The sequence below is a fragment of the Cydia pomonella genome, chromosome 3 (assembly GCF_033807575.1).
Source record: "Cydia pomonella isolate Wapato2018A chromosome 3, ilCydPomo1, whole genome shotgun sequence".
Taxonomy (NCBI): domain Eukaryota; kingdom Metazoa; phylum Arthropoda; class Insecta; order Lepidoptera; family Tortricidae; genus Cydia; species Cydia pomonella.
In genome coordinates this window covers 2,313,735-2,385,823 of record NC_084705.1, presented here as the reverse complement: position 1 = coordinate 2,385,823, position 72,089 = coordinate 2,313,735, and the positions used below count along the sequence as shown (strand labels likewise).

Below are 72,089 nucleotides of genomic sequence, written 5' to 3'. Positions count from 1 at the left end.
CTGCTTCATACGACATACAAACGATATCTATATGAGAACTTATCTAAATCCATTCTAAATCAGAACTTATCGTTATAGTGCCGTATGGGCCTCGTTCGATTCTCGGAAAAGACTGTTTGATTGAACAATACAGTACGTAACAGAAATTGCCATTTTCCTAAGAATCCCTACTGCCACCGTTTACACATTGCTTCGTAGAAATAAGAAAGTATCAGGACCCCTAGTGTACATTTTTCGATAGCGTGACGTGACGTACGCGTTTGCGTTAAGACTCATTTTTATGGGATTTAGAAATAGCGCGCCAAGCGTTTTGGAAACTCAAAATTTCATGCAAAATGAGACTTAACGCAAACGCGTACGTCACGTTACGTTATCGAATAAATTTACACTAGGGGTACAGGAATACTGGCTACGTTTCTGTAAAATCTTAAGTTGCTTCTGTTATACTTGCAGGTAGTTTTTTACATCCTTACTATCCCTAATTTATTTATATAATATATTTTTCGTGGTTTGGGAATTGACTATAGGTACTGTCAGCATCAAAAGTAGCGCTACTCGCTCGGATCAAATAACGTTTCATAAGTATCTACCATTTTGTAACAGCCTAATAAAAAGTGATGTCTTTAATATAGAACAACTAAGACTGTAAAAGATATACTTTTGAGCGCGAATTTTAGAAATTTATCTATATTTCCAAAAGTTATCCGGAATGTCAGATACTTTTGGCGCGTTGTTTCATCCGCTACTTTTGATGCTGACTGTACCTAAGTAGTACAAGTTTTCAGTATGAGGTCAATGTGGAGAAGGTCGTCATTTTTAGGGTTCCGTAGCCAAATGGCAAAAAACGGAACCCTTATAGATTCGTCATGTCCGTCTGTCTGTCCGATTCTGTCACAGCCACTTTTTTCCGAAACTATAAGAGCTGTACTGTTCAAACTTAGTAAGTGGATGTATTCTATGAACCGCATTAAGATTTTCGCACAAAAATAGAAAAAAAAAAAACAATAAATTTTGGGGGTTCCCCATACTTAGAACTGAAACTCAAAAAATCTTTTTTCATCAAACCCATACGTGTGGGGTATCTATGGATAGGTCTTCAAAAATGATATTGAGGTTTCTAATATCATTTTTTTCTAAAATGAATAGTTTCCGCGAGAGACACTTCCAAAGTGGTAAAATGTGTGTCCAAAGTGGTAAAATGTTGAACCAGATCTAGTAAGTAGTTTTTTTTTAATACGTCATAAATGGTACGGAACCCTTCATGGGCGAGTCCGACTCGCACTTGGCCGCTTTTTATTTTTATTTTTGGTTGGGTTTTGATATGGCAAGAATTCTCGTATACCATTTCACTCCTGCTCTACCGCCCTAAGCGAAGTTAGAAACGATGAAAGAGCTTATAGACGGTCTTACCCGCAATAGATTTTCTTGATATAGGACTTCATAGCTTTTGACTATTGAAACAATTCATGACTAACCTAACCGAATACAAACTATTAAGAAAAGTGATACAATCGTTCGTAATTTGCAATACAAACAAAGCATATAATTTCGCAGTATTCAAGTATATAAATGATTATTCAGCTGTTGTTCATTAAACTTCTTTTAAACTAGAATATCTTCTGTACCCCTAGTGTAAATTTGATCGACATCATAACGTGACGAACACGTTTGCGTTAAGTCTCATTTTGTATAGGATTTAGAGTTTCCAAAACGTCCCGCTTGGCGCGCTCTTTCTAAATCCAATACAAAATGAGACTAAACGCAAACGCATATGTCACGTTTCGAAATCGAATTTATTTACACTAGGGGTACTGATCTCTAGCATAGTCGAAGAACTATTGTAACAAGTATTGATCGTGTCATTGACGAAGACGTGTGTCTTGACGTTTATTGTCATGTTATTAAAGGTAAGATTTGACAAATCTGCGCGTCATCGTGAATGACATGAACTATAATAAGCACACGGCCTGATTCGAACATTCATCATTGATTAACATACATACATACATATAATCCCTATTTTCCGAAGGGGTAGGCAGAGACCACGGATTTCCACTTGCTACGATCCTGACATACCTCTTTCGCTTCCTTCACTTTCATGACATTCCTCATACACGCTCGTCGGTTTAGGGTGCTCTTGACCTGGCCTTTCTTCAGGATTTCCCCGATTTGATCAGAGAAAGTCCGCCGAGGTCTACCCTTTCCAGCTCTTCTAATTCTCCCTTATACACTCTCTTTGATAACCTTTTTTCACTCATTCTTTCCACGTGTCCAAACAATCTCACCATACTTTTCTCAATTTTTGTCACTACATCTTCGTTCAGTCCACACTTTTCCCTTATCACACTGTTCCTAATTCTATCTTGTAATTTTACACCACACACACTTCTCAATGCTCTCATTTCCACTGCATTCACTTGACTCTGATGTTTCTTCTGCCATACCCAACTTTCGCTACCATACATAAGTGTAGGCACCAACACCCCTCTATGCACAGCCAACCGTGCTTTTTGCGACAGCTTCTGGCTGCTCATAAAAGCGTCGAGTGCCCCATTCACACGATTTCCAGCATTCACTCTCCTTTCAATGTCTTCATGTTTACCGTCCCTAAAATTATGGCTTAAGTCCAGTGGGACTATTTCGCCAGTATCAAGGTATTAGAAGCTTTAAATACGACTAAAATTGTATTGTTAGTACAAGACAGAGGACGGTGATTTTATTCGCTCTTCTAAAGCAATAGCTAAACTTTACAAGTAGCATGTGGACTATCGGCTTTTGACTCCACATTAGTTTACTGCATATACTTTAGGCAAAGTGTTAATGAGCAAAAAAACAAAGGAATTAATCACGAGGCTAATTATCCTGCTTTTGGTAACTGTAGTTACCAGCTGTCACCCTTATTTTATCATAATGATAGAAGTCACTGAAAAATATGAAGCATGTGAGTGGCTAATGGCTATCAAGATGGCGCTCAACAATGCTTATAATAAATAAGTCACAGCGGTACGATACCGACCTGTTAGTGTCAAAAATGACGTTTTTTAGTTGAGGAAATGTCACTTTTGACTCTGACAGTTCGGTAACGTACCTCTGTGACATATTATTATTAGTATTGTTCGAATCGGGCCGCCATTTTCTTCACGGATCTTTATAACCGAGTAGCAGAGGGCCTACCGCGAACGCCGAAGTTCCCATATTGCGGGCATCTTTCTCTGTCACTCTAGATACGCCTTAATTGGGCTTAAAGAGATAGATGCCCATACTTCGGTGTTCGCGTTAGGCTCTCAGGAGTCAGGCGCATTGATGTCAAAAGAATTTGAACCTTTTGTACAGTAGTTATATTATATATTTAATTGTCTGTGCCAAAGAGGCAAGAATCGGCGGCGAATTAAGCGCGTATTAAGAGTCAAAGCAATTTTGAATCTTATTTAAAGTAGTTACAGTCCATATTTAAATAAGAGCACCAATCCGCACGCAATATCTACGGTACAAAAGGTTGAAATTTCTTTGACGTTTGATGTGATTAAAAAATCATCTCGTGCATCTGTGGCACTTAAATATCGACTTTAACTCATACAAAGAAGGTTCACATTTCTTTAACGTTTGATAAGAAACCATAAAGGCCATGTTACACTGGTTACTTATACTTACGCTCGCGTAGTAAACGTTAATTGTAAGCGAATGGACACAAAGGCACAAAGGTTCTGCGTGATGGGTGGCTCGGAACAATAAAACAATGTCGAATTTATTATATTAGGCGATATTGCTAGTCATGTACATAAATAAAACAAATAATTGTTACATATAAACCTAGCGGAATCATAAAAAGTGATCTTTTTGCATAATAGGGTTGTTTCCATCTACAAGTCTTAGGGCAAAATAGTATCCCAGTAAATTCCCTAAGAACATGTTATACTACGTTTACGGGACCCCTAATGAGCATATTTTTGTAAATATTGAATTTAAAATATCTTTTAACACACGTCACGTGACTCAAGTCGAAACGACATTGAAGATTCTGGTGACGTCACAACTCACGGTTTGACACTGGGCTATAACCGCGAAAATCGAAGTTCGCCATTGCGGGCATTTTTCTCTGTCATTCTAAGAAATTCTGTCGTCTTAGTAAGAGTAAAAGAGAAAGATCCCCACAATATACGATTTTCGGTTTTGGCGATAGACCCCCCGTTGTCTGTTCTCGTACAAATTTAATACTCAAGCCGTAGCCATTTTGGTGGTGGGCAATTAATTGAAGCTTCGATATCTGCACTAGAAATTAACATCACAGAAATGGTAATGGATAATGAATACTTTATGATATATAATAACTCAATTATTACAGAAAATATATTTTATTAGTTGGTTAAAAACCCACACGCACGCATACACAGCTTGCCCACCACCTAAATGGCTACGGCTTGAGTATCAAATTTTGTACTGAGAATAGACAACGGGGGGCCTTGGTGTTACGTGTGTATGTACCTATATACTTACTTTACTCTTGTCGATTTAAAACACTCCCTTCGGTCGTTTTTTAATTTATCGCCACTCGTTGCAAATTTACTATTTTTCGCACTTGTATCGTAATGTACTATAAACCTAAACCTAATATCTCCCGCACTGGGGCATGCATCTTATCCCAACTTTATCGGGCAATCTACCCGTTCAGCAAGTGAGCTCAAGATACTTTTAGTGCTACCCAGAAGCCTTCGCATCAATGATGAAATTAAATATAATATATATACATATATAAATATTATATTAATATAATTGATATTGATAGTCACGCCGCGTGATTTTTTGCTTTGTTTTTTGCTCATTAACACTTATTGCTTAAAGTATAATTATCGATAGCTTATTAATAATTAATTAGAACTATTAAGAACTAAGACCTTTTTCATTGTATATATTTGTGAGTCAGCAAATGTAGCACATATGCTAAAATATACTAACTTATGTGCAGCAAATTCGTCATGACACGACTAGCGAAGATGTTGTTTTGCTAAAAAAAGCACTTTTACGAGTATTTCATCATGTTGATACATGCGCATATAACACAAATGCACTCATGTTTTCAGATTCATAAAAAAAAATCGTTTTATTATTTTTTCATTGCATTGTTCTGTAGCTAGATTTTTATTTATATATCTGTGATTCCAGAGTTTAAACGCATACTTAAATTGCTAATGTTTAGGACAAAGGTTCAACATAATTTCATGAACATTTATAATGGGTATTGTGAAGTTGCAAAATATATGAGTCATTATGTTAATTATAAATTAGGACTCAGTTCACTCACACATCTTATTGTTTTAAGAAAAGCTTCCCCGAGCCATTTTCCTCGTTCTCAATATAGGTACTTACTTATTTTACCTCGCAAGATTTTTCTTATTCTATGCAAATACAATTGACCATAGAAAACATAAAATTTAGCGTAAAACATTACGGCTGGTATTATTATATAAACAGTACCCCTAGTGTAAATATTTTCGACAGCGAAACGTGACGTACGCGTTTGCGTTAAGTGTCATTTTGTATGAGATTTTTGACTTTCCAAAACGTCCCGCTTGGTGCGCTGTTCAAAAACCCATACAGAATGAGACTTAACGCAAACGCGTACGTCACGTTTCGCTATCGACTAAATTTACACTAGGGGTACAGATTACAAGATATAGTTAAATTTAACATAAAAAAATTACCACCACAAATAGTAATTGATCACTAAAATTAAAACTCCATTTTAATGTGAAATGTTAACCAATACATCTTGTTATGCTTATAACAAGATGTATTGGCTTAAAGCATATGACACCAAACTAATAATTAATAACCCTAAAACAGTAAATGATAACCAAAATTAAAACACAAAATTTAATTAAAAATTTCATGCAAACATTTACCACCTTGATATCCTATTAAATTAATTAATCCACTTCGTCACCTTTTTCTCGTAGCATTTCGGTTCTGTGAGGATTGCAGTTCTAACCTAACCTAACCCACTTTTCTGATAGCAGTTCGGTTCTGTGAGGATCGCAGTTCTATCCTAACCTAACCCACTTTTCTGATAGCAGTTCGGCTCTGTGAGGATCATTTTACTTTATTTGGTCATATTTATCCATTTGATGGTAATCATATTGATTTATTTAGAAGACATTATTGCATTTATTTGCTCTTCAAAATTTGGTGATCATTACTTATATTTGGTGATCATTACTTATATTTGGTGATCATTACTTATATTTGGTCTTTTAATACAATTTGAAGTGCATTCGTGATTAAAACAGCTACTTGTGTAATTTAGACCTTACTTTTTTGGTGTTTACTATATTTTTTGGTAGGTAATGGAGATTTTTTTACACATAAACATTACACATACAAACAAAGAGACAACAAAGTATTAGAAAACGTGCTACTTGTACAAAATGAATGAATTCAACCCTTAGGTAAAACCAATTCAAAAAGTGATTTAAACTTTTAATCTAGAAATATTTTAATAACAAAACGTCCGTGAGACAGACATATTAAATATGTTAAAACGGGTCACTCGCGTAACGCTCGACATGTTTCCGTACCGAGGAGTGTCGTCAGGAGCTTGCGTTGACGGACCGGCGCAGTCTGCGGGCCGCAGCCCTCAGCGCCCGATGATTCGGCGCGGGCGCAGAAATCTAGAAATAATTAGAATACATAGTATACATTTTTACAGGCAACGGAGTATACAACATTCTACTGGTGATCACATGCGCCTGGATCCTAATGGCCATCGGCGTGGACCTGTTCGGGTTCAGTTTAGTGGTCGCTACGGCCTGTGACCTGGACCTTACGGTCGCTGAGAAGGGGATATTGACATCACTACCTTTTGTGGGTAAGTCTTAGACTAAGGACGTGTATGTGTGTGGTGTAGACTGTTTTAGATTCAGATTAGTGGTAGCCTGTAATGCTCTGAGGTGGTACCAATAAGCATGTGACTCAAACATCAGTGTTACTGAGGAAGACATTTTGAACATCGCTACCTTTTGTACTTAATGCAAAGTAAAAATAAGTTTTTGGCAATAATTTCATTGGTACAAGCTTTTATCGCTGACTGTACTTTTCTTTCCATAGGCAACTAATACTCATCGAGCAAATTCTAAAAACCCCAAACACAATTAGGGTGCGTTGTTTTATCACAGAGTTCCTATGTCCACCTCTTGTCTCCATCATCAGATCAGCTCGATGGTACCATAATATTGCATTATTACCCGACTTTTACATGTATGCAAATTTTCAGCTCAATCGGAAACCGTCAAATTTAACTTGCAAGATTTGATTACAAGCAGACAACGGTCAGGTGAAAGTAAATAAAAGCTTGTAAAATAAAATAATAATAATTCAGTCGGTATACGTATAACAAAGCAACTGCAAAGCAACTTAACATTAAATTTTATAGATATCATAATTTTTCACTGTCCGACCCGTACCCATTTTGATCATAGAAAATAAAGAGTAGAGTCAGCCAAGCTAAGTTAGCAGCGATTTTTAAAGCCCAGATGGTGCAAGTGTTAGTAACCGGCAATTTCATAGAAGTTTGACGTTTACAATAGCGCACCGCCTGGGTTTTCGAAATCGACTCTATTTCCTGAAGTCTTACATAACTGAAATTTTCCAAATCGCCAATCATCTTCGAGAAATCAGGAACATATAAAAAAACCGAGGATCTGTACGGATTGAGAACCTCGTCCTAAGAAATCTTAAATTGGTTTAAATCCACCACACTTCGGCAATCCGGACATCAACGAAAGAAGGTAAATAAAATACCAACATTGGTTCCAGGTATACTTCTAGTCTCCTATGTGTGGGGCTATGTGTCCGACACGCAAGGCCGACGGTTCTCACTGGTGCTGTCTCTGCTGGCGGCCTTCGTGCTGTCATGTCTCACCAGCGTGTCTCCCAACTGGCTGTTCCTCGGGATAGTCAAGTTCCTCTCTGTCTGCTTGTAAGTTTGCAAGACCTATTCACCAATCTCACGAGGCTGAATGCCTTTATACTTCCATTACAGCCTTCGCCGCGGGGGGTTGTTATCGCCTTCTGTCAATTTCGATGCTGCAGCGATTATGACTTTCAATTTGTCACTCATTTTATCATGGAAATTAATACATCGGAGGCATCGATATCGGGACAGTAAGCAGTTTACAATATCCGAACGTCACCATTACTGAGAGTTTACATGTATCATATTTTTAAATGCATAAAATATATTATTGAAACAATCTTTCTAATTTATTATTCACATACATCATCAAGATATAATGCCTACATCCTATTTTAGAAACGACAAATAAATTTTCTGAACGCCTAATACCGGCCATCAAATTATAATTTAAGATCGATTGTTCGAGGTATAAATAGCTAAATTATGATACGATTCCGCACGAGGCTGATTATTTAGCTAGGATATTAATATGGCCTTTAATCACTTTGCGCTGATCAATGGGCCTTGCTCAGTGTCAAGTGCATGTTGTTAGTTGCTACCCGGTTGTGTTTATATGGCTTCTTGTTGGGAAATAGATCGAAGTACGAGTATTTTAGTTCATTGATTTGGTTTTTTGGAATAAGTTTTAAAACTTTATCTAATACAATTTCGAATCTCATGAGTACTTGCTAATATATAATTGATTCATTTGCGTTTTTCCCGCAACATTTTTACTCTGCGATTGGCATTTTTCGATAAACAATTATCATCTTGGCTTCGTCCCATGGGATCAAATGAAGTCGTAATTTAAAAAAAATCTATACCATGGCACACCCATGTCAGTAGAAAAAGGCGGCACATTTATAAAAAGTATACTCGAAGGCTTGACTTCCAATAGAAAATATTAATTTCTCGCCTTTTATTACTGACAATGTGGATGTGCCAGAGTTTAGTTATCTTGATCAAAATGTTTTTGTAAAGAAACTGAGCTGTATATATTAAGTATACTCATATTTGTTCCAGCTCATGCGCCGCGAATTCGGCCACGTACACATTGGTGGGTGAGTCGTGCATCCAACGCGTGCGCAGCAAATACATGCTGTTGATGACATGTCTGCTGCTGCTGTCGCCTGCCGCTGCAGCTGGTGAGTTCATTTATACTTCTGAAAACTGATAACTCAGTCATATTACTTCTTTTCGTGGAGCGAATGAGACACCTTGCTCAGGAGTATAAGTACCTATATTCTGACTTATATTAACTGTATGTAAAAATAAGTGTGTGCATAAGGTATAGTACAAGAGTGCATCACGATACAAGGCAGGCAGAAGATTGGATCATGATTCGATCTATTGTATAAAAATTACCTGGCCTCGGTCTTTGGTGGAAAGCTGTGGAAAGTGATAGAGATATTATTGCAGGGGATGACAGCAACTTCTCTATAAATAGAAAGAGACGCTCTATGGCCGGAGACCAAGGCCTAACAAATTCCTACAGTAGTTCTCAAGTATTACTCCTGTTCAAGTATATTCAGGACTGCTATAAAAAAATACTCGTAGTTATTGTTCCGTGTAAGTAAGGTATTTTTACGAGCTTTCACCTTATTCCTAAGGGCCACTTGCGCGTTATAGAGATAGCCAACTAACTCCGAGTTGACCTTTTTTACCCACTTTTAGGGTTTTAATTGTGTGTGCATAAGCGTACAAGAGTACATCAAGATATAAGTAATAAATGTCCGACAGGACCCTAAAGAGCTGGCATCGAATCGACCAAGGTGGACATCTTCATCAAGCTGCACCGACAAGAGCCCTGCTCTTAAATTAAAGAAGAAGAAGGAGGGTTTTAATTGAGCTGAATTTGCGCATATATTGTTACGCTTATCTAATGACAGAGGTCGTTAATAAAAATTACCTGGCCTTGGTCTTTGGTGGAAAGCTGTGAAAAGTGATAGAGATATTATTGCAGGGGATGACAGCAACTTATCTATAAATAGAAAGAGACGCTCTATGGCCGGAGACCCAAGGCCTAACAAATACCCACAGATGTTCTCAAGTATTACTCCTGTTCAAGTTTATTCAGGCCTGTCTTTAAGAAATTACTCGTAGTTATTGTTCCGTGTAAGTAAGGTATTTTTACGAGCTTTCATCTTATTCCTAACGGCCACTTGCCAACTTAGCCAACTAACTCCGAGTTGACCGTTTTTACCCACTTTTAGGGTTTTAATTGTGTGTGTATAAGGTATAGTACAAGAGTACATCAAGATATAAGTAATAAATGTCCGACAGGACACTGGCATCGGATCGACCAAGGTGGACATCTTCATCAAGCTGCACCGACAAGAGCCCTGCTCTTAAATTAAAGAAGAAGAAGGAGGGTTTTAATTGAGCTGAATTTGCGCATATCTTGTTACGCTTATCTATTGACAGAGGTCGTTAATGTCATAGAAAACCTTGGTGACGCTGATGATATTGCCATAAATTCTTTTATGGCGTTTTCTCAATATTTTAACGTCTAACTGATACAAAAAAATTTAATCTTTACAGTCCTCACCTACCCAACCCTGAAGCTCAAATTTGCAGCCGAGCTTACCTGGTTCCACGTAGTCTTCACCCCCTGGCGACTTCTCATCATCGTCCTGGCCATACCCTCTGGCATCGGCGGCTTGGCCATCTACTTCTTCCATGAGAGCCCCAAGTTCCTGGCCAATATTGGCAGGAAGGAAGATGCGTTGGATGTCATGAGGAGTATCTATGCTTTTAACCATAGGTGTGCTAAGGATAGCTTTAAGGTGAGTTACTTAGTTTTCCTAGACGCTCAAGTCGACATTTTTTGTGCCTTTCTCGCGTAGCGTTACTCTAACCACTCTAGCATCCCTAAGAAATACTTGAGGATGCCTTAGACTTAGACCCTAGAATGGTCCGACCCTGAGCTGAGGCGTTTGAGACTTTAGTTTTCTATAGAAAGCGTCACGTGATCAACAAAGACTCATCATTGAAAACGAAGTGTCGGGAGCCTCGGCCCGGACCCGAACTGTTCTAGCTAGAGTCATCCTTTAAAATTTGAATCATAATGCTTCTTAAGATACATGATTTGTTTCAATTTAATTTTTATACCGCGGTGTAAATTATTTTCTTGTCTTGTGACTAACACTACTGGATTTGTATTTTATTTATAAGTATCATAGTTATAACGAGGTAACATTTTACGATGTCCTGACGAGATCCTGTAGACTCTGAACAAATAAATGGCAATGAATTTCATTGGGATTAAGCTAAGCAGGCTTATAGTGGTACCTCCACACTTTGTTACATCAAACTCAGTGCAAACTTTGCTAAGATGGTCACTACCGGTTTGTTGTTGTGTGTTAAATTCCGTCTATCTATAACTTTTATAAATGTAAAAAAAAACAGTACCTAAAGTCAATGTGTGGAAGACCATCTACAAGCTCTTTCGTCACTTCTAACTCTTGTGTTTGTACACACACTCCACTTACAGAAAGTCGATAAAGCAGAAGGAGTGAAGTTCTTCCTTTTTGACTAAGTCTGAGCAAATTATGTATTCAAATATCAGTTCTTGTCATATGACGGTTTACTCAAGCAAAAAAAAAGGTCATGCCGGACTTCAACATTGACGTTATACTTACCTACTTATTGTTATAACGGTCTTTATAAATCCTCGTTCCAGGTAAAAGCCCTCGAGCTAGGCGAGGAGCCGTCGCGCAAGCAAATGTCCCTCCTCCGCTCCATGTTCGAGCAGAGCGCCCCCCTCTTCCGCCCCCCGCTGCTGTGGCGCACGCTGCAGCTCTTCTACATTGTCGCCGTGGTGTACATCACGTGAGAACCAGGTTTTACACATGTATATAACGTAACCCGTACTATTGTGGCTGGGACTAGCAGTGGTCACCGAGGGCCAACAACTTAGGCATTTTTATGAGTTAAGGTTCAGGCGAAGCCCCGAAGTTTGGAGCGTTAAGACGCCAGTTGTCTCATTTTTTTTACCCTGATAGATTTGGCAATTGACACGCGACGCCGTTTTAAATTTTTACCCGACTACGAGATAACCCGTTAACCACAAGGTTTTGATTGATATTAAGATATTAGCATGAGCGCTCCAGTGTCAGGTTCCTTCGGCAGCATAATGTCAAAGTATTTGAGGCGCGCTCCGGTGACAGACGTTCTGGATGGTTTCGAGGCAGACTGCGCGCACTCCAGTGCCTGGAACCTTTGTGACGCTTGCAAAGCGTACATTGTCACGCGCCTTGACATATAGAGTTACGCAAGTCGTGGTAAGAGATGCAAGTCCTGCAGGCGCATTACCGCTTGTAGTATAGCGTGCCGTGCCGCTGGACGCGTATGACTCGTAAAACTTGATAATGACCTTTGGGGAGGAACAGCATAATCCTTCACCTTCATCTGTCAAACATCCCTGGCCTGCTTCAATACTGTGACTAGAGATATCTAACACCGACAATTTTCTGTCCATTTCTGGATCGATAAGTGATGTGACTCAATATTTACTTGCTGGACCAGCAATGTACGGCGAATTGGCACTTTCAGGTGACAATTCTCAGCATTGTCACCATGGCGAAACAGGGGCCTTCTGTCTGTTGTCACAATTAGACTATACCCCGCTTGCAAACAATGGGCAGCCAACCCTCTAGTTTTATATAACCTTGAATCCGACCAAACGTCGCTGTTTGACTTTATGCCTCTATTTGCACAGTCTGTATTTGACAAATACTTACTATTGATGAATGCATTGTCTACTGAAATAACCCTCAAATATCGATTTAACATAACAGTATATTCTAGTTCTAGCGATGAAACAATTATACAGGGTTCCAAATGCTAAATATACCTAAAAAAAATTATAAAGTTATTTTCAATTTTCTTACTTCTCACACACTACCTTCCGCCTTTTGTAGTTAAATCGTAGCTTAACAAATATTGTTTTCAATTTGAGACATTGATTTTCCTGTCCCGGATAATTTTTGCATGAAGTCTGCTGACTTACAGACTCATAATTTCTAAAATACCTCAGACACGTGTATTGTATAATTTGGACGGCCGCCATAGGCAGGGAGCCAAACTCTCGGTTTCACCCAAGATAAACTATGGAATTGATCTATAAGAGGCAAATCTGTACGATCTTGGCATGGACATAGACGAGATTTGGAAACGAAATAGTTATAAACTAAAATAATAGTAGTGTTTCTACTTGAAATAAAAACAAATTAAAATATTTTCTAAAAATAATACTTCTAATAGTAACGAAATAGCAAATAAGAGATATTCGTTACTTTCCTAAAAAACAACAAAATAACAATTGAACTTACTTCTTTCTCATTCAAAATTATAATTTAGCACACAGATTATGTTAAGGACATTATTATTCGAACGATATAACGTCGGCTGAGAATATGTTTGTGCCATATACTTTTTTTTGCAAAATCGTTTTTTAACGATTCCTTAAATAACAAAAGGTTTTAAAAATATATTATTTTTTTAAATGTTATGCCATATTTGCATTTTACTAGGATCATCTACACTCTATTAACAGAAAATAATCAAAAAATTGTGATATTATCAAACTTTTGTCTTGAATTTTATAATTGATTTTCTTATTTTCTCACATCCAAAAGAATTCATTCCCTTCTGATTTACTTATTGTATTTAAATTAATTATTTTTTGCAGTAACAACAGCTTCCTAATATGGCTACCGCAGATCTTCAACCTGGTGATGATGTCCATGGAAACTGGGACGGCAGAGGGCAATAATATCTGCACACTCATCTCACATCGCAACATTACACGGAATATTACGGATAATTACAGTAATTCTACGGCGGGTACTGTTGAGATTGTGAGTTTATATTAACTTTTAATAATAAACACATTTAATAGTGAAGGAACTGCGTAGGTAGGCAATAAGATAAAAAAAATCATCATGAATGGATCAAATAAAAGTTCTCCTTATTAAAATGGTTTAAAATTACAAGCACAACTTAGTGTGTCATGAGTGCAAGAGGTTCTGATATTGCGAGAGGATCTGAGACTACTGGGTTCGATTCCGGGTAGATTAGATTCACAACTTTTCTCAAATTTTTATACTACGTCGGTGGCAAAAAAGCATACGGCCTGCCTGATGGTAAGCAGTCTCCGTAGCCTATGTACACCTGCAACTCCAGAGAAGTTACATGCGCGTTGCCAACCCTAACCCCACCCCCCCTCGTTGAGCTCTGGCAACCTTACTCACCGGCAGGAACACAACACTATGAGTAGGGTCAAGTGCTATTTGGCTGCGGTTTTCTGTAAGGTGGAGGTACTTCCCCAGTTGGGCTCTGCTCTAGATCTGGAATGACATCTGCTGTGCTGTGCCCTACCACACAAGGCGAGATGACATTCACATTGCCCATACCTCTCTTTTGGACGTAGTTTAAGGACATACCCGGGTCCAAAAACAAACTAACAATCTCTACATCTTTAAAATTATTTACGTAGTTGTTCACTTTATGGACACATATTTGTATTAACTTTGATTATGTGTTAAATTTGATACTTTTACATAAAATGGAATATTTAATTTGATATATGGGAAGGAGGCACTTGACTATGCATATGAATCGTGTTCTGTAGCTTTGGCTAGGATCATTGTTATTAGTCAGCTGTAGGCAGTTTAGTATTGGACTTTATCTGTCCAGAGTTTAGAGCATTTAACGAACCGGAGACGCCCTACCAGTGTCCTAATGTTAGTCTATAATTTTCTGTACAATATCAAATGTATGGCCATTTGTACCTTACGTATAAATAACCATGTCAGAGGGGTCAGCTCTTAAAGGCGACTCCGGTCGATTAAATGCTAAGGTCTAGAGGAAAAGTTTAGATCTGTCTAATCATATTCATTGTTCACTTACTATTTTTTCTTTCCAGTCCCCAAACGCCTGCCTCGGCTACATAGAAGACAACGTGATCCTCACCCTCATCGCGTCCCAAGCCGCCTTCTCATTCCTAAACTTTATCATCTCCTACCTCCCCAACCACCGCAAGACCGTGTTATTGACGATCTTATCCCTGTCATCTTTGAGTGGTGTTTGCTGTAACCTGATGCCGGAGCCGGTCTCGAGCGTGTTCTTCTTCGTGTTGTTTACGTGTACTTGCCTAGGGATGGGGATTTTGGCGTCGTTTTTTGTGGATTTGTATCCGACTTCCTATAGGTAAGCACTATCCTATAGGTAGCCTACAGGTAAGCATACTTACGAGTATAACTATGGGGAAAGGTAAGAGATATTGAACAGTATAATAAAATTATCGCTTCACCTACATTTTTAGTAGGTAAACACAACGGAATTTTGTGTAAAATATTGTAGCAACTAAGTCTGATGGAAAGAAGGAAAGCCACGAATAGATCGGAGTGGAAAGATTTGCTTGACTAGGCTAAGACCCACCTGCGGCTTTGATGCCTCAGACGATGATGATGATGATACGTCTGGTGGGAAAGATATAATAATATGTTCGTTTTTGTAATCCTTCTCTAGCTGGGGTGTGAGGAAACGACACATACCGAAATCATGTTCAGAGTGGCGATGGCGGTTAAAGCTACAATTAAACATAGTCAGCAGCTTAAGGAGCTAAGCGATATACCTAGGTGTTCAAATTGAGCAAAACACAATTTACCAGCTATTTACTTATATTGCAAACAAAAGAAGAACATGTCCCAGATCTTTTGAATACTCCACCCGCTTATCTATTTCTGCTGATGGCTATACTTTCAATTCACATCAAAAATGTGTTCAATTCAAATCAATCTTTGGCTTACTAAATTATGTTTGGTCTTTGACACTTAAGTTAATATAAATATTTTCAGAGGAATGGTGGCCTGCCTGAGCATAATGGTGGGCCGGAGCAGCACTTTCATTGGTATCAACTTGGTGGGAAACCTTATTTTCCACCACTGCCAAGTCACCTTCTATTTCTGGTCACTACTGGTTTGGAGTAAGTTCAAAAATAGACCTTAAGGCTCAGTCAGCAGAGTTTTTGAAAAATCATAGCGCTTTTTTAGAAAAATACGGTTGCCAAAAATTTTATTAATAGCAGTCTTGGGGCCTTTTTCTAGTAACTTCATCTATTATCTTCTATAATCTGTGCTGCTGTGAAGATCAATATTAAATTGGATTTTACGCCGATTAAGTAGATAGCACAAGTGTTGGTCGAAACGTTCATGCAATAGACCATTAACCATTACAAATTGAACCGTAAACTGATTATTAATCGTCAATTGCAATTAACGTTCGGCCAGCACTGGATAGCACCTAAAATAATACTGCTTAAAATATTCTGGCAATCGCATTTCAAAAAGTTTTATCTACTTGAAAGGTTTTCTAATTTATTTATGTCAATTTAATTTGCTTTTAATTTAAAGTTTATATTGACGTGCCATAATAAAAAAAACCGCTGGTGGCCTAGCGGTATGAGCGTGCCACTTGCAATCCGGAGGTCGCGGGTTCAAACCACGGCTCGTACGAATGAGTTTTTTGAACTTATGTACGAAATGTCATTTGATATTTACAAGTCGCTTTTCGGTGAAGAAAAACATCGTGAGGAAACGGGACTTATCCCAATAAGGCCAAATTCACCCTCTGGGTTGGAAGGTCAGATGGCAATCGCTTTCGTAAAAACGAATGCCTACGCCAATTCTAGGAATTAGTTGCCAAGCGGACCCCAGGCTTCCATCAGCCGTGCCATAAATGCCGGGACAACACGAGGAGGATGATTGACATGCTTCAATAAAATTATCTTTAATAGTTAATCAACAATTCAAGGAAATCAATTCTTTTTTTTTTAAGTAGTAAAATTCACTCACGAAGGAGCAGGAAATAATTATTTCATATAGAAAAAAATGTCACGAGTAGTTTGACCAAAATCTTCTTTGCATTGCTGGCTCGGACGCCTCAAACAGCTGACAAAGGGTATTGCATAATTCTATTAGTGATTTTACATACAAAATTAACATTTCACAATCCGGCCCAGAGTAGGTGTTTAATGACGTTATACATTCGTTGCTGACTCTCATACTATAATTTCCAGGTAGCGTAGTAGCGGCTTGGTTCCTGCCGCCCGACAAAGTCAAGCCTGAAGTTAAGATCACTGCTATGTAATTATGCACCTTACAGTTATTGAAACAAGGACTGTCTGTGATTTTAGGATAGTGCCGTTAGTACAATTAAATGCCCTCCAAAACGAAGGTACAACGCTTGATACACGTACCTTACATAATTCAGTCCTAACTAGAAACCTAGCATCCTAAAAGTTCCTGGTTAGTTCAGTCAGACTATACTTATTAGGTTACTTTTTTGGATGCTTAATTACATATGGTGATAAGTCATTTAGGATGCTGAATTATGTAAGGTCTCATGCCTTTAATGGTGGTGACACACTAGCTGTTTATAACATCGTGTGACTGACAACATTGTCCTTGCCGCACAATATAACATTTACAGCAAGTGTGGGAACAACACAGTTAAAGATTTTCCTGAAAGGGTGTACTTAAGGAAAATAAGGCAGAAAATATTCGTGAATTTAGATCGTATCATTCACGAAGACGCGTGCCTGAGCAAGTTAGATTAGACAAATGTGCGCGTCATCGTGGACGAAACAAACTATATGGTCAGTAAACTATTACGTCGATAGTTTACTTTAAAAGCTGTGACGTACAATGCAACGCTATGTACGAAATTAAATAATGTGGTATGTATAGCGGCGGCTGATAGGAAAATCCGCCCGATCGTAAAGTTTTGAAGGAACTTACATTAAACCAATAGATAGCTAGGATAGGTTCGTTAAGTTGCTCCAGATGTCTGAAAGGCAAACTGTCCAGAAACAGGAGCTCCGCTACGCGGCGCTTCGTCGACTCAGGGAATGAGACAATGACTCACTGACTCAATAACTCGTTTCACTATACGCCTAGAAATTTCATGATCTAGCGGATATTGCGATCGGCCGCCGACATGTACAACTATTACTTTAGTGTACATGAATCTTTAAACGAACTCTCCGTCGGCCAATGTGTTAATCCAAATGTGTCGATTACTAGTGGGTCTGCAAGGGTGTCCAACATGACAATCGTACATCGACAAACGCTAATCTTTTGCATACATTATTTTACTTTCAACTTTTTCTAACGACTGCCAATTGGATGCCCCTGGGTGTACTTAAAACGGCGTCAGTATATTACATTATGCGCTGTAAATATTTAAGTTTATTGTTAGTTAATAATTACCATTGCTGTATAGGTAGTTAGGGAGTGTAAGATGTTAGAATATATGTGCGAACGTGTGATTTATTTCTTGTTAAGGTCAATGTGAAGAAATGAAGAAGACCGTACATCAGGTAACACCGTCTACATGCTCTTTGATGACTTTTATAGATCGTGTCATTCAAGAAAATGCGTGTTTTGACTCTTATTTTCATGTTATAAAAGGTTAGATTTGACAAATCAGCGCGTCATCGTGGATGACACGGACTATATATATTATAACTCTTGCTTTTGTACACATACACTTATAGAACATCGGTACAGCAGAAGAAACTTAGCTATTCCTTTCTTTGTGTGAGCAATGGACACATGTATACACAAATACGAAACTTCTTAACCCTATGACGATCTTCCCATTAAAAAAAACGAAACTTTATGTTGCTTTTATTGTCGTTTAACAAACAGCTCAAGCGTATTCCAGTTTATATTTAGGTTATTTATTAGTTACGATGCAACGAATACAACGTGAGAATTTAGCCGTTGGCTCTCGGTCTATTTAGTGATCTAACTTAATTATATTTTAGTGAAATTATAAATAGACTTATATCAATATAAAGGCCAAACCACACTGGAGACGTAACGCAGCATAACTTCGGTTCCTTAGGTATACGTGTGCTTGTACCTGCCGGTTCTGGGCTATAACCGCGAAAATCGAAGTTCGTCAACGCATTTTTCTCTGTCACTCTAATTACAACTTAGTGAGAGTAAATGAGAAAGATCCCCGCAATTTGCGAATTTCGGTTTTCACGGTAGGCCTCCAGACTCAGATCATAGAAAGTACTAGATGGCTGACGGAGGCGTGGCGCGTGTCGCCGCGACATGGCCACATCGTGGCCATACCGGCCCGCCGTAAGACAGTAGCAAATTAGCTGTCATTGAACAATGTGCGCGTCAATTTTATTGAAATGCCGAATTATAGCGTTATTTTGTGTCGAAATAGGAGTGCATCCAAAAACTATAAGGATCATGGAGTTACATACCACATTTTTTTTCACGTATTAGTCAATAAAACCACACATTTTAACAAATAAATCCAGTGACATGTGATTTTTCTGAGTCAGACCATGTTGTCATACAAACGCGTGGCAATTTATCTATGCATCCTACATTGACGCTTTGGCATGGAAAACTATTTGTAGTGTCCATAGCAACGGCGCAATGCATTAAACCGCTAACGATATTCACAGGGGCATTATTATTTCTTGGTACGACCGCCAACCGCTCCCTTCATTGACGCCGCGAAGTAGAGTGGTGCTCGTGCATATAATTGATCTTTGAGCGTTATCGATAAAAATGTTTGGATATAGTGTGTATGAAAGTAATTATTTTTCAAGTAAAATTTTATATGCACCTAATGTTTAATTTAATACTTATTAATTTGGTTTAAAAATCGAATAGGTAAGCCAAAAAATAAACTGATTTAATTAAGTACAATTTATTTATAACATTATAGTTTATACCTATAAGTATATTTTATTCAGGTTCTTAGCAACGATTCAAATAACTGCACTAGGTATAATCAAATATGTTCATGATTGCAATTTTTTTCAGTTTCCCGAAAAATTCCAGTATTAAAAAAAAATGGATAGATGCTACAGGTAGAGGGCCCTAACTGGTTTACGAGCGAGAAAAGTGTTATTTGTTTGGATCATTTTCAAGAAAAATGTTTCCAGTTACACTTCACCTCATTTATATAACGATAGAATATAAATATGTTTAAAATAATAGTATATTGTTATACTTAGTCGATCCAAAAGTTCTATCAGAAAGATTTTTACTGATAATTATGATTACTCTTTCCTTATTATTCGTACATATGATTTAAAAGCTTATTTAATTGTGCATTATACTTACAATATAATTTACTATAACTTGCTTTCGCAGTTCTTCATAACTCTATGTAACATGCTGGAATTGCTTTCAACTGGTGACGAAATATGCTATAATAAACTGAAACTATTTTTTAAATGAAGCGCTCACGTCTAACGACAATCCCAAAGTAAACAATTTAAACAAACATTACATCAAATAATGACTAAAATTTAAACCAATTTGATTAGTTAAGCATAAACAAGCTTTCGCATCATGGTACATGTTTTTTTTTAAATTAAAAGCTTTGTATTACATTTTATCAGTAAAAACCTTTGTGAGAGAACTTATGGATCAACTAATATACCTTACACGTACCTTAAAATTCTTAGCTTGTAAATAAGGTCAAAAATTTAAAGGAATATAAATTAAGTCTATGGCAATTATTTCTTAAAACAAAAATGTCAAAACTCTAAGGTCATGTTACTCATGTTCAGAACATGTAAAATATCGATAGCTCTATCGAATTGTCCTCACTCTAGTGCCGCCGCTCTAGGCTCCTACACCGCGCGGTTTGGCCAATCACAGCGCGTGAGTTGGTTGTCTGGCCACGCCTTTAATGATGTGGTGGGGGACAGTTGGAGACAGCGAGACTCGTTGAAATTATGCTTCGTTATAAATCTCCTTACTTCTTATATCTATGCCTCCAGATCTATGGAATTATAAGTCAGATGTCAGGTGTATGTACAGTCAACCAATTTGATTCCTAGGCTACTATAGAACCATGCCATAATGACTTCTACGACAGTGCTTATTGAGTGATGCGTGTCAAGTATCTAGTAGTTAAAGCGACAAGGTTCTATAGTGGCCTAGGATTCAAATTGGTTGACTGTACAAGGGTTGCGCTAGGGCTAAGATCGTAGGTTTTTATCATCTGTCATCATACCTGTCACGTTCTAACAAGTATATAAGTGCGAAAGTGACACATGACATGACAAGTGATAAAAATGCAATCATGATACTGCCGCTGTATCGGTTAAGTATGTGTAAATTTTAAGATAATGTTATAAGAAACGTGCATGATCTGTAGGAGGCAGCACAGGAGCCGTCAGATTTTTGGCGCGAGGCGTAAATGTGATGTTTATTGTTCCGATGTAGCCCACAAGATAGCAGAACCTACTATGCACAAGAAAACACGTGACGTGTAAATGTACATGTATATAATTCCGATTCCGACCACAAGATGGCAGACCCTCCAACGCGCACGGTCCCTATTAAGTTTATAGATCGGTACCTACATCAAATATATGGCGTGAGATTATCGAATAATACAAAATTACTACACATACGTATTTTGACGACCTGTCTGGCCTAGTGGGTAGTGACCTGCCTATGAAACCGATGTTCCCGCGTTCAAATCCTGGTAAGGGCATTCATTTGTGTGAGGACCACGGATATTTGTTCGTGAGTCATGGGTGTTTTCTATGTATTTAAGTATTTATAAATAATCGTTGCCTAAGTATTCACAACACAAGCCTTATTGAGCTTACTGTGGGCCTTAATTTGTGTAATAATATCCTATAATATTTATTTATTTATACCAACATATTGTCCGGTTGAATTCCCTAATTGTCATTGTTCTAACAAAATAGTTGTAAATTATTTTTTTCGGGCCAGCTTTGAGGTATCTATTTATAATAGCTATCTTCGAAACAAATTGTATGACAATATATGTTAATAAATACCCAACAAATTCTAAAAAGTATTTTATTACCCCTTTTAAGAGGAATTCCTAGTTGCGATTTTTCCATACAAACGCTCGCGACTGTTTCCTCCCTGGATTTGTAACCTAGAGCAATGATTTTTTCAAATAAGATCAATATCATCAATATTTGTGCCGCCATGTTTTGGTTTTTTGGATTATTTTATTTTAAAGAAACTCACAGCGCAGCGTCTCGAAAATTGCTGTCCCGCCCATGGTGCACTTTTTTTAGCTCAATATCGTGCGCCGAAGTCACATTCACTCGTTCATTCATTCATTCAGTACCGGGGGCCTACCGCGAAAACAGAAATTCGCAAATTGCGGGGTTCTTTCTCTTTTACTCCAATGAAGCCGTAATTAGAGTGACAGAGATCGATTTTGTAGCTGTAGACTCTGTATAGCTGTGTGTGTAAGCATTCGCCTCAACTCTCCTAATACAAGAAAAAAATAAACAATAACAGAAGTTTTTTTTGGCAAAAACGAGTGCTTGAGAAAATGAAACATCGACAAACAATACCATCGGTAAATCAGTCATAGATTCATAATTAAAAGATGTAAATTCTATAAATCAATTACAAATCCGACCATACTTTCTTTATTTCATATTTTGAGTATTTAAAAATAAAAACGTAAACTGTAGAATACAGTGTCAAAAAATAAGAAAACTACCAATGAGTGTATCAAAGAAGATATGGAACGTGTTGTGTATTTCGCGGTAGCTATCTTTTTATACAATGTTAAAAATACGCTAAGGTAACATCGATAATAGACATGTCGATATTTGATTTTGTCAATAATTTTATTTTGCCACAAAAACTTGTCTGCTCATTACTTACCTACAGCCGTAACGAATGTGTGTCAGTCTAAGTCTAAACCATGTCCACTGACCAATTTTTAAGTCTAAAAATGATGCGCACACGCCGACATCATTATAAGGTACAGATATAATGATGTCGGTGTGTGCGCATCATTTTTAGACTTAAAAATTGGTCAGAAAGTTTTATTAAAAGACAATGATATAAAAATCAATTTAATATTTCATTATTTTATTATAAATAGTACTCGTACAACTTATATAAAAATACTTACAACTATTTTTTTAGGAATGTAAGAGCTTTTTTACATCTTTGATACACAAAAGCTGATGTCGAATATCTATGAAATCCATAGACAAAAAAAAAGTAAGACGTGTAATATAAAATATATAGATCGTGTCATTCACGAAGACGCGTGCCTTGGCTCGTATTGTCATGTAATTAAAGGTTAGATTTGACAAATCTGCGCATCATCATGAATGTCACAAACTATATAGCCGCTTTGATAGCTGAAGTAAATGACGCTGAACAGCGCTCTTAGGTAACATGTCAATCGTTAACGCTCCGTAGCGAAAGACAACTGTCACTGTCGCACTAATATAGAAGAGTGAGAGAGAGATACGCTACGCTACGGAGCGTTAACGATTGGCATGTTGGCTACGTTACGCGAGCAGAGCTATTACGTTTTAAATCGGGGATTAAGAGAATTAATAATAGTTATAAAGCCGAGCCGTTAGCGAGGCAGTAAATATATGACGCACTGCTACTATTTACGCGAATTATTGAGGCACAAAACACAGCTCTGTTAAGGGTCCCCAGCAAGTTCCCGATACAAACGTAGTTATACTTAGTTACGCTCTAATTGTTTCTTTTTTTTTTATATACCACGACGGTGGCAAACAAGCATACGGCCCGCCCGATGGTAAGCAGTCACCGCAGCCTATGGACGCCTGCAACTCCAGAGGTGTTACATGCGCGTTGCCGACCTTTTAAAAACCTGTACACTCCTTTTTTAAAGAACCACATACTGTAGACCCTCGGGAAAACCTCGGAAGGGAGCTCATTCCACAGCCGGAGCGTCCGCGGGAGGAAATTCCTCTTGAACCGCACAGTACGCGACCATTTAGGTTCTAAGGTGTGTGTAAAATGACTGGCTAAATTGCTCTAAAACTTTGTACTTCTAATACGATGAGGTATAGGGACCGTGCGCGTTGGAGGGTCTGCCATCTTGTGGCCTGAATCGGAAACATAAACATGCACATTTACACGTCACGTGCTTTCTTGTGCATAGTAGGTTCTGCCATCTTGTGGGCTACATCGGAACAAAAAACATCACATTTACGCCTCGCGCCAAAAATCTGACGGCTCCTGTGCTGCCTCCTACAGTTCATGCACGCTCCCTATATCCAGTCTTGTAATTAGTTTTTATGTAGCTTCAGATACCATAGTTAAAATATACAGAGAATTTATGTTTTTTTTTTTTTCATACAAAACTTGTTTTTGCTCTATTTCGTTTGTTTTATAAACTGGAGCAACGAGTATATATATAGACTAATTACAGGACTACAGGACTAGATATACCTCATGTCATTATACGTGCGAAGTTTCATTACAATCCAGCACGTAGTTTTCAAATTAGGGCAAAACGTTGTTCGTATGGGAAGGTGAAATCCGGCCGAGCTTACCAGGGATTCTTAAGGTATTAATATTTTATAAAACTCATTGTATTACATATGTCACCAATTCCTAATTTGGGTAAGAGGAAAATAATTTAATTTGCTCGGGGCAAAATGAACAGTATTATAATTCCCTACAGTTTCTCTTGTCCTATCTAAGTTTTTTGTGAATACCATATCAGTAGGTAAGTACAGTTTTTTTCATTTCCATCCACACAGTTTTTTGTACAGTATCACCTGGGGTCCGTTTCTCGAACGGTATTAGACTATGGGCTCATTTAGACGGCGCGCGAACTCGCATGCGATTTTAGTTACATTGCGGACTATTGAGGTTACAACTAATTCGGCGACCGATCAAATACCGCAATGTAACGAAACTCGCATGCGAGTTCTCGCACCGTGTAAATGAGCCCTAAGTCTTACACTGTGAAGTCGTATGGGTTACCATGGCAAAACACTAATAATATTAGACTCATACCGTCGGGGTTTTTGGTGCGGGAATGTTTTACTGTAGCCAAAAAACAGGTATAAACTATTAAAACCGATACTATTTTAATATTTCTATGAGCATTTGGAGCGTCTATTTTTAATTCATAGTTTGGTCACAATAAACAAAGTTATAAATACACGAAAACATCTTCGCACCAAAAACCCCGATGTATGCTAAATTGCTAATAATGGTTGAGAAATGGGCCCCAGGGGCCTATTTCTCGAACGTTATGAGTCTAATATTATGTATGGTTATTAGACTGATATTATTAGTCTACGAACTGTCAAATCGTATGGGTTACCATGGCAACACACCAATAATATTAGACTAATACCGTTCGAGAAATGGGCCCCTGTTTAAAACAAATATCTACATACCTCAAATATATTCCTACGTATAAATAAATAATCACACCACATTGTCTACAGTCCTGCACAAAAATCGCACTAAGTATATTGGATTAATCAAGAGTTTTACAAATTGTCATAATCATTACCAATAATCACAGACCATCCAAAGACCATCTTTGAATGTACATACAATTCAAAATACAAAATTACATAAAAAATAACCATAATAAGTACGTAATATTCCATATGGACTTGTACAAAAAACCTTTTCTTTTATATATCCCGTAAACAAAAATAGAACGATACAACTAATTTTAAGGTTCTTATTTTTGTTATGTATCTTGTATTGTAAATGAATTAAAATTAGGCACAAAGTTGCGACTGGACTCCCATCTATCGCTCACTGAAAACTTGAGTTAACCAAGAGCGAAAAACATCTTCATCATATCGATATCGACACATATAAAGGTTAAGGCATAATTAAATTTGTTATATTCGACTTTTAATTTCCTAGATTCCACATAATGTCCATTGTCCATAAATATACCTATTCTCATTAAAGCACGTCTCCAATTTTCATTCATACAAGCAAAACCGAAGTTTTCTCGTTCTCTTTAGCCTCCTTTTTCATTCTTCCATACAATATGAACATAACTTCAAAAAATAACTTAATCTTAATAAGGCACTTTGAAAATCAACTTTGAATCCCAGCTAATAGATGCGTTTTTCCTTTACATGTGTGTCGATATGTATCTGTCCAGTCCTGTGCTCTTTTCAACTGCTTCCGGTTCAGTTCTTTCTTCTTTCTGTTCGTCCATTTTTATCAGCATTATGGCCACAATTGATACTGAAAAGAGATGAAAATAGTAGGGTTACATTCTGCTCAAGAAAAAATATATTAAAAGCGGCCAAGTGCGAGTCGGACTCGCCCATGAAGGGTTCCGTACCATTTATGACGTATTAAAAAAACTACTTACTAGATCTGGTACAAACCAATTTTCGGTGGAAGTTTGCATGGTAATGTATATCATATATTTTTTTTAGATTTTTCATTCTGTTATTTTAGAAGTTACGGGGGGGGGGGACACTTTTTACCACTTTGGAAGTGTCTCTCGCGCAAATTATTCAGTTTAGAAAAAATATATATTAGAAACCTAAATATCATTTTTAAAGACCTATCCATAGATACCCCACACGTATGGGTTTGATGAAAAAAGTTTTTTTGAGTTTCAGTTCTAAGTATGGGGAACCCCCAAATTTTACTGTTTTTTTTTCTATTTTTGTGTAAACATCTTAATGCGGTTCATTGAATACATCTACTTACCAAGTTTGAACAGTATAGCTTTTATAGTTTCGGAAAAAAGTGGCTGTGACATAATCGGACAGACAGACGGACATGACGAATCTATAAGGGTTCCGTTTTTTGCCATTTGGCTACGGAAACCTAAAAATAGTCGTTGTGGACTTCGCCGGCAAAAAATTTAGATCTATACGGACGGGCGCCAAGTTCTAGTTTACTTGGGATGTAATAAAGAGGACTCCCTCTGGTCGCGTAACAACATTTGTCATATTTTTAGTCACTTTATGCATAAAATTGTAAGTCATAAAAATCTTTAGTCAGAATTATTCCTGAGCATAACTGGGTTTTTGTCATAAATGAGTTGTCACAATTTTTATAATCATAAATTTAATTCGCATAAAATTTTAGGTTAAGTTCCTTAGGTATGCACAAAGAAAATGACAACTGCTATGTATGTCATCAAATATTATGGCTAAAAATGCATGCCACAATATAATATGATTTTTCATTTGTTTGCGCAATGATGATTATGACACAAGTTGTTATGCGTATCAAAGATACTTAAGACTTAAACTTTCATGCAACCCAATATGGACCCGTAACAGAGTTCCGCTGTATTAAACTTGGCTCTCATTTCACATTTACAGTAGAGTACAGTGGCCTACGTGGACCCAATATCTGTACCCGGCATGAGACGATCCGGAGTAATCGAGGTGATAGCATGATAACTACAATTTCCGTCTCTATCAATCGCGCCGTATGTGCCTATATCACGTAGGTAACTCGCGATCATCAAATCCATATGGAAGGAATAAACTAAGAAGTTATCTTACTACCTGTAGTGTCCCTAGGACACCCTGAAGTTTAGGATTAGAGTTACTACGGGGCTTGGCTCCAACTCGCACCACCACTCCTATTAACACCCAGTAAGAACTGTCTACCCTCACCTGCGTTAGGTGTGACGTATGCGCCAGAGATAAGACATAGCAACACTACACTAACAGGTTGAACAGCGCCAGATATTAACGGACCGGGCTATGAGAATTGTTGTAGAACTCCAACAGCTAGGTTTGAAGCCACAACACCTCGGAACTCTCTCGGACTAGATTGGCGGGCCTAACATAACCGCAGTTATCGACGCGATAGCATGATAACAATATCCGTCTCTTTCGATCGCACGGAGTGTGTGTATATTAAATATCACACCGGCAATCATCAAATCCATATGGAAGAAATGCAGTTAGATGTTGACTTACCAGCTAGCAGAGCTGCGACGGATATGAAAGGCGCAGGGCATGAGAAGTCCAGTAGGACTCCAACAGCTAGGTTTGAGGCCACACCTCCAGCTCGGCCCCACCACGCGCCCCAGCAAACCCCTAGTCCACTGCGAAAAAAAAAAACCAATTTGATTAACATAAAAAACAGCGCCATGGTTTGCTGTGGCAATATGCCAAGTTGGAATCCTGTGATTTTACAGTTTTGTCAAATGTTTGTACAAATTATGATGTTAATAAATATATTTTCTTTCTTTCTTTCTTTCTTATACGCTCCTTACCTTACGCGTTTTTCACCTACGATTATAATGATTTTTGGTATGAGGAAGAAATACTGCACACCGATTTTTAAATGCTAAGTAAACCAGGTTTCATGTTTTGTGACGATCAATTTACTGTTATGGCTCCTCTACACGATGGGCTATCCACCAAACTGGCCCACTTAAATGAGCCAGCGTGTCGAGAGGGTAGTGATGTCGGATGGCTTATAGCGCGGCGGGAGACCGTGGCGATGGGATGGTCACAGTGTCGGTTTTTCCTCCGCACATCTAAGGTGGTGGGCCAGCGATGGTACGTACACGTGGCCCATTCCATAGTGCGTGCTCTCAAACATCGTATGGCCATCTCGCTGGTCCAGCACTGGGCCATCGTGTAGAGGAGTCATAACCAACGCATAGCCAACTCACTGGTCCAGCTCTGGTCCATCGTGTAGAGGAGCCATTATAGTAATTACATTATAGTGCCATGTTCTTTAGCTGTTAAATTTGTACTTAAGCATCCTTTTGTTAATGTTTACATCAACGAAGGACCGGGTTGAGCCGAATTGTGACAGGTTCTCTCCAAAAATAAAGAATGACTGTAACTTACCTAAGTTTCGGTGGCAATGCATGCAACAGCAGCCTAATCAGCAGCACATTCCCATTTAACGACGCCGCGTTCAGCGCAGCCGCAGCCGCCACCGCTATCCTGCTACTACTAGCGCACGCGCATGCACACGCCGCTAGCACGCCGCACGCTAGCGCGCATGCTAATGCGCATGCGGCCGCGGAGTAGCGCACGCCGCGCGCGCCGCTGCGGGAGAGTAGCGCGCAGAACGCGTTGCCAAGAACGCAGCAGGCGCCTACGATTAGGCCGGAGGTGAAGATCTGGAAGATTTATGGTTAGGATTTTCAGTCGGATAGCAAATTATTGCAGTAAAAAATGGCTAAATATTAATGTAGACGAGCTAAGGTAATGCAAGGTGAGATAAGGTAGAAGGCTATTGTCTGTAATTTGAGTACTCGATACTGTCCCAGTGCATTTCATCTTTAAAAGGTTACTTATTGTCAATAAAGGCGATAGCAGGGTATTAGCATGTCGAGCACTATAGAGCTTACCTACGCAAACGGTACGGTAGCTTTACTTTACCTACTTTTAACAAATAGGAACTGACTTCACAAAACAATACTTCACAAATAATCATTCATGAAAAGATTTCAACTAATTGAGGTCATCCTTAAAATCTTAGCGTCTTTTGAGCGTCGCTGTCTAGTCAGCGCTATGGAGAATTGCGTTGCTGCACAGTTGCGCCAACCGTGAGTCGAGCAGCAGCCATAGAGTTGACTAGACGCCGACGCTCGGGAGACGCTAGTGTGGCTTTTACCGGCAAGAACGTCAGTCAACGTAAAAACCTTACATCGTCACTGATATCGCCACTGCATTGGACCACGTCGACAACGCTTGTGTTCCTCTCACTCCAAGTGCTGTTGGCTGAACTGAATAGTTTGGCGGTCTGAGGTACCGCCTTACATTCTTGGCCTTGCATGCGGAGAAGTAATGCTGGGATCCAGAGGTTCAGGCCGAAACCACTGAAAAAGGATACAAACTAATATAAATTTAATGTTAGAAACAAAGACCGTTAAGATCCTGGTCGTGTGCTTCTTGAGAAGATGAGGTAATACTGATTCGACTCCCTGTTATTTTACATTTTTAGTTTATATAATTCACTTGTATTTAGTCAACAAGAACAATGCTTAGAACATAAATAAAATAAAGGTAACATAAAACATAACAGCAAAGTTTTTAAGTTCTTGAGAACTCCAATAATCAGGTCTCGTTCTACTTATTTGCTTTGCCAAATAAACTTGCCCACGAAAATGTATTTTCTATGACAAGTCATCGTTAAAAAGGAAGCAAGGAACTTACGCAGCCATATTAGCGAAGAACGCAAAGAGGATGAGGCTGGATTTGACAGCGTAGCTCTTTGACACGAAGATCTTCAGGTCTTTGAGGACTCCGATAAATAGCGTCTTTGTCCTGCTCTCTTCCTCACCCAGCGACTTTCCGCCGAAAATGTTATCTTGGATCAACTTCTTCACCTGGAATTCAAGGTGTTTGGTTACAAAAATGATTACTTTGTCAACATATACATACTACATAACATAACAAACTACAAACAGCTGTAGAGTATAACGCTTAATTTAAAGTTAAGTTATCAAATGATATCATAACAAATATGAATGTGTATCAGCTTTATCAGATGAATTTTAAAGAATGCGTAAAAGGGCAGACAAACGACCCACACGCTGCAAACGATCGATCTGTGACGATAAAATAGCAGTATGTAGTGTAGTGTGACTGATCTTATCTAATAGAATAGAATTTCAATAACACATTAAAAGTTATCACAAGTGTAAGTATACGTTATGCCCATATCTTCTTATTCTATAATATTTTACGAAAGGTCCCCGTGACATTTGTAAATATCCCTATTGGCTTCAGTACGTAATTTATTTATTGGGCTTTAGATATCATCGGCAGACGGGACCTCATAGAACCGTTGGATGAAATTTGCACACTTGAGGAAGGCCTTTCTCCGGCCGTAGATATTGAAATGTTTGTCTCTGTGAACTGACCTTAAACTCGGTCTTCCCCCTATTCTTCTTATGAATCCTGGCCAGAATCTGTAGAGCCTCATCGCTTCTGTTCGTATCACACAGTAACCTTGGACTCTCTGGAAGAGTCCAGGTCCAGATACCGGCGATAAAGCCTGGGAGACTGCAGACGAGTAGCATGAGACGCCAGGAGTAGATGGGAAGGATGGTGGTGTAGCCGACCTTGAATGGGATGATGAGCCACGCTATAGCTGTGAAAGAAATTATGGGTTATTATGGGAAATTACAGCTTTTATAATGGACTATTCCTAATAGTTGAATATAAGTAAGGTATTCCCCGTACTTTATTTGTTTGTTGTCTCAATGTGTACTGTTAGAGATAAGTTAGGGTAAAAAATTAATACATGAAAAAAATGTATAACCTTTTAAAAAAGTTATATTTATTTTGGATACCAATCGTATCCACTGCCGAAAAGCAGAAATTATCATCATTACCAATAAAAAAACAACAAGGAAAAAACATTAATAGATGAAGTAAGATAAGTACCAAACCTAACCCCACCTAAAATGACACAAAAGTTCTTTCTCCTTAACCCTGAAATTTTAGCCAGCTTTTTGCATTTCTTCAAGAACGATTTTTTCTGTTCTATGCCTACAACACAAGCAAGGTTTGAACACCAGACATACTCGTATATGAAAGGTTAAAATAAATGCATAATGATAGTTTATTTTTCAAGTAGGCATAACAATGCGCCTAGGAACGTCAAATAAAGCTACACCGGCTCTAACCATACATCTCTGACCCGAGAAGATTTAAATCCCTCCTAATTTGTAGGAGAGTATCCCAAAATGGGACCGGCAAGAATCCTGGCGGGACACATCTTACATCATGAACTGTTTTGAATGTACAAACTCCATCAATAAAATAGGCGATCCTCCGCATGGGAGATCGATCATCATCAAATCGCTCTGCCATAATAGAATGTATCTGTGTCAACGCTGTACAAAGACCTGAACAGAATTCACATGCAACAATGCATACTATATCCATTGTAGGAGCTGAGGTAGCATCGATGGTAATTTCCGATCATTTTCTGAAATTAGGTTATTTTCCAGACACATTATTAAAATTCCACATCAGTCGTGAAATCTACGGAAATATCACTGGGAAAAACAATATCAAACGTGTTTCATTAAAAAGGTGGTGGTTTAATTGTACCTACTGTAACCATTTTATATACTAACTTTTAAAAAACCGCATCAATATCGGCCCATCCGTTGGAGAGCTACGATGCTACAGACAGACAAGACAGATATTGATGTCAAACATAAAATACCCCCCTTTTTACGTAGGGGGTAATAAAAGCAATGACAACATTTAATTGTATTGCAAAGGTGTTTTAAAAATAAAAGGCATAGTATCAGTTTCACATCAGGGGCCCATTTCTCGAACGGTATTAGTCTATTATTATTAGTGTGTTGCCATGGTAACCCATACGACTTGACAGTTCGTAGACTAATAATATTAGACTAATATCGTTCGAGAAATGGGCCCCTAAACAGCAATTCCAAATAGTCCAAAATCACATTTATTATTTTAATGAATAATCGAATAAAATAAATAATGACATGCATATCATTAGTACCAATCAGTACATACCTAATCAGGTTTTGCACACGCACAAGAAAAGTAATCAATGATCTACCTATGCAAATACTTGACCATTGACTATAGACTACTTATGACAGACTCCACATTGTAAAATAAATACATAATCACTCATAATACTTGTAAATTATCCATTATAATGCACGGCGCTTCATTTTATTGCAATATATATATTTTTGAGTCTAAGTCTGTCTCTGATCTAAGTGTTTATTCATAATTTAACTTTACGCGCTCACTGGTAATCGTGACGGCTAACTACCAAGTAGGAGGAGTTTCTGTCTGTATTTAGAATAACTAAGATGTCAACAGTTTAGAAAAACGCATGGCATAGGCATGCATGGCATTTTATTTTTAACTATTATAATAATAATTTAGTGTCCATCAACTCTCAAATAGTCCTTACGCCCTGACGGGTACTGCCTCTGCGTGCGTCCCATGACACGGGCAAGGGCAACATCCGCTAGGTGTACCCCTTACATTTAATTGAAGTGTCAAAAGGGCCTCTACGTGTTGGCTTCGGCTCCGCGCACGCCTCCCAAAGGTCCGGAACACCATTGTTCCGTGATGGGAAAGACATTTAGTGTAATATACTAATGTAATGTGATATGATCATAAGTTGGTCGAAATAAATGAATTTATTTATTTATAGGAGTAAGTAAATTAATTAAGAGTAAGACTTTCACACCGGTACCCTAAGGTTGTCTGGAAGAGATCGCATACAGCGATAAGACCGCCTGTTGCTACCTTTCTTTACATTGTAAATCTGTTTTTTAAATTTGTCTTCTTTGTGGTGCAATAAAGAATATTTACTTACTTACTTACCGGTAATCTCGTTAGAACATCGCAATTAAGTGTTCTTGTCAAATGTCTAATCTAAATAATACTTTAGTTATGTCCGCGCGTTGTGACCACGTGTCTTAATGCATGTTCCGTCTAACAAGTCAGTGATCTGTGCCCACATACAATGGCCTTGATCTCCAAATCGTCAGGTTTGACATGATGACACATTGTCATGTCATGTGTCCCCGCCGGCAATGCATTCAGCAAAGTAAACACTTTCATACCGGGTCGATGAAAGTGCTGGCCTACTAAATATCAAGAGATTTCTTTATTATTAATATATATCTTGCATTCTAATGTGAAAGTAGTTACATATAAGTATAATCAGATGTGTGATGTGTTTCTAATTCTTTATAACTTTATTATTCGAGACACATGTCATTAATGTCAACGACCTAACTGAAAAGAAGCTATTTAATATTGACGTTTCAAACAAAAAAAATATCCAAATCACATACAAAAATAGAAACTGGCCAAGTGCGAGTCGGACTCGCGCACAAATAGTTGACCAGGTGACAAGCAAAACTCACTAATTACCACCACAAGTTCATAGCCATAATGAACCTTATAACTACTTATTGGGTCATTACCTATGAAATTGGCGTTTTTTGTTCATAAGTATTAGTCATGTCATGGCTCCTCTACATGATGGCCCAGCGTAGGCCAGTCCTAGGGACGCATTTATGCGTTAGAGGGAGCAAGTGATATTGCTATCTCATTTCACCGCATAGCTGCGTCCCTTGGACTGGCCTACGCTGGGCCATCGTGTAGAGGAGCCCTCATAGTTTATTTTTTAATAGTAACTTCGTAGTATTTTTTAATTTCATTAGTGCGCTACATAACAACGATTTTACATACAATTATTTGCTACTTTTATTGTTTTATGTATTCAGAATACCGCCCTTAAAACAGCTCTTTTCATGTGCTGCCGGCTCGACTATTTAAAAGACTTATATTTATCTGACGGGACAGATTAAAAAAAATATGAGATAGAAAATGTGCCTTAAAAATGTCTCAGATTACTGGAAAAATTTGTGCGGCAAAAAAGTTCTCCATACAAAACGCCAATTTCATAGATAATGACCTAATATATAAGGTTGATTTTTGTTTAATTATTATCTAGTAATTGTCACCTGACGATTTGAGGCCAGTTGGAAAGCACGTTCTAGGGTCGAACCAAACTTTGTTTATGAAGGGTACCTACGCGAGAAGAACATGTCTAATAGTCACTTTAATAACACTTTGAGTTATCGCGTTTATAAAATTTGGATCGATGTAAAAATGTATAATTCCTTGACCAGTTAAAATAAAAACCGGCCAAGAGCATGTCGGGCCACGCTCAGTGTAGGGTTCCGTAGTTACTCTTCCGTCACAATAAGCTAAACTGGAGCTTAAAGTGTAGTAAATTGTTAGCCAAGGGATGAAACGGTACCTTTCACGCGAGTTAAACAAATAGGTTAATTTGCATAATCAGTACCTAAAGTAAGTCTTTTTACTATGGGAGAAACTTTTTGCGATAACTCAAAAACAGCTAAACTGATAATGTCCGCTATAGTTTTCATTTAATGTCTTTCTTAAGCTCTACTTCCACGATTTTTTTCATATTTTTTGGACCTATGGTTCAAAAGTTAGAGGGGGGGAGACACATTTTTTTTCTCTTTCGGAGCGATTATCTCCGAATATATTCACTTTATCAAAAAATGTTTGTTGAAGACCCCCATTAGTTTTGAAAGACCTTTCCAACGATATCCCACACTGTAGGGTTGAGGCAAAAAAAAAATTCACCCCCACTTTACGTGTAGGGGACAAACCCTCAAAAAAATAATTTTTTTATTTTTTATTGTACGACTTTGTCGGCTTTATTGATTTATATATCCATGCCGAATTTCAGCTTTCTAGCACTAACGACCACGGAGCAAAGCCTCGGACATACAGACAGACAGACAGACGGACATGGCGAAACTATAAGGGTTCCTAGTTGACTACGGAACCCTAAAAACGTGTTAATACCTATATTCTACCTGGTAGGTAACAGAAGATATAACTAGCTACGTAATATTTAGTTTATTAAGAGGTAAGTGGAGTGGTCATTTCTCGGTACAAACGTACTCTACTGTTATCTCAGTGGTTTTCGACCCTAGAGCAATGACTTTTTCAACACTGATTAATATTATCAATATCTGTTTTAGTTTTTTTGATATTTTAGTTTATTTAAGCGCTAGAGCTCTTCAAACATTGCTAAAAACGGCGAACAAGCTAGGCTTGTCTATGCAATCATCAATTGTGAATCTGACATCAATTAGCCAAAAAAGCAAAATATTCCGACACAGAAAATTTCATTATTATTTAGATTTCAAAATATCGTTGCGATTGGTTAAGTTTTGGAGGAGGAAATAGTCGAGTTCGAAACCTCGATTTTTACGCAGGGTTTTTCGCCTAAACTGCAGTTGTCCTTATCGCACTAATTTCAGGAGACGCTCTCGTTAGCGACGGATATGTTTACCTAAAATTCCTAAATCGGAAGAGGGGCTGAGCTCCTCTTTCCTCTTAAGAGGTCTGTATTTTGAGATTAAAATCTCATTTTCCGATAAGAGTAACTACGCATGCGCTTTCCGTGTACCCTTCATATGGTTTGCAATACCAAAATGAGTAAGTGACACCATAACGTCAAATCTCTATAATAGGGACCGTGCGAGTTCGAGGGTCTGCCATCTTGTGGCCTGAATCGGAACCATAAACATGCACATGTACACGTCACGTGTTTTCTTGTGCATAGTAGGTTCTGCCATCTTGTGGGCTACATCGGAACAAAAAACACGCCTCGCGCCAAAAATCTGACGGCTCCTGTGCTGCCTCCTACAGTTCATGCACGCTCCCTATAAAAATGCCAGCCAAGAGATAATATGCAACATTGTCCTTGTCACACTACGTCTGCGCAGAGTCAGTTTTGGCGGTACGTATAGGAAGTGGGGAGACACTAGAGTGTTCGGGCATTCTCGGCTCCGTTCGGTTTAGAATTGCTCCGAGCAATTATTAGTTGGCACATCGTGACGCCCGCGCAACCATATAAAATAATGACTTAAATTTTAACAACCCTAAGGGATGAAAGGGATAGTGCCATACATTAGTAGAGACAGCATGATTTGTCCCTGCATCGCTGTCAAACTTCGGTTTCGTAGGAAGTGTCATTTCTGTACGTTAGTATTATTTATGGAAGGTGGAGGTAAGGAATTAAATCTCCATGTACCAAAAATGTTATCAAAAAACCTTAAATAGGTGGCGCTACAATAACTAGAATACTTGAAAAAAAAATCAAATCATAGACAGCGCACGTCACTCCGTCAATAACGCCTAGGTTCTTAGCTACTCTGGAGAGATTTGGAACTATTATTTATAGCTGACAGCTGGACACTTTTGCAACAGTTCTACCATGAGAGATTTAACTCCTTTTTTTCCACTGACAAGGATTGTAAAATTGCATTTAAACTCGAAACATTGATGTTAAATCCATCAATTGATTGCACTATTACACAATTACAGATGTGCTCGCAGTCACTTCCGATCCGCATGATTCCGCCAATTTGACAAAAATACCTCAATTTCTGCTGCTAAAATAACGTTAGAACTATTTAGTTTAGAATTATTTGAGACTAGCACGTAGGAATAGGTATAGATAGAAGACAACAGTCACTTTAAAATAGATTCAAAAAAATCATTAAGACATTTTTTTTTTTTCATTCATTAATTAATTACTTAATCGAACTGTTTCACTTTTAAAGGACTATAAAGAAGAAGGAAAGAATACTTGACAATCGCTTAGATTTTTTGCATCCTCATTAAAAATCTGAAATCCTGACTCCATCCTGATTGAAAACGGAAGTACCTAATTTAGATTGCCTTGAGCTAGTTATCGAATGACTACAGAAAGTATCCATAATCGAATACCTAACTCGGTCTTATTCATTTTACCCCATTTGTATTAAAACTTTAAAATTATTGTAACAAAATATTACCTCATACTCGTAGCATATAAGCTCATCTCAATTATGGTCAGGTAGAACTGCCGTCTCCTCTCCCCAACCAAGTCAGACATGTAGTACCTATGTGAACGTCAACATAGATGGACCACCTAATAAACTAGGTACCTGGTAATATCAGCCAAGCTCCGACGAAGCTCATCCCAACTATAGTCAGGTAGAACTGCCGTCTCCTCTCCCCAACCAAGTCAGACATGTATGTGAATGTCAGCGTCGATGGACCACCTGCAAACATACATTAGTCAATTCAATAAGATTACTGTTTGTAGGTTATTCTGGGCCAGAAAAGGACAGAAGAACGCCGGGCTGGATTGTGCTTCAGATGCACTAGGAATTCGAAACTTATACAAAATAAATAATACCAAAGTTAGGTTTTATTATAGCTACAGGCTACATATCAAAATTTTCAGCCCCATTTAGATTTTTTTTATTCAATCCGTCACCCACGGTACCCCAGAAGAACTAACGTAGGTAAGATGGGAGGAGGGAGGAGAATAAAGACTTGTAGGGAATCTTCATACCATTTGTCTTACCCTGAGCAAAATAAACTGTTTCTTTTACCCCACATAAACTGACAAAAACACAAAATTTTATTTCAATTTCATTGGAATGTAACTTATATAAGTTAAGGCAGACAGTTCGTTCTTAGCATATCCGCCGTCGTCATAAAATTAGGTTAAATTTTCAGTGATTAAATTAAAGACACATTCTATGATGTAACTGAAGCCGTTGATCGATCTAGCTACCGGTAATTATCGGTAACATAGAGACAAAAGAAACATAGAGTGCTCACTCCATACATCAGTTTTGTTACCAAACGCTTATTATTTTCGTAGTCTACATCTAGCATCGAGTAGCGGAATTATCAGTACCGCTACTTAACGTTAGACGTCTCGAATGTCGCGTCTAACCAAAAATGTTATTGCTCAATAATTTACAACTAATAGTACAAGCAGGAGTTGAAAATAGAGTTTCGGTTAATCCGGTTATAATATTAGCTTTTCGTTTTTTGCAACATCTATTGTCAAGTAGCACTACTGATAATTCCGCTACTCGATGCAAGAAGTACACTACGAAAATAATAAGCGTTTTGGTAAGAAAGCTGATGTATGGAGTGAGCACTCTATGCTTACTTATTTCTCTATGTCGGTAGTCAGCCTACGTACTTTGTCTTAGCGCCTACGGCTACGTCATTTAGTAGTAAAGTAATTGACAGCAAGTTTCGTCGCCACTTTACCCCAGAAGAACTACAAATGAAAACTTTGGTGGAACTAACCTATTAAGAAGCCATTGATAGACCTAGCAACCAACAACCACCGGTAATCAGCCACAGTACTTTGTGCCAGCGTCAGCACACCATCTAGCAGCAGGGTCATTGTCAGCGTGTTTCGTCGGCCAAATACGTCACCCACGATGCCCCAGAAGAACGCGCTGGCTACACCACCTGGAAACAAATGAAGGTATTAAAAGGGTGTATATTTATAATTACACGTGGCAAATAACCGGGATAGTGCTTGAAAGATGATGATGACTTAAGTATTTTCCAGCTTTCTCTTCGCGTCAGCTCTTTAACTCATCGATCAGCAAACACATTTTTCTTCCGCTTGATGCGTTTGTTGGCTTTGATTTTGTTTAGATCCTCCATATGAGTTTGCTTCTATCTTGCCTCTTGCCTAGTAGATATCTTTTAAATTAAAAGGGTACAAACTTAAGGATACGTATGCTTAGATAGATCAGGATCAAGAGGATCCCTAACCAAACTACAGGATGGTCATTACTGAAGGCTGAAATCAAGAGAGGAGCTAGATTCAGACCAAGAGAAGTCTGCAAAGATTTTGATAGCACACGCAGTGCAAGTGTTATTTTAAACGTCAAACTTCTATGAAATTATGACGTATAAATGTCACTTGCACTGCGTGAGCTATCAAAATCGTTGCAGACTTATCTTGGTGTAACTCTTGACGTTATTTTCGACCGGACATAAAGAAAATGTGACCATGAAGAAGGAACTTCTATTCTGAACTGAAGCCAGTGTTAAATATAAACGCAAATTCTGTTAAACCTACGTCAATTTGCCAATAATGTATTCGCAAAAGTAACGCTTGAAACGTGGAAAGCCGTGTATGACACAATGACCTGACGGCAATTTCTATCATGTGAAACATTACTGTGTATCGTATTACCTATGTATATGTGCGGTCGAAGCTACAAGAAAATCTAGTTTTAAATAATGATGGCTGCACTAAGTGGCACTAGCCATAAACAGTTTTTCTACCGCTAGACTAATAGGTTGAAAGTATTAAGCGAAAGTAGCCAGGATGTATTATATTTACTAGGCCGAGAGAAAATCCAACAAATGACCTAAATAGATGATCTCGTTAGTCTTCCAGTTTAACACTTTATTTTATGCGAACCTGAAATGCATTTTCTGATACAACTTTTAAGGCTAAAAGCAGTAGGAACAGTCACAATTAATAAATTAATTAATACCAACCAAATTATCTTTTTTTATACTACGACGGTGGCAAACAAGCATACGGCTCGCTTGATGGTAAGCAATCTCCGTAGCATATGTACGCCTGCAACTCCAGGGGAGTTACATGCGCGTTGCAGACCCTAAACCCCCATTTTTAGTTTTTGTTTTTCATGAAAACTGTGAGAGTTACAATAAAATTTCTAGGAGAAGTATATTCTCCATAAAATTCTTCACAATATTGTTAAGAAGATAATTGGAAATATATTGTTAAGACTTATATTTAGTTTTAAAATTATGCTTAATTTTTCCTTATACTTAATATTTGCGATTTTGAAAGTTAATATGAAATATAAAACGTCAATTTTGTACCAAAAAAGGGCATAAACGCGTGGAACAAGGATTAAAACATGTATTCATACTTTTAAAATGCAAAATTCAGTGTTTTTTTTTCTACATTTTAATATTTGACTTTGACCATTATATGAAACCACCGCCACGTGCTACAAATTATTATTTTTACACAAAAATTGTACCAGTGCCTACTTTGAAGAGATAGTTTTAAGAATGAGAAATAAATGACCTAAATTGACCAATGTTTAAGTGTGCAAATTGCCACACTGTGATTGTAAAGTCCAAAACTGTCACAAAAAGTTATATAGTATACGATTTCATTGTTTGTGCCCCAAGCAGTTTTCTTTGTATGAAAAGTATAACAATTCAGAGTATATAATAGTATAATAATATGTTAACGGCACCAATCATGGGACATTTAACAGAAAACTTGGAAGTATTTTCGATATTTCACCGACACCTGTAAAATTTCTACCGCATTACGCCTTAAAAGTTGAATGTCCAATTCGTCTTCTATGTTTTCTATGTATTTAATGAAAGCTACTGCAATTGGTTTCAATATTATTAAGCAATTAAAACTATAGTTTTTTGCTTCAGTCATGGAAAATTAATGTATGGCGCCATTAATTTTCAAACTAACAAATATCAATGAAAAATTAAACTTAAGCAGCTCTTTGGCTCTTGTTTATGGTAAAATGGTAGAAGGAATTCCATTGTGTAACAATATCAATAACAAATATAACAATTCAGTTTTCTAAACCCAATCGCGTAATATGACAACACTGACGCCTGTTATTCGTAATGTCCGTATAAGTAGGTACTAATTTACTGTTATGGGTCTTTTGCGGATCTTTTAGCACTTTGGTGTAAATTTTATAGATATTCCGCATAGTGTTTGGGTTAGTATCGATGTAGACATTTCCTAGTAATTGCTTGTTGCTAGGGGAGCAATTTAGGCCCATTAGGCCTGTTAAAATGACTCATCATCTCAGCCGAAAGACGTCCACTGCTGGACAAAGGCCACAACGAACGGTTATTCGCTGCCCTCAACCAACGGTTTCCCGCGACTTTAACCAAATCGTTGGTCCAACTAGTATGGGGCCTTCCCACGCTGAGTTGTCCGGTACGTGGTCGCCACTCGAGAACCTTTCTTCCCCATCGGCCATCGGTTCTGCGAGCAATGTGGCCCGCTCACTGCCACTTAAGTCTGGCAATTCTCTGAGCTATGTCGATATTTTTGGTTCTCCTGCGGATCTCCTCATTTCCGATTCCAATCTACGAGCTTCTTCCTCTGCTGCCATGCCCTAGCGGGCATCGGTGGTCACATTTACAAAGTCTTTTCTATGCTTGGCCAGTCTTGTTAGCGTGGCCGCGTCCATGTTTGTCCATTTTTTTAATAGAGAGAAAACGGTGAAGGGGAAGAAGGAGGATGAACTGGCTCGACAACATCAAAAAATGGACAAATCTCCGAGCATAGCTACGTAAATACTCGTAGTTGATAAATAGTTAAAAAACACACAGCTGACTGCTAAGAACATTACAGATTGATTCGATTTAACTCTAGTTCACACACGCTCTCTTGCTTGGTTGAGGTTCTGCCAGCATTTGGCCTAAATAGCCCCCATAGAAAACCAGCGCCACGGATTGCCGCGGCATTATGCTGATCCTATTTTAGCATCCAAATATTTTTTTTCAAGTCTGCATCTGCATGCCTACTTTTTATATGTATATACTATGTTGTGGAGTTAAATAAATATATTTTATTTATTTCTTTCTTTCTAAATAGAAACCTTGAACTTGACATTGATACACCGCGCTAATAGGGAAGATTACGCAAAACTCTACGTAGGGGGGCGCTACTAGCACAAACAGTAAACAAACCGCTTTGATGCATCAATGTCATTTTTATTCGTAACAAAAAATTGGTGAAACCTTGCCAAACAACTGTTTACGCCATAGCATATACAGGATGTTTATTTAGACACCTGCAATAATTTACGGGCTGAGCTGAATATATAGGTCAAACTGAGCAACTTTCACTACGTGATCAACCCCGAAATCGCAAAAAATATCTGATTCATACATTTTGGCTCTCTGACCTTGACATTTTCTATGGGTCAGTAATTTTTTTTTTCGCGATTTCTGCGTTGGTCACGTACTGAAAGTTGCTCATTGTGACCTATATATTCAGCCCGTAAATTATTGCAGGTGACTAAATAAACATCCCGTAAAAGTATTTGTTATAGTATCCCGTATAAGGTTTGTGCTGGTGCTGCACTCTAGCAGCAGAACATTGCAGTACTTACTTATACTTTTAACTTACATATAATTAACCCGAAAGTGTGATTTGAATTACCCGATGTTCTGAAGTACAGTAAACTGCAGAGATAACTGACGCCCCCTGCATATTTGTGTTTGCAGGGGTCAGTTATCTCTGCAGCTTACTGTACATACTTATTCTTATTTACCCGAATACAGTTACGCATAATGTAAAGATTTAACAATTGTTACATTTGGGGGTGTGTTAAATACGCAAATATGTATTTTGCAGTTACATTTATTACTTCATCCGATTGCTAATGTTATTAGGAGTTACCGCCGCTGGCGCCAAAATTCACAGTAGGTATTCACACATTAGCGTTAATTGTATTATGCTCTTATTTGCTTTTAAACCAACTCAAGAAAAAGGTGTATACCTATATTCATGTCAAATTCCAAAAAAATATCGACAAAAAGAATCAATTTAATCATAAAATCTCGCTACAAAATTTCACGAGAATCGGTTAAGAATTGGCGACAGAAGTGAACATCCGTAAAGTCGAGTTCATAAACATACATTTTTTCACCTTAATTATATTGCAATAAGGTGAAAAAATGTATGTATATTTATGAACTCGACTGTACATACGAAAGCAAAATACCCGAGTTAAAACTAACGCGATGGCTCCTCTATACGATGTGCCATAATACTGGCTCACTAAGATAGGCCAGCGTGTGGAGAGCGCAGTAGTGTCGGATGGCTTATAGCGCAGCGGGATGGCGATGTGATGGCCATGGTGTCGCGTTTTCGCCAGTACATCGAAGGTAGTGGGCCAGCGATAGCAGTACGCATCTATACGTGGCCCATTCCACAGTGCGTGTTCGAACGCGGTTTCAAGTTTCAACCATCGTATGACCATCTCGCTGGTCCAGCGCTAGGCCATCGTGTAGACGAGGAGCCATTACAATTCATGGCACATCTAGAGTAAACTTAATGTGACGTTCGGATTTCAACTTCCACTGCATTACTGTTGTGACGTCGATGTTGCCGCCGCTGCGTCTGTCAATTTCCTTGATAAAATAAATTTAGTGACGTTCATTCTGTAACTCTTTTTAACCATTGAGGTCATAGTACTGGTACTGCCGTTGGTTGGTGACTCTGGAGTCAGCATCTCTAACAAAATGTTCCCGCACCTCAATGAAGTGCCGGCATCGGCACTTGTTACCTCTTCGGCGCCTAATTATTACCCTCCGGGACTCCTCTCCGACAGTTCATATGTCGGCGGCCGATCGTAAAATCCGCCCAATCGTAAAATTACTGTGTAACTTAGGTAGTATAGGTTCGTTAGGTTGCTTCAGATATCCGAAAGGCAAACTACCCAGAAACGAGTACGACTTCTGAGTCGTAGTCCTGAAACGAGCTAATTATTTTCACGTTTCACGATACGCCTAAGACTTCATGATCTGGTGAATATTACGATCGGACGCCGACTTATACATGCTCTCTATATAGGGAAATCTACCTGGTACACTAACAATAGGGTTGTTTCCACAAATCTTAAGGCAGAATTGTACCCCAATAAATTCTTTTGGATTATAAGAACATGTTAAACTACTTTTAGGGGACCTGTAATGACCATATTTTAGTAAATATTGAATTTAAAATATCTTTTGGCACACGTCACGTGACCAAACTCGAAACGTCATTGAAGATTCTGATGACGTCACAACTCTCGGATTGACACTGTTGACAGTTAGGCGATAAACAACAAATGACAAATGTCAGTTGACAGTTTGTATCTTCTACGTATGTATGTAGTTATGTGTCAAACCGTAAACTGTGACGTCACACAATTTTCAAAGAGCGTTTTGGGCGCGAAAGCATCTGTCAAAATATATTTTGTTAATTTAACATATTTAAAGCCGTTTTTAGTATAAAAGTTTAATTTTAGGGCAACTTTTAGTTAATGTAGAACGTAATATAAGCGTTTCAAAAAATTGGAAACAACCCTATTCAAGTATTTACACCGAAAACCATAACCATGCGATAATGGCTTCAGCTTTTCCCCGATTTGGTGACCATGTGTAAACATCTTCAAAATAATATCTGGGCCTGGGCCGTGCCGAGGGGTGACACAATATTGACTCACAATCAATAATAATCGCCTTTCAATCATTGTTATAGTGCCTGTTTTGGTGAATATTATGGCCACATTAAAAAATAGTGTGTCAACAAGAGGTGAGGTGAGTTTCCTTGTATTATTATTGGATAAGGCTCGTTAATTTTGTTTGGTAACACACTTGTTTTTCTCTAAAAATATAGGTAGGCAATAGTAGATTGTTAACCAAGGGATGAAAGGCACTCATTTCTGCCGAGGTACAAAAACTGAAATGATGCCTCTCACTCGAGTTAAACACTCTACTTCAATTTCGAATACGAAGAAAGAAAAATCCTTCGTTTTTTAAACATGACTAAGTATAATTTTTATAGCATTTATTGAGGGTACTTCTAATTAACCATTTTTGTAAAAGTATCGTTATTTATGGAATGGGGAGTTAAATATCAGAATAAAAATTGTATAAACCAAAAACTAATTTCAATCGGATATCGTAAAAAAATGAAAAAATCGTACTTGGAATGTAAAATGCTTTAGAAACATATCACTTTCTGCACACTTTTTAGAACGACAATTACACTCATTCAGAATGAGAAATGTAAATAAGTAATTAAGTTTTATTCTAGTTGTACTTAGTTCTAGAAGCGAATTATTATTTTGTACCTCTAGCCTTCGAGACAACGGGGTGTTGGGGGTCTGACGCCATAGCGTTTATAAGGGAAGTGGGACGTAGGATTAGGGAGAAGACCTCTGATGCCCGCGCGGGTTTGTTCATACCTGGTGCAGAGGTGGGCCATCGCTATCCAGCGCGGTAACGCGGCAAGTGTGATGGGCACCTTTGCACCCGGTGCAGCTTACGGAGGTCTTTTAGAATAAGATAGTTTATTTAGCATTGTACTCGTAGTTTATTTATATATTATTGTTTTGGGTGTATTTGTTTCTAATTGTATGTCACTTTTTGTTGACCTACTGTAAAATGTATGTATCATAAAATAAACCTTAGTTATACTTAGTGTTTAGATCTAGAATTTAGATCATAGGTAAGTGATAACAATGCTTGTGATGCTGCATTACAATATATGAGTAAAAAAATATGTTGTTGATGTATGATGATTTGTAAAAGTGTGTAACGTTAGTGTATTTTCATATTGTATCTTTGATATATTACTTATTGTAAAATGTTGTGTCAAATGTGCTTTTGTATCTAGTGTGTACTGTACTGTGTAATTATATATCCAGTTTCTATTTGTGAGTTCCTGTAATTGGCTCTGTATTACTATCTAAAAATTTAAATGTGTCTTTTATAGCTGTTGGAATTCCTTGTACAGTCAAATAAATAAAATACATATCTAAGTCTGATAACAGTGATAACACATAAAATACTAATATTGGTACTATCTTGGATCCGACCTCCCTAAGACTGGCGACTGGTTTGCGACTCGGGGTTTCGGTATGTACGCCACATATAATTATGCTCTTGTGGCACGGACGTGGACCGACTGGGACACCATGGATTATCTTGTCAAAAAAGTGCAGGTCGTTTTTCAAGACATACGTCGTTTAATGACATAATCCGTCGATCTCTTGCCACCATCAATGTGCCTGCTCTCCTTGAGCCGACTGGCATTATCAGGGATGATGGCAAGAGGCCTGATGGGGTGTCCTTAGTTCCTTGGAGTTTGGGACGAATGTTAGTGTGGAATGCTACCTGGCACCGTCCCATCTCCAACGGACTAATGTAAAAGCGGGCGCAGCGTCGGAAAGCGCCATATTTTGAAACGTAATAAATATGTAAATATAAGAGCCTCGGTAGTGAGTACCATTTTGTACCATTTGGCGTTGAAACTCTAGGTCCATGGGGTACCAGCGCGCACAAGTATTTTGGAGAAATCGCGAAACGTCTGGTGGACGTAACTGGTGACCGAAGAGCTAGCGGCTTCCTCGCAAAACGTGTCAGTATTGCGATACAAAGGAAATGCCGCCAGCATCCTTGGTACAATGCCTCAAGGGCCTATTTTAGATATAAGCTAGTTATAGTAATCATCTGTATATATCCATTATGTATATTGTTATTGTAAATAAAGATTTGTTTTTCTAAGTCTGAATGTTTTCTATTTTTATTCAAAGTTATCAGACGCAGAGGAGCACCTCCTAGAATATTTTTAAATTTAATTCCTAGGGGGTTGAAAATGACTGTCTTTTTTTTATGAATTCCTTCCCAGGAAGAATCGCAAGTTGAGGTTAGTATTTGCATAAAAAGTTAGAGATGTATAACTCAGAGCAACTCCTCTTCTCAACAATGTTTGTTAATATGACAATAATCTACATATCCCAACCCCTTTATGCTAATAGGGTTGTTTCCAATTTTTTGAAACGCTTGTATTACGTTCTATATTAACTAAAAGTTGCCCTAAAATTCGACTTTTATACTAAAAACGGCTTTAAATATGTTAAATTAACAAAATATATTTTGACAGATGCTTACGCGCCCAAAACGCTCTTTGAAAATTGTGTGACGTCACAGTTTACGGTTTGACACATAACTACATACACACGTAGAAGATACGAACTGTCAACTGACATTTGTCATTTGTTGTTTATCGCGTAACTGTCAACAGTGTCAATCCGAGAGTTGTGAAGTCATCACAATCTTCAATGACGTTTCGAGTTTGGTCACTTGACGTGTACGTGCCAAAAGATATTTTAAATTCAGTATTTACAAAAATATGGTCATTACAGGTCCCCTAAAAGTAGTTTAACATGTTCTTATAATCCAAAAGAATTTATTGGGATACAATTCTGCCCTAAGATTTGTAGATGGAAACAACCCTATTGACCGAGCTCACAGACCCACTAGTTTTTTATAATTTTTTGCTACACACAAATTATGTTAAGTAGTACAGGGATATTAGCATAGATATACAAACAAAATAGTTACTTGCTCTAGTGGGCAATAATTCCATGTGTCGTAATACCACGCCTTCGCTAATTTTACACTTTTGGTACTTCACTTTGGACAGTCATCGTAGATTCACGAATCGTACAATTACAAGTAGGATAATAGAAGCCGAATTCCAAAGCCCAATTTCAATGAAAAACCGGTCAGTACCTTTTTTTTTAATACTACGTCGGTGGCAAACAAGCACACGGCCCGCCTGATGGTAAGCAGTCTCCGTAGCCTATGTACGCCTGCAACTCCAGGGGAGTTACATGCGCGTTGCTGACCCTAAACTCCCCCCCCTACCCTTCGTTGAGCTCTGGCAACCTTACTCATCGGCAGGAACACAACACTATGAGTAGGGTCTAGTGTTATTTGGCTGCTGTTTTCTGTAAGGTGGAGGTAATTCCCCAGTTGGGCTCTGAATGACAACAACATCCACTGGCTGTGCCCTACCACACAAAGCGAGATGACATTCACAATGCCCATAGCTCTCTTTTGGACGTAGTTTAAGGACGGACCCGGGTCCTAGACCTTAGATGATTTAGGTGGAGTTAACGGACGAGTGAAGCGAGGCCATTGAGTAACACAAGGCTGACACTTCTTGAAAAAGTATACGAGTAGGACAATGAAAAAGAGTGAGGGAGACGAAACTTACCGCACATAAAAGCCATGTTAACCAGTCCCGCCTGGTACGTAGTTAGTTGCAGCTCGCACTTGGCCGCTGGCAGCACGTACGACATGACGCAATTCTGGACGCCTGTCGTGAAGAACGCGCACGCGCACGCGCCGAGCGCTGCGCGGCTGAAGCGACCGTAACCTGAACATTAAAACAAAATTTGTAAATAAAAAAAACTTGATAGGTATTCTTCTTTAGGGTGATACTACTTAAACGGGGCCTAGGATGATGAGACGGGTAAGGAAATAGACATATACCTCAATAATAAAGGTCGGTTTATATCTACAGACATTGAGCGTGCTAGACACGTGCCGTGGCAGACAAAACAAAATTCTTCTATACAGCGTCTGTTAACGTATTCATATAACGATAGATATACACACAGCCGCCGACAAATAACTGCGTAGAAAAAAAGCACGACTCGTGTCTGGCACGCTCAATGTCTGTAGATATAACCCGACCTTAATTAGAAAATCCCTCCAGTACAGCATCAATATATTATCGATAGCAGTGGATGTTACGACAGGAGAAAGAGAATAATAGCTTTATTTCTCGTTTCTTTTGCTCCAGGCTAATTATTCTACATAATAAATAAAATAAAATAAAATAAAAAATAAAAAAAACCTTTTATTCTTTGATATGGTTACATGTATGAAATTAAAACTTATATCTAATTAATATTTTGTTTTAGAATCCCTAGAGTGGGTAAAGTCCTCCTCCAGTGCTATCCATTTGTCCTTGTCCTGTGCTACTGTCATCCAGTCTGTACCGGCTGTTCTTTTTAAGTCTTCGTCCTTTTAAGTGGTCTGCCATGGCCTCTTTTGCCAATATGCCAAACTATTCTACATAACGGGGCATATATTTTTTAAGCTATTAGAGAATGGGACATTACTTTTGACGCGTAGTCTTCAGGGGGCCTAGTCATTGAAAAAAGATGCCAATCATTTGCGCCGTAGCGAACGAAACGCTTGTCTCTCTATAAGTCTAAAAAACCACTCAAAAGTCAGATCATCAGCTGGATCACAGTGAAATCACAGCTCCTGTTATGGCTCCTCTACACGATGGCCCACCGCTGGACCAGCGAGATGGCCATGCGATGGTTATGACTCCTCTTCACGATGGCCCAGCGCTGAACCAGCGAAATGGCCACGCGATGGTTGATAGCACGCACTATGAAATGGACTATGTGTACGCACTATTGCTGGTCCACTACCCTCTCTACTCGCTGGCCCATCTTAGTGGGCCAGTACGATGGCCCATCGTGTAGAGGAGCCATTATACGATCAGCATCAATAGTATCTAGCCAAAAGTATCTGTCATCTTGGAATACTCTTCCAAATACAGATATAATTCTGTAAGTACAGTTCGAGTTGCGTTTTTTTTATTTATATCTTTTTGTTAAGTTATTAGAAAATAGTAGTGTACTTTTATAAGTTACTTTTGATGCCGACTGTACATAACCAAAGTTTATAATTATCTCTATGATTCCAAGAATAAAATGTACCTACTAAACATATCATTAAATAATACCTTTTGTTCCAGAAACAATAATACTTACAAGTAATATTATAGGTGCAGTACTATATAATACAAGTCAACAATACGACATAAAAACCATATAAGTTTTATGATCAATTGATTGACATAAACATAGATTGAGGTCAAGGTTACTTTGTTATATAATTGTAATTTTAAAATTTAATTATACACTTTTATGTCATAAAAATAACTCAAAATTCAGATACACATAGCAGGATCATAGCTTCTGTAGTAAATATCCTAAATTATTTAGAATTATGACTATGATTTCTAGAATATTATGAACTTAGTATTGTATAAAAGAATTACTTTTGTTATTGAAACTATAATACAAGTTATTGTTATAGTGACAATACGGCATAAAAACTATAAACGTTTTATGACCAATTGATTGACATGAACATTAAGGTCATCAATTTGTAACGTAACCTTCGGGTTACCGCAAGGGTTGAGAGGAAACTCCGCAACATAACATATTATACTTAAGACAAAGATAATTTAGTATTAAGGCATACTGTCGAAGTAAATTTTGTAATCAACTAAATTTACTGCCATCTTTCGACACAGGACTAAAACTCTTAGAGTGACATATGTCTATTTGACCCATGTTCTTTCACTGATCTGTGTTTAATATCAAACTGTGTCAACATCTACTCGAGTATATAGGCCAATAGTAAAGCATGGTAATTTACCTCAATACTACATATATTCTAATCTATGATTTACTTACCTTTAGCCTATTCTAGCACAAAGTTTTCTTGATTTTTCGAGGCATGTTTTTTCTTAGACTATTTAGGTATTTTATACGGAGTTACATCTTTGCTTAAGATTAAATACCTAATTGTCATTGGATTATACTGACATAAGAACTTACTTTTTTTTCATCTATTCAAACAAGCAGACGAATGACCTGATGGTATAAAATTACCGTCGCTCGACGTGGACACCCTGCAAACCTTTTAAGATATGACGCTCTTTTCTCGAAGGTTTGCAGATCGGATCGATCAGGAAATACCGCGGGCGATAGTCCATTCCACAGTTCAACTATGCGAGGCAAGAAGTTTTTAGGGAAATGCTCAGTGGAGGACTGTCAACCATCTAAGTGGTGGTAAGTGGCGATGGCGGAAAGAAACGGCAGCGATTACTCCGAACAATTCCTCGGAGCACTCCCCGTTGTACATGCGATAGAAAATGCAGAGCGAGGCCACATCTCTACGCAGCGCCAAAGAGTCAAGCCGATCTGAACTGAGTAAGAATAAATATGTGGCGGAAAAGAGACAAAAAATTCCATAGATACTTAAGATTGAAAGTCTATACATGCAATACCTACATCGTATGAAAGTTTCAATACATTGCTGTATTTAATCAATCGATTGATTTGGTCGTACCTCCATAGTCGGCAATGAAACGAAACTTCGCATATTAACATAATTAATATCTTAGGCGAATTTTATTTCTCGTATAATTTTATGAGTTTTGTTCTAAAATTGCTTGCTGATTGTCACCTACGCGATTAAGGTCGTGTGATTTTTTATCTGGGCTTAGATATTCTTACATATATATATATTATATATTCTTAGATATTCTTATTCTTATTTTTTCATATTCTTATTCTGGAGTTGCAGGTGTACATAGGCTACGGAGACTGCTTACCATCAGGCAGGCCGTATGCTTGTTTGCCACCGACGTAGCAAGTATAAAAAAACATGAGCTGTAATACGAGATTTTGCAGAGAATGGTTGTGTTAATCTTTGGCTATAGTAAACTGTTTTTGTTATAATAATCGTTTCTTTTTTTTCAATTCAGGGTAAAAAAGTTGAACTGTGTAAAACATCCTTACATTAGAGTTACATCCAATAAACCGCTCCCACACGAGTAGAAGTTTTACTTATATTTATACAGGCTGGAAATTTATTCACCTGCAATTATGTACGGGGTAAAAATATAGGTCATACTGAGCAACTTTTACTGTGGCACCAAACCCAAAATCGCAGAAAATTTACCCTCCCATACAAAATATAAACATCAGCCAGCCAAAATGTATGAAAGACTAAATTTTTTCATCGCGAATTCGGGATTGGTCCAATATTACGATCTATTTTTACCTATATTTACCCCGTTCAGTATTGCAGATGACTTAATTTACAGCCCGTATATAACATTTTTTAACAAGAAAAACTAGTACCCGACACAAATATATGTGAAAAAGTTCATGCCAAGTTTCATTTTTAAAATGAGAACATAACTTCGATACAGGTCAGCGGCTAGATTCATATCGCTATTACATCTCTCCGTTTTCCTTTAACAATGAACAGCTCGCCTCTAATTCCTCATAATTGACACAAACTCAGTTCTAGTTATGAAAATATTGATACAAAGGCACGCGCCTTTACTCATCGCGAATTACGTAATTAACAATACATTTAAGTTTCAAAATAACTCTTATCCGACGGTTGAATGAGTTGTTTGGCATAACACTGGCCGTTCGCATAACACGGCTGCCTCATAGCGTAGCTAGAGGAGAGTCATAACATAGCATGCTGAATACGATTCTGACATCTCCTTTTGTTGTTGGATAAATGTTAATTCATTTTGGCGTTTCGTTGGTTGAGAGAATGGACGAAGATCGGAATGAAAATAGCGTACCTGGGTCGCCTAGCAGGAGGACGTCCTATCGGACTCCCCAGTTATCGCTGGAGCGACATGGTGGAGGCAGATCTGCGCGAACTTCGAATCAACAATTGGCGAGAAGTCGCATAAGACCGAGAAAAGTTGCGCTGTCTTGTGTCGGAGGGGTTATTGCCACTAGTTACCACCAAGTTGTTACCAATGGTAACTACTGGAATTTTTTTCCCATCTTTTACCACTGGTAACTACTGGGAAAAGGTGGGAATTTTTTCCAGTAGTTACCACCAAAATTTGGTTAACATTAGAACAATATGGTTCATACCTTCTAACTGGATCAACTCAGGTGATACCGAGCTAGCGAGAGAGATGGCGCTGCCAATGAATACTATTGGAAGTATTAGAACAAATTAAATTATATTCAGAATTTTTTTTTTTCGTTTTAAGTATAAATACTACTATATAAATTATAAACTGAAATAAATGTCATATACTAAGAAAAAGTGACCTAGGCCTCCAGTGCCCCAGGCTGGAATCGAACCAGCGTCCTCTGCTATCGCGGCAGGTGCCTGAGCCACGCGGCCACCGGGGGCTTTACAGTCACTGGAAAAGATGTGCCGCACCTCCGATCTCCGACGGCGCAAGGACCTCTTCTTCTTCGTCTTAATAACCTGTCGCTGCAACAATCATATGTCAAGATGCTGTGGCCAATGATGATAATGAAGAATGCTAACCAAATTTTGGTGGAAACTACTGGGAAAAAAATCCCATCTTTTACCAGTGGTAAGTACTTCGTTTGGTGGTAACGACTGGGATTTTTTTTACCCAGTAGTTACCAGTAGTAAAAAGTGGGAAAAAAATTCCCAGTAGTTACCACTGTTAACAACTTGGTGGTAACTAGTACGAATAACCCTGTCGGAGGCCAAGTCTCATTTTGGGTAGCTGAGCCAACGGAGTGCATTTTGGCGTTGAGACCCTAGGTTAGGCCCTCCCTTATTATACGATTTTCACAAATTAATAATGCATAACGCCTAAATCAGTTTACATATTTTGGGATCAAAATACTCTTAAAATAAATTTTGGCCCTTTCCGTAACAGGAACCTGTGCCGGCTTGCAACTTAAATTCCCATACAAATTACTATGGAGAAATTTGTTCAGACAGTAATTAGATATTTTTTTGGTTTTCTGTTCGCGTCGAGATTTTTTATGAAATAATGATTATACGGCATGTATTGAAAAATGAAAAGGAAAAAAAAATGGTCATTTTCATACATTGTATGAGAGAATCGCATGAAAGTCGTGCCGAGTTGCAGTTACAGGAATGACCTGAAATTTATTTTCAGAGCGTTTTGGGATAAAATAAACTGAATATTGCGTTATTAATTTCTCAAAATCGTTAAATAAGGGACACCCTACTCTAGGTCCATGGGGTCCCAGCGCGCACAAGTTTTTTGGAGAAATCGCGAAGCGTCTGGTTGACGTAACTGGTGACCGAAGAGCTGGTGGCTTCCTCGCACAACGTATCATCATAGCGATACAACGAGGAAATGCCGCAAGCATCCTTGGTACTACCTCAAGGATCTATTGTAGATTTAACCTAGTTATTTACTTAGTTTAGTATTTGTACAGTTACTGTAATATCTATTATGTAAATAAAGCAGTGTAACTAGAAAAATTAAGGTGAGTCAATGAAATTCACGGCATTATGATAGAATCAGAGGTCCTACCGCGAACCACGTTCGACGTGTTGTATCTCTGTCGCACTTGTGAATTCGTACGAAAGTGTGACAGGGAGGCAACACGTCGAACGTGGTTCGCGGTAGGCCCTCAGGCCTAAGTACGCTCTTTTCTTGAAGGTCGGATCGGTCCGGAAATACCGCAAGCGAAGCAGTTTAGCTATTACTTAGTGTAGTTAAAAAAGTAAAGTTGGTTTAGTTTAATTATTACCTACTTGTCTCTATTTAATTTTCTGTAAATGGTTTACGGCAAATCTACTTTAGTTACTCTACATATTTATTTCTTAATAGCTTTACAGTTTTTTGTTTTCTTACTCGTATAGAGTTAGACCAAGTTAAGTCTGCAACGATTTTGATAGCACACGCAGTGCAAGTGTTATGAGGAAAGAGAATTGCCTCGTAGCTCTGCAGAGTGCGGGCCAGCTCCAACCCTGTCCTGAGGGCCTACCGCGAATCACGTTCGACGTGTTGCCTCTCTGTCGCACTTGTAAATTCGTACGTAAGCGTGACAGGGAGGCAACACGTCGAACGTGGTTCGCGGCCCTCTGGCTACAGTAGCGGGCCGATACGATTCACCTATTGTGCGACATTTTGAGTTTATCATGGCCGCTACCATGTAATTGTTTTTTTTGCTGTACTGTTTTGTTTTTGTTCTATTAACAACTAATCTCAAATGTTACTAACTATTATGGACCATAGTCTATTGAAATAAATAAATTGAAATTGAATTGTTATTTATATGTCATCATTTCATAGAAGTTTGACTTATACAATAATACTTGATCTGCGTGTGCTATTAAAATTTCTGCAGACTTGTCTTGGTCTGACGCTACCGCACCAATTGACTTTAAATTATCGGCAAATTATAGCGACATACCGCTAGCACATCGGAGCGACGAGCCAATCGCGTCCAGTGTGCCAGACGCTTGGCACACTGGCTTGACGCTCCGATGTGCTAGCGGGATCTCACTATAATACGCGTATAGCCTTGTCTCGCTCAAACATCGGAGCGACGTGCGAATCGGATCCAGTGTGCCATCCGCTGTACTAGCACTGTTAGTGCTTGAAAAAAAAGACTTACGTCCTTATTCATAGAACTTTACAAACCTCAATTATTTATACAATACAAATACACAAGTCAAAATGACAGATAAGGACAAGCGATTAATAGGTAGTCCTCAATGATTCATTGAGGCTGTGAATAATAAAATCTAAGTGTAAAAAAAACCTTAGTTAAGAGAATAGGCCACGGCCGCCCCAAAACCGCCTTTTCATACAAACTAAACCCTCATTTTCCTTTCAGAACATTAATAATAATAATTTTCCTCTCAGAATATTAAAATTATCAAAAATAATTTGACCCGGTTTGTTGTATAGTAACCACTGTTATGCCCCTCATCATCCTCGCGCTCTATCCCGGCTTTTTGCCACGACTCATTAGAACCTGGGGTCCGCTTGGCAACTAATTCCAAGAATTGGCGTCGAAACTAGATTTTTCGATAGCGACTGCCATCTAATCTGTGTGAGACAATATGAATAGAAGGGGTCCTGGTCCTGACCGTGTCTCCACATTAAAACAATAGAGGTAATTAACTATGTGTCGAATCGCGTTGTGGCGTTAGGGGTCGTCCTAATACAACGCGACTACGCGATTATCGCAAGTTCGCGCGCATTTTACTCGCGCGAACGCGAAACATATTGAACTCGAAGAGGTGTCCTAATTGGTGGCGCGATTGTCAATTAGGACACATTCGAGTTCAATATGTTTGATCGCGCGTTCGCGCGAATTTGGGATAATCGCGTAGTCGTGTTGTATTACGACGACGCCTTAGAACTGCGCGATTGGCTTGAATTCACCGCTGTACTGGCTCCAGTATTATTGCCCGTAGGGCTCATCCCCAGATATATTTCTATGAATGAGAGTTCAATCCACCCGCAGTAGTACTAATTACTTCAATGTAATTTAAACCAATTTCAAAAGGAATTAAGGTTGCGTTTTTTTTCGTTCGGTTACAAATCAAAAGAAATTCAACCATATTTCCTTTTTGTTGTATCGCGGGCATTAACGTGACGTTTGGATGTCAACTTCAACTGCATTACTGTTGCGACATAGATGTCGCCGCCGCTGTTAATTTCGAAAATTTTAACTTTACAAAAAAAAATTGTTGAAGACCCCTATTCGTTTTGAAAAACCTATCCAACGATACCCCACACTATAGGGTTGAACGAAACTACATCCCCACTTTACGAGCAGTAGCCTAAACAATTTTTTACTTTTTTTGTACGACTTTGTCGGATTGTCAATTTTATATATCCATGCGAAAATGCAGATTTCTAGCACTAATGATCACGGAGCAAAGCCTCGGACAGACATAAGACAGACATGGCGAAACTATAAGGATTCCTAGTTAACTACGGGCATACAGATAATTTTATTACCATTTAAATCTCAAAATTTCGTGACATTTGGTTAAGTTTTGGACGAGGAAACAGTCGAGTACGAAACATCATTTTATGAGATTTATCGCCTAACCTAACGTTGTCCTTATCGCACTAGTTTTAGGAGCCGCTTCCATTAGCGTGACGGATATATTCACGTAATAGTTATTTACGATACAAGTGTGAAAAATAGCGAATTACCTATTCGCACATGTATCGTACAACGTTTTACAGTACATATGACCCTTTAAATTTTCGACATAGTTACATAATGTGCTAATTTACGCACTTGTGCGGAGAATTAGCACCATATCTACTGTCAAATATTTAAATCCTCTTAACGCACTAATATTTTCATCTCAAACTGTCTCAGCATCTTGCTATCGTATTAAACAACAACATTGAAACGTGTACGTGTTTATCAACATCGTAGATTGCTGCGGCGTATGTCGGCACGTTCCTGATGGTTGCCTAGAAGAAATGCTGACAAATATAATGTCCAATTCGGTGCCGTTGCTATATGATTATTGGGAAACATTGAATTGACAATTGAATGAACGAGGATGATAATATGTCAGGTTTGTACATACAAACGTAATATCCATATTTCTCTTGGATATTTAACATTATAGAATTAGTAGATTGTTAACTAAGGTATGAAAGGCACTCATTTGACTCGAGGTAAGCCAATAATCCGAGGCAGAAATGATACCTTTCACCCGAGTTAAACATACTACTTTTTATTTCAAATACGAGGAAAGTAAAATTTAAATAAAACATGAAGTATAAACTTTTATAGTATTTCTTAAGGATACTTTTAATTAACAAATTAGGTAAAATTATCGCTATTTATTGAATGGAGAGTTTAATATCAGAATTGAAAATGTAAAATATCCATTTGAAACCTAAATTTTAATTGCTTATCGTAAAAAAGAAATTAAATAAACGTTCTTGTGAAGTAAAATACTCTAGAGCAGAAACGTGTCACGTTCTGCACACTTCATAGAACAACAATGTCTCCCTTTATTTTTCACTGCTGACTATATATTATTATTATTTTATTATTATAGGACATTATCACACAAATTGACTAAGCCCCACAGTAAGTTCAATATTAAAAACGGTATTTATAAATATTTATATATTATATATATCGTTGTCTAAGTACCCTCAACACACGCCTTATTGAGCTTACTGTGGGACTTAGTCAATTTGTGTAGTAATGTCCTACATATAATATTTATATATTTTATTTATAATTACTTAAATACATAGAAAACACCCATAACTCAGGAACAAATATCCACGCTCATCACACGAATAAATGCCCTTACCAGGATTTGAACCCGGGACCACTGTTGTACACGTGCGAATAGGTAGTTCGCAATTCGTGTCGATTTAAAACACGACCGAAGGGAGTTTTTAGAGAATTTCTTTTTTTTTTTTATATACCACGAAGGTGTCAAACAAGCATTCGGCCCGCCTGATGGTAAGCAGTCACCGCAGCCTATGGGTGCAACTCCAGAGGTGTTACATACCTAATTCGATTTACCGATTTCGTTGAAAACAAAATTGCAAAAAAGCCAAAGTGACCAAGTGGTCAAAAAACCTAGAAATTGGTGTGACATAATTAATGGATGACCTCTAAGCTTAGAATCGGGTCCAATGACCTCGCCACTAATAGTAATAACACATTACATCCCCATTTGAAGCGCAAGTAACTTGAGATACAACTCATTATATAAAGTGCTTGAAGAAAATTAATTTCTGTAGTAATAATAGCATGTCTTGTTTTTATAAACAGCTTTTTCTGTAAGGGGCGTAGTGAGAACAAGTTTTACGGGGAACATGGAAGGCCTTCCATGCCTAGTCGTTAGTGACTCTGCCTATGAAGCAGGTCCCAGGATCGAATTTATTTGTGTATGTTTTTTTTTTTATGTAATAGGCTGCAAACGAGCAGACGAGCCGCCTGATGGGAAGCAGTCATCGCCGCCCATGGACATAAGCAACATCGGAGGAGCCACTTATGCGTTGCCAACCTTTGAGGACCCTAAAAACCTGCTTCTTGAAGAACCCCATGTCATAGCGCAAGGGAAACACCTCAGAAGGTAGCTCATTCCACAACTTGCACGTTCTGGGAAAAAACGAGCGAGATGCCCGCTTGTTCTTGGTTTGCCACGTGTCGAGAAAGTGAGGATGAACTTTGTTTCTTTGGCGGGAGGTGCGGTGATAAAAACGTGTTACCACGGATATTTTTTCTTGACTTATGGATGTTTTCTATTGTAACTAATTATTAATCAATTATATCTGTCGTCTAGTACTCGCAATCCGAGCCTTTATTGAGCTTACTGTGGGACTAAGTCAAGTTGTGTAAGATTGACTTATTTTTTAGGGTTCCGTGCCTGAAAAGGAAAAAACGGAACCCTCATAGATAGGGTTGCCATAATTGGTGGAGGTATCCAGTTAAATGATGTGGAAAGTCTATTTATATTACAAAAAAAATGTGTTCGAATCCTGGCTAGCAAAAATATTATGGAAAGTTTTATGACGCACTTCATCGACCTAAAAATACTTATTTAACATCAATTTACATTTTGGAAACGTGTAAGTCTGTAAAAAAATACCCTCAATTTTATACGAAACATTCAGATATACCCCGACGTTACACCAGCAGGTTTCAAAATAAGCTGGTGCAGGTTATCCCCTCAAAACTAAAACTACATTCAAAAAGTTCTAACTCTATGGCAATAAAAATATTCAACAAAATGAATAACGAAATAAATAACTAAAAGATCATCTCATGAAAAAAGCTTATTATACAATACACGTCCATAACTTATTGTATCGTAATGTACTATTATTTCATTTTGCAACATGGGTTCACCAATGGCCAAGTGTGTCTGTGGTAACTTACCAGCAGAATCCAGCGCAGTCTCATAGTCAGCCACTTCTTGTTGTCCATCCTGCTCGCTCACTCTGTGCGTCGCTTGGAAAGAAAGAGAAATAAGACATTAATTTAGTTATAAGCTAACAAATCGATAGAGTATTTTTATGCCAAATATTTACAGTTGTCTACACTCAAAGGGCTTACCGCGATCACTGAAGTTGGCGAATTGCGGGCATCTTTCTCTTTTACTCCAACCAAGGAGTAGTTAGACTGATAGAGAAAGATACCTGCATTTTGCGAACTTCTGTGTTCGCGGCAGGTGGCATTTGGCGTGGTTTCTTTTTTAAAATATTTTGTGCAATTTTCTAAAATGTGAAAAAATGGCCTAACTTTTGTAATGAATCATTTCTTTCTCAAAAATTACATATTTGATACGAGCTTTATTAGACTGTACTTTTATTTCAACAGGAAACTAATACTCATTAAGACAATTGTAACAAACCCAACCAATATTAGTTTGCGTTGTTTTAACAGGGTTCCTAGGCCTCGTCTGGTGTCCACCATGAGATCAGCTCGATGGTTCCATAATAATTGTATTGTCACCCAACTTTAATAATAGTATGTACGTGATGTGATGTATCATTCGGCTAAATCGAATAATGGGAAGTGGTTCTAATTTAGCTTGCAAGATATGACCCGAACAAATATATTACTAGTGGGTCTGTGAGCTGTAGACCTCGCGTTTAGGGTTACCAGACGCGAGGCGTTAGGAATGTTGGCCGTTTTTCAGGAATGCGGACATGTTAGTAATAACACATATTGAATGAATCAATACATCCCTATCGCTAGGGACACCCCCCCCCCCCCCCCCCCTAAATTATAAAATATTTGGTAACCCTACTCGCGTGTTAAGCTTGGAAAATGTAAAAGTGAAATGAGTCGTTAGTGCCATAGACGCTTTTGGCGCATAAGTCATTTATGCCAATTCCCGTATTTTGAAAAAATTCTAAAAATGGATCGAAAAAAACTATTTCATCATAGAATCTGGTCACAAAATTTCACGAGAATCGGTTAAAAAATTGCGACTTGTAGAGAATATCCGGATATACGAAAGCAAAGTGTCCGAGTTCAAACGTAGACCTTCGCTAACGCTTTGATCAACAAACAAACATTGCAAGTAAATTATAATAAGCTTGTAAAAAGTGCGCCAGAAAGAGTAATTTGACTTTTGCGGTTTATTTATAATTATATTGCGGTGGGATTGCGGCGTAGGCAATTGAGATTACTGCCTTATGGAGTTACATCTAATACATTTTATAAGTTATTGTTAAGTTTATTTTCTTAGTTTAAATCCTTCTCATAAATATTTTCACAGCTTTCTTTTAATTCCCAGAATTTGCCATTTTGTTTGATGTATATGATATGTTTTCCAAAACGTTTATTTTTAATTTTCTCGTTTTTCCCCCAAAAGCGGTCCCTATGTATAAATTCATTTATGTAAGTTACTTGTCCATCTTTGGGTCACAGATTTACATATGCGTACCAAATTTCAACTAAATTTGTCCAGTAGTTTCGGAGCAAATAGGCTGTGACAGACGGACAGACAGACAGACGCACGAGTGATCCTTATAAGGGTTCCTTTTTTTCCTTTTGAGGTACGGAACCCTAAAAATGTCTTAATTGAGATTTTTTCTTAAACCGTCGTTAGTGTCACTATTTCATTCTGAATATCACTAACGAAATATATTCGAACGATATAAAGCTTGATAATAGATTTCTGTGATCCCCGTGTAGCTCTTTAGAGCATCCGCTAGATGGCGCGGTTACACGGATCGGGTGGCTTAACGAAAAATAGTATATTGAAATTATATCCCGAGAATTATGTTTATCTGGTATAATCCAAACCCATGTTATAAGGGTTCAAAAAACGACGAAGCGCTTTGAGAAAAGGTAGGTGCCCTTGCGCTTCGGACGGCGCAGACGCGTGCGACGGGTTTTACCTACAAGGGTGCCTTCTAAGTGGCTTAACGAAAAATAGTATATTGACTTTATATCCCGAGAATTTTGTTTATCTGGTATAATCCAAACCCATGTTATAAGGGTTCAAAAAACGACGAAGCGCTTTGAGAAAAGGTAGGTGCCTTTGCGCTTCGGACGGCACGGACGCGTGCGACGGGTGTAACCTACAAGGGTGCCTTCTAAGTGGCTTAACGAAAAATAGTATATTGACATTATATCACGAGAATTCTGTTTATCTGGTAAGTCTCCAAGTTATGAGGGTTCAAAAACGACGAAGCGCTTTGAGAAAAGGTAGGTGCCCTTGCGCTTCGCTTTGCTCGTCTTGGCGGGGGCACTACTGTGCCGTCCCACACGCGCGGACGCGTGTTACGGATTTTACCTGCAATGACACCCGCGTGCGTGCACCCGCGCTAGCTAGCGGACGCCCTTTAAAGTACATTGCGGCTGCTCTAGTTTCCCAAAAATTTCATTTACGTAGAATGTTCGTTGCCCTTAGAAATTAGAAAATCTGAAGTTTTATAAATTTTAACCCGTTACCGCATATGCAACCATATATGGCAGGTACAATATTCAACTCATTGACAGCTATTAAAGTTCAAATTTAAACATATTATTTTTATGACATACGTTAACGGATTAAGACGGTTCTTTCTTACATTAGATTTTCGTTACATTACGTTATATGGACCATCGACTGAATTTATCATACTGTGTAGTTATAGTAATGTATGGAACACTTATCGCATGCAAATTTTTGAACCGAGGGAAGAAGAGCTTTGCGATCCTAGCAAAATAACGGTACTTTTTCCATGAAATTCCGTTTCGGGATAAATCGTTTTCCATTAACTAAATCTTAACTAATCACTTTGATTTTGATGTCGATCGCTTCAGCACAGTATATTCAAGGTTTATAGGTATAGCTTTAAAAAAAAAATGCTTTGTAAATAAATAAATAAATTAAAACCTATAAACGTATTAGCTTTTTATTGTGTAAATAACACACAAAAAAATCATGGAGAATTGAAAATATTTAGAAGTGGAAAAAGGCCTTGTATGAATGTGATGAAGAGGCCCAAACCGTGGAACACTTTGTCCAGCGCTGTCCTCTGCGTTCATACTCTGGACCACCGTAAGACCTGCTACATCTCACAACCCATGCAGCTGCATGGATGAACACACTGAATGTTGACATCTGACTTTACAATTATGTTGTCATTTTTAATTATATTTTAATTGATTGCCTATATTGTATCTACTTGTGCCATACGAATAAATAAAAATAAGTGGAAAACTCTTTCCTCTTCTTATATTTACGATTACGTGGTATTCCCTCTTAAGTGGGTTTGAATTTTTTTACAAGCTTTAATTTGCAATTTAACTTGCAATTTTGTTTGGGCCATATCTTGCAAGCTAAACTAGACCCAATTCCCATTGTTCGCTTGAGCTGAAATTCACATACATATGTGTGTTAGGTGGTTGACAATACAATATAATGGTACCATGGAGCTGATCTGATGATGGACACAGGAGTTGGCCATAGGAACTCTATGATAAAACAATGTTGGAGATGTTTCGATGAAAAAAAAAAATTATTTCCATTTTACGTTGCAGCCACAGGATAATTCCTTTTACAGTAAAGGTTTAAAATCTTAATGTTAAAGCCTAAGATTAACGATGGTCTCCACACTACGCAAAGCCTATATCGTGGTTACCAGTTTAAAGATATTTAAATGTAACAATTTTAACACTAAACATTTTTTTTTACCTGCATTTTTCTTTTTTTTGTATGAGTACCTATTAGTTGCCTGTTGAAAGAAAAGTACAGTCAGCAATAAAAGCTTGTATCAAGAATGTTAGGACAAAAAACTAATTCCTTTAACGACTATTCCTTTAATGATGGTATATTAGTTTCAGAGGGCCTACCGCGAAAACCGAAATTCGAAAATTGCAGGAATCTTTCTCTATTACTCTAACGAAGTAATTAGAGTGTCAGAGAAAGATGCGAACTTTGACTTTCGCGGTTATGGCCCAGATTCTGGAAACAGAGCCGCAAGTTAGACAGAAATTTTGGACCCGGGTGCGTCCTTAATCTACGTCCACAAGAGAGGTATGGGCATAGTGAATGTCATCTTGCTTTGTGTGGTAGGGCACAGCACAGCGGATGTCATTCCAGATCTAGAGCAGAGCCCAACTGGGGAAGTACCTCCACCTTACAGAAAACCGCAGCCAAATAACACTAGACCCTATTCATAGTGTTGTGTTCCTGCCGGTGAGTAAGGTTTGCCAGAGCTCAACGAGGGGGGGGGGGGGGGGGTGTTAGGGTCGGCAACGCGCATGTAACTCCTCTTAAGTTGCAGGCGTACATAAGCTACGGAGACTGCTTACCATCAGGCGGGCCGTATGCTTGTTTGCCACCGACGTAGTATATTAAAAAAAACTATCTTCCTACGTCCCACCGTACATTTTTTCTTATTTTTAATTTGAACCTTGCCACATAGTAAATTGGGATAAATTTCGTTTGTTTGAGAAAGCAATGAAATAGAAGAAATGCAACTTTATGTGGTTTATGACAGGTCTTTATTACGTTGAAACAGAGTACGTGCACATTGTAATTAGGGTTGCCAACCGTCCCGCAATACGGGGGACGTCCCGTTTCTGGAGCCCTAAAGTATGCGTCCCGCAAAAGGTCCGTGCGGGACGCCGATTGTCCCGTTTTCTGTCTAGACTAGATTATAAGCAATGAAACGGAGGTTGCATCAGCGCGTGACTTTAATTTGAAGTCTTCAGGGATTGAACCGATCTATATTAACCAATTTTCTTTAATGTTTATGTCATAAAATGTATAGTATATGCTAGTGTGCTATCAATGTTTAGAAAGTTACCTTGGTTGAATTTTTCATGCCTTTCAAGACGTTGAAGGCAAATAGGTATACCGTTTCCCAGTTAGGCCGGGTGAAGGAGTCCCGCATTGTATACCCAAGTCCCGCAAATTGATCGCAAATGTACCGCAAAACTGCATTTAGGTTGGCAACCCTAACTGTAATGCACGTAGGGTATAAAAAAGCAACACAACCCCACCGAGATTAGGCTAGCATTATTGTTGATGATTTTAGAAAGAAAAGCTGACGAATGATTTTTCTTCAATAAGTGCATTTGTTTTTGCCTTTATGATAAATAAGTAGGTATATTTTACACGTTCTTTTATTGAAAAAGGCAGGCACCCCAATGCTTCTTATTACGCTAAAAATGATTTTCGTAATTTTTTTTTATACTACGTCGGTGGCAAACAAGTATACGGCCCGCCTGATGGTAAGCAGTCTCCGTAGCCTATGTACGCCTGCAACTCCAGAGGAGTTACATGCGCGTTGCCGACCGTAACCCCGCCGTCGTTGAGCTCTGGCAACCTTACTCACCGACAGGAACATAACACTATGAGTAGGGTCTAGTGTTATTTGGCTGCTGTTTTCTGTAAGGTGGAGGTACTTCCCCAGTTGAGCTCTGCTCTAGATCTGAAATGACATCCACTGGCTGTGCCCTACCACACAAGGCGAGATGAAATTCACAATGCCCATACCTCTCTTTTGGACGTAGTTTTGGACGGAGTCTTTAAAAAGTATATATTTTTTAAATATATTTATACTTTTCTGTTCTTTGAACTGGCAATTTAAATGAGTTGTTTTTTTGCGGCTATCACCTAATTATGATTCTATTTTAGTAAACATTATTTAACTTTAAAGAGTTATCGATGTACGCTGAAACTACAGTACTGTATCTTGCGAAAAAAATAGCGATTTAACTATAAAACTATTGTTATATTAACGGTATGCAAAAACCAAAAATAAAAATTTTTAACACAATTTTTTTTAAGTTTAAACTTTTTAGACTGCTACGGCGTGTGGTGACTATATAAAATACCGATTAATTATTGGTTATACATATAGGTATTACGTCTATTCGATAATTGAAGCTTTAATTCAATTAATTTTATCGGCGCTAAACTACTGTCACGAGTGTTGGGTATAAATTGATCAATTTCGATTTAGAGTCTGTGCGGAAAGAGAAGAGTCGTGAAATGTACATTCCACGACTCTTCTCTTTCCGAACAGACTCTAGTAACTATAAAAGTATCAATTTTTTGCCATATGTGTCATCTAATTCCAGTGCACTATGCAATACTTACTATCATAATAATTTCTGCTACGTCTATATATTTTTTTATTTATAAGCATTTGCAAATAAGTAGGTAAGTATTAATCATAGTTTTAAATTATAGGTATTTTAGTTAAAATTCGATAAAACTGATTTATTACAGTAAAAATACAAAAAAAAAAGTTTAATGGGTTTACCTCAAATATAAACTATAATCTAATGTGTTTTTCTTTTCTTTTAATCCCTCATATTTATTGCAAATAAAAACTGGCTTAAAGGCCTCGCATCCAGGTCGTAATAAAAAAAAAAAATAGTCGCAAAAATAATCCCTAACTCAAATAAATAAATAAAAAACACTCACGACTCCCAATCGGCGCTGTTTTGCACACCATAATTCCAATTTCAAAATCACAACACTTTACCGACACACCATCGAATTCGAAATTCAAAAATCCAGTATGGCCGCGTCGTGCAGCGGCGCCCGCGACCGTGGCAATGGCAGACGGAAGAAAGGTTAGAACTGGCTGGTGTTCGTGGTGTGCGTGAGTCGAGTTGGCGAGTGGACCAGTGTAATGTGGGTCAGAGATGTGAGCTGTGTTTATATGAGTTGAAGACTGGAGATACCTGGTTCTTCTCAAGTTCGACTCGTTCTTGAGCCCAAGCGAGCTAGAGGTGTGCAGGTAATGTGTACTAAGGTTTAGCATAGTTAATTAATTAGGTACTCTAATAATAATGAGATTTTGAGTTCAATCATTTGATTTACTATCGTTTTTATGCGTTTGGTATTTTCTGCTATGGTGCCATTTCATTTGACATAATTTTTTGATTTAGGTAAATATTGTATTTAATTCATGTGTAAACTAGGTATTATATTTTAAATAATATTTCGTTTGTACCTATTGTACTTAAATAAAGTACTTACATCTAATTTATTTTCTGTTTTTAATATTTTATAATTATTTTGTAAATTAATTGTTCTTACGATATTTTTTTGGCTTTACATTATTTTATTAGCATGAGCGACTATCGGAATATTTTTCAAGTTGTTATTATATATAGAAAAAAAAAAACAAAATGGATAAAATTAAAGCGAAAAATTATACCATAAGTGATAAGGACACTTTTTAAATGTTAGTTCCATATTCCACTTGTAGTCGATCATGTATTATGGGGAAGTGTTATTTCATATAATAGTTTACGAAGGTTCCATATATGTTAATATTTACAAGATTTAAGTAAATCGTAAAGTATATTTAAGACTATAATTATTGGCGCCTACGCGGTAAAGCCACAATACAATTATCAAGTACAATGACTACAATGATTACCAACAAAAACATGAGAAGTTTAGTTTAGCGGGTTCGTCTTTGAGTACGCGCTGTAGCTACTTACGAGCTTAGAAATAAAACTAAAATTGGAAAATGTCACTATCGCATATCTCTTTGAGTCGTCAGCCAGTGACTGACCCAATGAATTTTTCGACTTTTCATTTATTTCTAAGTGTAAGGCCTGAGTGGACGCTCAAAGCGGAGCATTCGGCGGGGCGTGCAGCGTGGCGTCGGGCTCTCAAGTGATTTGAGCAGCGTGCACTAAGGCCGCTCCTATGCGTTTGCATTTGTTTCACATGCACGCTGCACGGCCCGCTCCGCTGCACGCCCAACTCGAGTGTCCACTCAGGCCTTACAAGCTTTATGGCATCGTTTGCAGACGTTCCTGCTTAATACAAAAAATAATAATTAAAAAACATACGAGTACAAGTAATTTCTTAGTAACTTGAATTTTATGCTCAAGTGGTAGTCTGCAGGTTGGTAAAGTCAGCAAAACTATTAGCTTAGCACACTGCATATCAAAATGAGGTGCTAAGCTAATAGTTTTGCTCACTGTACATAGTAGAACCAGTGGGGGATACCCTAAGGGTAGTTTTTAGATGAACTGATTGAACTGGACTGGAGGGCACAGTCAGAGAAGTGATAAAAGGCCCCAAATAATATCATCATCAGAGGCATTACAGCCGAGGGTGGGCCTTAGCCTGGTCAAGCAAATATCTCCAGTCTGATCTATTCGTGGCTTTCCTTCTCTAACTTGTCACTCCTAAGGTCCTGATATCTTGGTATACGCCATTCAACCATCTGAGCTTGGGCCTGCCTAGACCTCTGCGGCTCTCCGGTCGGCCATGTAGAAGGCGTTTGGGTACTTTGACCTCGACCATCCGTAACACGTGCCCTGCTCCCTAAATGCCTCAAACAACAGTTGCGAACCTTTGGATGAGGGCAGCTCAAGACCGATTAGAAGATTCTTAGTGAGATCTTTTGGATGATATGGTGATCTACTTCATATATTAATCAACGTTTTGTTTTACCACCCGATTAGGTAAGGAAGTCAAAATACTGTTTTATTTCACCGTTATAAGAGGGCCTACCGCGAACCACGTTCGACGTGTCACCTCCCTGTCACACTTACGTACGAATTTACAAGTGCGACAGAGAGGCAACACGTCGAACGTGCTTCGCGGTAGGCCCTCAGGCCACAGGAAAGCTAAGCACAGAAGCGACATGTAATATAACTGCTAGTCGCACTTTCACTTCTAAGTGGTCATTAAATATTGCAAATTACACGTCAGTGATCACTGATCATACCTCTCCGGGGTCCAGTTTTACGCAATGATCGTACGATCGCATGTTTCAATGTATGGATACATTTTCCCTTTAAGTTATTGCGTATTAATTTAAATGAATTGTCATAACTCTGACAGCTTTTAAAAAAATAGTACGCTTAATATTTTTAACGCGAGCGAATGTTTTTTTTAAAGAACAAATCTTCATTCAAAGTCGGTAGATAATGTGGCCTCTAACACCCGTATCATAAACACGAATCGATTAATAGTCGGACCAAGATAAGTTGGCAGCGATTTTGACAACGCAAGACAGACAGTGCAAGTGTTGTTTTAAACGTCAATCTTCTATCAAATTATGACGTTTACTTAACACTTGCACATACTGGGCTATGAAGATCATTGCCAACGTAGCTTCGCTAAAATTGGCTCAGTAGTTTTTACACTAAGGTGAAACACTCAATACAAAAACACATTTACGAATAATTTTAGCAGTCTACTATTTTAGTAGTCGTATATTACTGCTAAAATCACTACCTTTTCCCGTAGTTAGTCGTAAAAATATACTAGCCTGGAATATCTATACATTTATGGTCTTATCTATTTTACAGTACATATGGTGCTACTTTACCGCACTAGTGCGAAAGTTAGCATATTACGTTACTGTGTCGAACATTTAAAGGGCCATATGTACTGTAAAACGTTGTACGATACATGTGCGAATAGGTAATTCACAACTCGTGTCGATTTAAAACACTCCCTTCGGTCGTGTTTTAATTTATCGCCACTCGTTTCGAATTTCCTATTTTTCACACTTGTATCGTAATGTACTATTATGTGTGAGCTTGATAATTCAATTTCAAATAAATAAATAAAATATATAACAATAAAATAACCTTTATCACTGAGATAGGGTTCAGTAATTTTTAACATTAGATTATATCTCGCAACTCAATTTGCCTCCTGGCCAAGGCCTCCTCTAAATCTCTCCAGTGGGTCCTGTCCATAGCCGGTCCTGTCTCTGTTCCAGTGGACCACTAATGTTAAAAAGAACTACCCACTTAGGGCAGCACGTATTGCAACCCTATGAGGTACAGAACATTACGGCCCAAATAATCTGGAATTTCCTGGATTCAACGGGCATTAGTAATGAACTTTAAAGGGTCAAAATATGTCACTGCTTGGTCAACGTGGCTCAAAGGCTCACGTCTTCCCACCTGCAGAACTGTGGACCCTTCTTGAGACTATATAAATAAATAAATAATAATAAATAAATAAATATTATAGGACATTATTACACAAATTGACTAAGTCCCACAGTAAGCTCAATAAGGCTTGTGTTGAGGGTACTTAGAAAACGATATATATAATATATAAATATTTATTAATACTTAAATACATAGAAAACACCCATGACTCAGGAACAAATATCCATGCTCATCACACGAATAAATGCCCTTACCAGGATTTGAACCCGGGACCATCAGCTTCGTAGGCAGGGTCACTACCCACTAGGCCAACCGGTCGTCAAAACTAAACTAAACTATCCTCTAGGGTACCACTTTGTATGTAATTTCTTTGCTCCAATTTCAATTTCAAATATTTTAAATTACTTTACAACTTCAGCAATTAAAAACATGGATACTTTCTAGCTTCTTTCGAGAAAATATCATTGAATAAGTAAGCCCTGTATGAACATAGGCTTCTTTATTTTTTGGAGTAATAAATTTGTTTTTATTTTTAAAATACACAGAAATTCTACACATATTCCTAAGTCTATTATCACTGAATTAAGCGAGCGTAATCGTCACTCAAGTTGACAGTTACTGTCTGATTTGACAGCTAAATGTTGGACGAAACTGTCAAAAACATGCGCGCGTACGCAAGCGTGCTTTAGTTGAACAACGAAGGGTTCCTTCTATGGATTTTTTTTAGCTTTTTTATTTCAATTTGGGTAAATTGTGTGAATGTTTATTATAATGCCTTTAAGCATGTAGTACTTGCCTTTAAGCACAAAACTTTTGGTTTTTGTGTTTTTTTAAACCTTTGCATTTAATTTGGTTTCTTGTTTACGTTTTTTTAGACAGATTCTTGTAATTTCGGACGATAGAGTTCTAATGATTAATGCCATAACTCATATACTTTTATCGTCCATATTTTGCAAAATAGCATTTTCAAATGGTAATCTAGATTTATTTAAGACACGAACGATATTTATCCCGAGACTAAATTCACTATAATTTTATAAGTGCCTACAGATAATATTTTGCACTGGCATGCGTTCCTTGTATTTCTGTCTATGGCCGTATCCCCAGATTTTCCATAAACCAGTATATCATAGCTCCTCGGCGCTTCGAAAAGTAAAAAAGCAACCTTCTTAGAACTCGGTTAGCGCCATAAAAATTATTTGCTTACATACCTGAGCATACCGCGAAGCACGAAGTTTTGCCTCTCTGTTGCACTTGTGATTTTTTACGTAAGTGCGACAATAAGGTAAAACTTCGTTCGCAGTTCGCGGTAGGCCTTTTGACACTGGCGCCTGCTCAACGTCTTTATTGTCTATGCATTAAGGGCTAATTTTGATTGGCAAGGACAGCTACAAAAGCAGATAATATTCGGTAAAATAGAGGCAACACTTTCGTCGCTAATCGGTGCAAAGAACCTTTTGTAACTTTTTTTTCGTTGCGTCCAGGAATCGTGCCCATTCTATTTTTTTTATTGATGTGGTGTTTCTGTAATATTAATTGCCGGTCGATACAATTGAAATTCCCATGGGAATAGGGCATAGCGATTCATTGATTCATTTTTGTCAATCAGTTTTGATTTTTATCCAGTCTTCAAGGCTTCAATCTTCGATTTGGATTTGGAGTCGGAAGTAGTAATTTCTAAAAGAATAAAACTTTGAGAGAATTTTGTCAAATATACATTTTCGATACACAAGCTACCCTCATCGATTGTATTTTTTGAAAAAAAAAAAACTACTTACATCTAGAAATGTAGGCGTTATTTCCGTACCTACGACCTTTAAACCTTTAAGAAAAGAGCGCACTCCTGTCTGTAAGGTCGGAAACGCACTTACAACCCCTCTGGGTGTCCATGAGCGAGGGTAATCGCTTACCATAATGCGGTTCGTTTGCTTCCTTTTACATAATAAATTGATTGTATGCATATTTTATTTTCTATATTTCATTATGTCGGTCAGCAAGTCACCATCATTCGACAAGAGAAACATTTTTTCCACTAACACAGCTTTTTAACAACAAATTATCATAATTTATAGTATTTATAAACATGTGAATAATTTATTTAGAAAAAATACAAGAACACGGAACCCTAAAACGTATTTTTAGATTCAAATTGCACTCAATTATTTGCAAAAATTGTTGAACTAATTTTGAGAGTCTATTTCGGGTAGTAATTCGCGAAATAACGTTTTTTAAATGTATTTTGTGTCACATACATATTTACGAACACAAAAGTTTTACTACTTCATTATCAGTATGGCAGTAGTTGTGAGACTTTCCCAGCAGGCGGGAGACTTGAATCTTTTATTATAAGATGAAATATTTATTTTATAGTAATACAGTGAAACCTGTATAGCTCAGATGGCCGGCTCTTTATCATTTGTCACCATGGCTGTCACGTTCTAACAAGTATGTAAGCGCGAAAGTGACGGGCATAGTGACAAGTGATAAAAATGGAACTATACTGCCATCGCTGGATAAGTGGGACATTAAGGGACGAGTGAATTTGTCTCCCTTAAAGAGGTATTCCACTTATTCATTTTCACCACACCAACTGGTAAAGGCCCACTTGGTTGTTCAAAAAGGAATGAGAAAGTTTCATTTTATCCACATGTGGGGCAAAGTAATCGGATGCAAAATTTTGAATTGTTTCCTTATGTTAGCTAGTAGAATTGACTTTTAAATGAACATTTTGTACGATGATTATTTTATTACGTTCATTTGGATGTATTTGATTTTTCTGGTATTTCATAGGTAGTAGTTTCCTTGTGTTGGTCTTCTTCTTCTCCCGAGCCTATTTCCCATGTCTCTTGGGGTCGGCCCTCCTAGTCCTAAGACGCCATTCTGGGCGTTTTTGTGCAATTTC

General features: G+C 38.0%; 2 protein-coding genes across 2 annotated transcripts in view; one reads left to right on the top strand and one right to left on the bottom strand.

Moving 5' to 3' along the window:
• LOC133515791 (putative transporter svop-1) overlaps window positions 1-19,983 on the top strand; it is a 27,868-nt gene extending 7,885 nt beyond the window's left edge. Inside the window, exons 2-10 of the mRNA XM_061848378.1 lie at window positions 6,704-6,862; window positions 7,810-7,972; window positions 8,972-9,093; window positions 10,490-10,734; window positions 11,631-11,779; window positions 13,641-13,809; window positions 14,877-15,160; window positions 15,811-15,938; window positions 17,031-19,983. Of these exons, the coding sequence (XP_061704362.1) occupies window positions 6,704-6,862; window positions 7,810-7,972; window positions 8,972-9,093; window positions 10,490-10,734; window positions 11,631-11,779; window positions 13,641-13,809; window positions 14,877-15,160; window positions 15,811-15,938; window positions 17,031-17,101 (1,490 nt within the window). The 3' untranslated portion in view covers window positions 17,102-19,983. The remainder of the gene's footprint in view (window positions 1-6,703; window positions 6,863-7,809; window positions 7,973-8,971; window positions 9,094-10,489; window positions 10,735-11,630; window positions 11,780-13,640; window positions 13,810-14,876; window positions 15,161-15,810; window positions 15,939-17,030) is intronic.
• A 5,348-nt stretch (window positions 19,984-25,331) lies between these two features.
• LOC133515773 (synaptic vesicle glycoprotein 2B-like) lies at window positions 25,332-66,309 on the bottom strand. The gene is made up of 11 exons (XM_061848358.1): window positions 65,730-66,309; window positions 59,228-59,299; window positions 47,953-48,114; window positions 38,430-38,597; window positions 37,262-37,378; window positions 30,629-30,858; window positions 29,919-30,091; window positions 29,410-29,581; window positions 28,602-28,879; window positions 27,717-27,844; window positions 25,332-26,007 (listed from the first exon to the last, which is right to left on the bottom strand). The coding sequence occupies exons 1-11, from the start codon at window positions 66,070-66,072 to the stop codon at window positions 25,892-25,894; spliced, it is 1,959 nt and encodes a 652-aa protein (XP_061704342.1). The 5' UTR covers window positions 66,073-66,309; the 3' UTR covers window positions 25,332-25,891.
• Window positions 66,310-72,089: the final 5,780 nt, after the last annotated feature.

What these genes read in the sequence shown, in the direction of transcription:
- LOC133515773 (XM_061848358.1), bottom strand. Translation starts at nt 66,072, where the DNA reads ATGCTAAACCTTAGTACACATTACCTGCACACCTCTAGCTCGCTTGGG. An exon ending in TATCAATGGCTTCTTAATAG is followed by an intron (nt 37,379 to 38,429) that starts GTTAGTTCCACC and finishes GTATGTTTGCAG; the next exon opens with GTGGTCCATCGACGCTGACA. An exon ending in AGCTTGGCTGATATTACCAG is followed by an intron (nt 30,859 to 37,261) that starts GTACCTAGTTTA and finishes TTTCTTTCACAG; the next exon opens with CTATAGCGTGGCTCATCATC.